Source organism: Pristiophorus japonicus, chromosome 9, assembly GCF_044704955.1.
Source record: "Pristiophorus japonicus isolate sPriJap1 chromosome 9, sPriJap1.hap1, whole genome shotgun sequence".
In the NCBI taxonomy this organism is placed as follows: Eukaryota; Metazoa; Chordata; class Chondrichthyes; family Pristiophoridae; genus Pristiophorus; species Pristiophorus japonicus.
In genome coordinates, this window is record NC_091985.1 from 145,095,803 (window position 1) to 145,167,891 (window position 72,089).

Genomic DNA, 72,089 nt, shown 5'->3' on the forward strand with positions numbered 1-72,089 from the left:
GAGGGCCCCTTCTACACGGCAGCGCTCCGTGTCCCAGTGTGTAGCGCTGCGCCCCTCTCTGTTTGCTACCGCCTGCTCGCGCCCCACAGAGCAAGTGGCGCTTGTTATTTTGTGCTTCACTTGCCCTCAGGGGCAGTAACCCCAATATCACGAGGGGACGGGACTTCCGCTCCTGGTGCAGGAACTCTCGCCTCACGGCTGTTACCGCCCCTGAACGGGGCAAATTGCAATTTCCCCCCACCCCCCCCCCCCAATATCAGTAAAAGTGGCATGAGGCTATTGGAATGTCATAAAAACTTAACCGGTTCACTAATGTCCTTTAGGGAAGGAAACCTGCCGTCCTTACCTGGGCAGACCGATACGTGACTTCAGTTATAAGCCAATGTGGTTACCTCTTAACTGGCTTGGAAGTGGCATAGCAAGTCACCAGGGATGGGGAATAAATGCCAGCCTTACCAGTGACACCCACATCGAAAGGTTGAATTTAAAAAAAAATGATAGCTGTGCCAATTAGCTTCTGTGCTATCAGCCTCCATTTAATACATCAGACAGCCATATTAACTCCTGTCCAAGAGAAACCAAAGGCTTTGCTCCAGAGGACTGCTAAAATAAAATGACAGTAACTGAAACCAATGTTTGATGCCAATGCTGGGTTACTAAGGATACTGGATGCCATTGATTGCACACAAGCTGAGGCAGCTACGCAGAGTGCCCTTAACAAATCAAAGCATCTAGGAATGTCGCCTGGTTCCATTCCTATCTATCCAGTAATAGCCAGAGAGTCACTTGCTCTTCCCATTCCTGCACTGTTACCTCTGGGATCCCCCAAAGATGTATCCTTGGCCCCCCTCCTATTTCACATCTACATGCAGCCCCTTGGCGACATCATCTGAAAACACATTAGGTTCCAGATGTACGCTGACGACACCCAGCTCTACCTCACCACCACCTCGCTCGACCATCCCACACACCCCCACCGCCACCCCTCCTCCCCCCACCCCACCACCACTCTCTCTGATTTGTCACGCTGCGTATCCGACATCCAGTATTGAATGAGTAGAAATTTCCTCCAATTAAATATTGTGATGTCCGAAGCCGTTGTCTTCGGTCCCGCCACGAACTCCGTTCCCTAGCCATTGACTCCATCCTTTTCCCTGGACACTTTCTGAGGCTGAACCAGACCACTCGCAACCTTGGTGCCGTATTTGGCCCTGATCTGAGCTCCCGACCACATATTCTCCCCATCACCAAGACTGCCTACTTCCACCTCCGTAACATCGCCCGTCTCCGCCCCTGCCTCAGCTCATCCACTGCTGAAACCCTCATCCATGACTTTGTTATCTCTAGACTCGACTATTCTAATGCTCTCCTGGCTGGCTGTCCACCTAGCACGCCCCCAACCCCATCCCGGCCTGGTAAATTTGAGCTCATCCAAAACTCTGCAGCCTGTGTCGTAACTCACACCAAGTCCTGTTCACCCTTAGCCATGCCTGTGTTACTTCCAGACTTGACTATTCCAGCGCACTAAACTAGAGGTGATCCAAACCTCAGCTGCCCGTGTCCTAACTTGCACCAAGTCCCACTCACCCATTACCCTCATGCTCGCTGACCTACATTGGCTCCCAGTTAAGCAATGCCTCAATTTCAAAACTTTCATCCTTGTTTTTAAAGCCCTTCATGGGCTCGCTCCTCCCTATCTCTGTAATCTCCTCCAGCCCTGCGATTAACGTTCCCGTTAAGCTGTCCGGCAGCGGTCTGGAGGTTCCCCCCCCCCACCCCCGCAGGCTGCTCAGCGGCTTTTCAATGGGGGAAACCGTGTATGTGTGAAATTTTGAATGGGCCATGCAGGCAGTAAAAGGGACAGCGTGCCGAAAAGAATTAGAGGGAACATTGCCTATGACCCTCCGAGATCTCTGCACTCCACCAATGCTGGCCTCTTGCACATCCCCGAATTTCATTGTTCCACCATTGGAGGGCATGCGATCAGGCCCCAAGTTCTGGAACTCCCTCCCTAAACCTCTCTACCTCTCTCTCCTCCTTTAAGACGCTCCTTAAAACCTACCTCTTTGACCAAGCTTTTAGTCACTTGTCCTGATATCTCCTTATGTGGTTTGGCGTCAACTTTCATTTGATAACGCTCCTGTGAAACTCCTTAGGATGTTTTACTACATTGAAAGAGCTATATAAATGCAAGTTGTTTTTGTTGTTGTGCAAGTAAGGTATGGTGGCATGGTCAGAACCATGCATACATGTATCAATTGGTCTGGCCTTGTGCAGCTCCTTCATTTTGCCTCCCTACCACTTCTCTTAATCCATCCACTGCCTTTGTGTTGTCAAACTGCTTGGCCATTGTAAAGTCTTGGATTTCCTCCAGTTAAACGTTGGGAAGGCTGAAGCCACTGTGTTCAGTCCCTGCCACAACCTCTGTGCTCTCACCATTGATTCAATCCAGCTCCCCAGCCATTGTCCCACACTGAATCAGATTGTTCACCATCTCGGCGTCCTATTAATATGAACTGAGCCTCCAACCCCAGATCCTCTCCATCAGAACAACTGCTTACTTCCACCTCTGTATTATCTCCCATCTCCGCCCCTGCACATTATCACGTAAGGCATTGAATCTCTCATCTATGCCTTTGTCAACTCCAGACTTGACTATTCCAGTGCTCCCTTGGCCAGTCTCCCATTCTCCATCCTACATAAACTTCAGCTTATCCATAATTCTGCTGCCTGTATCCTGCACCAAGTCCCACTCACCCATCGCCCCTGTCCTTGCAGGCTTTGGCTCCCAGTCCCCCAATGCCTCAAATTTAAAATTCTCATCCTCGTGTTTCAACCCTCTGAGAACTCTGCGTTCCTCTGACTCTGGCAACATCCAGCACAATGCATCTCCCCAACACCCTCACCCCACCATTGGTGGCTGTGCCTTCAGCCATCTAGGCCCCATGCTCTGGAATTCTCTGCCTCTCCAACACCCTCTCCTCCTTTAAGGTCCTGTTTAAAACCCATCTCTTTGTCCAAGCTTTTAGTCACCCTTTTATAATATCTCTTTCATTGCCTCAGCATCCATTTGTGTCCCTGTGAAGCACCCTGGGACTTTAGGGGCAGAAATTGATGGCTGCCCATTTTTCGGCGGTCACCGGGCAGGAGGACCGTTTTTGGTGCCTGCTGCCGCCGGGTCCCGTAGGGAGCCACTTTCGTCGCCGTTGTGTGGGCGGCAGCGGGAGCGGTAGTCGGCATCAGTCGGTGCGCGGGAGCAGGCAGGAGCGGGACTCGACGGGAAATTTCATGAGTGCGGCAGGTGGAGGCCTCTCCACTCGGGTATTTTCAGAGGGCCTCCACTGCGCATCCGTGGGATTTCGTCAGGTTTTTTTGTCGTTTTGGGGATGGGGCCTGTAGTCCTTTTGTGGCCCTTGCACACTAATTGAGGAAGTGCTCGTGGCCATAAAAGGAGAGCACTCAATTGCACCTGCGAGGGGAGAGAAGAGAGGAGAGAGAGAAGAGTGGAGACAGAGGAGAGAGGAGAGAGAGAGAGGAGAGAGAAAAGAGGAGCGAGGAGAGGAGCAAGGAGAGAGAGGAGAGAGTTGGAGGTTAGAGAGCAGAGGTGGCATTGGAGAGGGGCCAGTCTGAGTTGCAGAAAGGGCAGTGTGACAAATTTATAACCAGACTGTTCAGCAGCCATTCCTCTCATCATGGATGCTGGGTGGCCAGAAAGCGTCAATGAAGACTGGCAGAACCAGGCCCAGAGCTCCGTGGTTTAATGAGGAGGAGTTGGAGGAGCTAGTGACAGAGGTGGAGCGCAGGTACAGCAAACTCACCCGGGATGGACGTGGCAAGCCTTCACCAGCCCAATACCGACATAGGTCAGATGGTCAGTGCAACGGGCAACGTGGAGCGAGATGAGGACCAATGCCGCAAACAGTGGAACAGTGAGCACACATCTATTCGGCCCCTTCTGTCCAAGGCCAAAAAGGTTGTGCACGTGATGTGTGTGTGTGGGAGTGTGTGTGGGGGGCATGAGCAAAGGGGGGTAAAGGCTCCAACGTTTCTTTGTGCAGAGAAAACAAGCAGCCAAACAGGCAAGCCTGCGTGCGACCGGAGGGGCCCACAAGATGTGGTGGAATTGACCAGGCTGGAGGAGCGTGCGTTGGCATTGGTGGGACATCGCCACATTCCAACCACAAACGTTTCTGCAGATCCGGTGCTACCGTGGGGTAAGGCTACACTCATCTCTGGTGTCAGCGACAGTCATGGCATGAAAGTATTTGCAATGATAAGGCTCTCGCGGTTGAAAGCACAATTTGTCGCCCCTTATTGGTGTGGACATATAGGGATGGGATTTCTTGCTGGCATAATGTGAGATGGCATGGCTCACACCTCACTTTCACCACCACCACCCCCCCACAGTCTGAAATTTTGTCCTCTACTTGCAGATGCTGACTCGGACAGCACGGATCTAGAGAGGCCATCGACCTCTGGCATTCACAGATGCCTTCACACCCCAGCATCTCCCACCCCGACGTTCTCCACACCCAAGGACACCGGATCCTTCCTGCACCCCCAGCCCACATCACCCATATCCACCGCTCCCACCTCCGCCACCCAGGGCCAGGAAGAAGAGGAGAGAGAGGAGGGAGAAGGGCCTATATTTGTGCCCCTTCACCTGGGTGATCCAGAAGCGCTAACATGAGCCCCCTGCCAAGTCAGCCAAGTGTCTGCAGAACCTCAGCGTCGGGCTCAGATTTCCTGGGGTCTCCTACAGACTCCACTCAAGCAAGCGCAGAGTTCGTAGTGCAAAGAGAAGCAAGGCCCCAGCACCCAGCAGCATCGAGCAACCACCTGCGGACGCAGCACAGCTTGCTCTATCATACCAGATGGTCCAACTCTTAACCACAAGTGTGGAGGTAGGTGGCGAGATGCAGCAGACCATGGGGCTGGGATATCCGCCAGCATCACCACAATCACTCAGCAGCACGATGAAAGGATGGAGCGCTTCCTCACAGTGTTAGAGCGCAGAGCAGAAAGCGTTGAGGTCATAAGGCAGGAGATGACTTCTACACACGTGGTGCAAACCCCCGACCCCACACCCTCAAGGCAGACAGAAGGGGAGCAGCAGGAGATCCCGGCGCCTTCGGTCCCGCGCCCCACGTTCTCACCAATACGCACATGTCTACACACATCGCGCTGCCCTCCTGCACAACTTCCTGAACCAGAGGCAGTGAGGGGCAGGGGAGGGCCACTCTGTTGTGTAGGTGTGGGGAGGAAGAGGAACTTGGGTGTCGCTGCAAAGGGGGGGGGGGGGGCGGGAAGAGAGGTAGTGGTGCCGGGTAGAGGGGTGGGTGTTGCTGCCTCGTCTAAATGTATGTATATGTGATAACATTATGTAACGTTTGTCATTGTGCACTTGTAAATACACTCACATTGTTGACCCTCTGTTGATGCGTGTGTCATTTTAACGTCATGTGTGGTGCGTTGCGCCAACCACACATCTGTCCCTCAGGTCATCTGTTTCATCAGGAATATATTCCCATCCACGTCTGACTGCAGTGTATAATGGGTCCTGTCATCAGGCCATCACAAGATGACAATGAATGCAGGAAGGCTGCCATTCAATTACTCTAGTTTACCAAGTTGCAAGGCAGACTGTAAGGCTTACAAAGCAAACCTCTTTTAGCAAGGCCAAAGATGGAGGAGTGCCACCCATGAGATGACATGGTCTATCAGTTACATTGCAGTACATTGTGCGAGACAATTAATGAATCAGTTTGGATGTACAACATGTGAGATGCTGAACACTTTTCAGTCACTCATAATAATTTTCCCTTTGCCATTGGCCTTCTCAATGAAGGACTTTCAACAAGGTGCAACAAAAAAACCTCCATTAGCTTAGACACACTTCAGTTGGTTGTATGACATCCAATTTAACCATCACCATCAGCAATAAAATAATGCAAAATTGACTTAACTTCTTTCCAGCAGTCCCACGGATATGGTGCAGAATCCGACTGGCTGCCGTGATGTGATGGCCTCCAGCACTCCCACCCAGCCGATGTGCGATTGGTGCCCGATTCCACTCCACCGCTGCCTCCCGCCCAGCTCAGACCTGCTTTTCCAGAGCGGTCCTTCTGGCGGGCGGCAGGTCGATGGGAGGCCACGAAAAGTGACCAAAATGGACATTCACAGATATCTGCCCTGGGCGGGTGGGACACTGACATGGGCAGAACCCTTCCACACCAGGTTCCCGCCGGGCGGAACCTTGACAGCAGGTGGGCATTTCTGGAGGAATTGCCCAGAAAATGGCCACTTCTGGCGGAACCTTGGCAGCTGCGGGTGGGACATCGATGAAAATCGGCCCCTTAGTCTTTGTTAAAGACGCAGTATAAATATAAGCTGCTGTTCTACTGAATCATACAGATCCGGAAAGTGCAAGGTTCAGTGTCTGGTCTCTATTAAGTTAACCAATTTACAATTGATCTCAATACCTTCAGACTAGAGAGGTAAAAATCAACCAGGGTTTACACTGCTGCTCAGTTTCAGCAGAAAAGTACATGCATACGTATGTCTGTATGCATATGTGCACACGCGTGTGTGTGTGTGTGTGTGTGTATACGCAGGCGGCATGTGACAACTGGATCAAGATCAGTTGTGATGCCCCCCCAAGGTTATGTTGCTTGCCAACGCTCATTGTCCATCATATGATAGGTGGCCAGCTTGGTGAAGTAACACAAGTTCCCCAGCAGCCGTGGAAAACTCTCAGGAACAACTCAGTATCTCCAAAAAGGAGGCTGAAGTAAAGGTGAGAAAGTTGTTAAAAAGGGACTGAAGTCCCAGGATCATCAGGGAGTGAAGAGCAGAAGACTGCAAGAGGAACAGTCCAGGAAGCCAGTGTCATTGATTCTCATAAAATACCCCTGAACATCAGCAGTCCCCAAATCTCTTCCTTTCTCTTGGGCGGTCCCTCGTATCGAGGATGACTTGCTTCCACACCAAAAAGGGATGCGTTCACAGGTATTTCAATGAAGGACCTAATTAATATTCCAGGTCCTGAACGACATCTTGAAGGGTGGAAAATGCCTGTACGTGGATTTTTTTAACGTGGGGTGGCCGTTGCACACCAGCCACCACACGGGCTTGACAGAGCTAGGTCTTGGTCCAGTGGCAAGGATTAACCAAGACGGCTGGAGACCAGCTCTGCTGCACGGACCCAGTGTGCGCACATATTGCAGTGTGGGCTGGCCCGTGCTGCCCCTGGGTCCTCGCCTCTCCTGGGCCCCGATCACGTCGCTCTGCAATCTTTCGCTGCTCCTTCGCTCTGACCTCGCCGCTCCTGCTGTACCTGCCCACGCTCCAATCAGCGACCTGAATTATGGTAACGTCCAATCCAGTCGCCCTCTTCACTGCCGGCATCCTCCTGCACCCAAATCACCAGCATGAGTACCAACGTGATACCCACTAAACTCCGAATACCCCTTAAGACCATCGACACAATCTCGCACTCAACATCGCCACAACTCAACAGCATCAACACCACTGCCCACCACAACCAACCCCCGCCCCAAAACCACACCCTCAATGCCCGATAAACACCACCTCCTCAACCCAATGCCTCCAGCACTAACACCCTAAATCCTAACATTTGACCTTCAAACACCCATCACAAGAGCCTCAAAACACTACCGCCTCACCATCACCCGAATCACACTGACTCCAATACAACAACAACTTGCATTTATATAGCACCTTTAACATAGTAAAATGTCCCAAGGCGAGTCACAGGAATCAGGCAAGTAGTGACATCGAGCAATATTAGGACAGGTGAAGAGGTAGGTTTTAAGGAGCATCTTTAAGGAGGAGAGAGAGGTGGAGTAGTTGGGAATTCCAGAGCTTAGGGCTGAGATGGCTGAAGATACTACCCTACATTCCTGATGCAAAGCCTGGTCATTTACATAAGAACATAAGAATTAGGAGCAGGAGTAGGCCATCTAGCCCCTCGAGCCTGCTCCGCCATTCAACAAGATCATAGCTGATCTGGCCGAGGACTCAGCTCCACTTACCCGCCCTCTCCCCGTAACCCTTAATTCCCTTATTGGTTAAAAATCTATCTATCTGTGATTTGAATACATTCAATGAGCTAGCCTCAACTGCTTCCTTGGGCAGAGAATTCCACAGATTCACAACTCTCTGGGAGAAGAAATTCCTTCTCAACTCGGTTTTAAATTGGCTCCCCCGTATTTTGAGGCTGTGCCCCCTAGTTCTAGTCTCCCCGACCAGTGGAAGCAACCTCTCTGCCTCTATTTTGTCTATCCCTTTCATTATTTTAAATATTTCTATAAGATCACCCCTCATCTTTCTGAACTTCAACGAGTAAAGACCCAGTCTACTCAATCTATCATCATAAGGTAACCCCCTCATCTCCGGAATCAGCCGAGTGAATCGTCTCTGTACCCCCTCCAAAGCTAGTATATCCTTCCTTAAGTAAGGTGACCAAAACCGCACGCAGTATTCCTAGTGCGGCCTCACCAATACCCTGTACAGTTGCAGCAGGACCTCCCTGCTTTTGTACTCCATCCCTCTCGCAATGAAGGCCAACATTCCATTCGCCTTCCTGACTACCTGCTGCACCTGCAAACTAACTTTTTGGGATTCATGCACAAGGACCCCCAGGTCCCTCTGCACCACAGCATGTTGTAATTTCTCCCCATTCAAATAATATTCCCTTTTACTGTTTTTTTTTCCAAGGTGATGACCTCACATTTTTCGACATTGCATTCCATCTGCCAAACCTTAGCCCATTCGCTTAACCTTTCTAAATCTCTTTGCAGCCTCTCTGTGTCCTCTACACAACTCGCTTTCCCACTAATCTTTGTGTCATCTGCAAATTTTGTTACACTACACTCCGTCCCCTCTTCCAGGTCATCTATGTACATTGTAAACAGTTGTGGTCCCAGCACCAATCCCTGTGGCACACCACTAACCACCGATTTCCAACCTGAAAAGGACCCATTTATCCCGACTCTCTGCTTTCTGTTAGCCAGCCAATTCTCTATCCATGCTAATACATTACCTCTGACTCCGCGTACCTTTATCTTCTGCAGTAACCTTTTGTGAGGCACCTTATCAAATGCCTTTTGGAAATCTAAATACACCACATCCATCGGTACACCTCTATCCACCATGCTCGTCATAGCCTCAAAGAATTCCAGTAAATTAGTTAAACATGATTTCCCCTTCATAAATCCATGTTGCGTCTGCTTGATTGCACTATTCCTATCTAGATGTCCTGCTATTTCTTCCTTGATGATACCTTCAAGCATTTCCCCACTACAGATGTTAAACTAACCGACCTATAGTTACCTGCCTTTTGTCTGCCCCCTTTTTTAAACAGAGGCATTACATTAGCTGCTTTCCAATCCGCTGGTACCTCCCCACAGTCCAGAGAATTTTGGTAGATTATAACGAATGCATCTGCTATAACTTCCGCCATCTCTTTTAATACCCTGGGATGCATTTCTTCCGGACCAGGGGACTTGTCTACCTTGAGTCCCATTAGCCTGTCCAGCACTACCTCCCTAGTGATAGTGATTATCTCAAGGTCCTCCCTTCCCACATGCCTGTGACCAGCAATTCTTGGCATGGTTTTTGTGTCTTCCACTGTGAAGACCGAAGCAAAATAATTGTTTAAGGTCTCAGCCATTTCCACATTTCCCATTATTAAATCCCCCTTCTCATCTTCTAAAGGGACCAACATTTACTTTAGTCACTCTTTTCCATTTTATATATCGGTAAAAGCTTTTACTATCCGTTTTTATGTTTTGCGCAAGTTTACCTTCGTAATCTATCTTTCCTTTCTTTATTGCTTTCTTAGTCATTCTTTGCTGTTGTTTAAAATTTTCCCAATCTTCTAGTTTCCCACTAACCTTGGCCACCTTATACGCAGTGGTTTTTAATTTGATACTCTCCTTTATTTCCTTGGTTATCCAAGGCTGGTTATCCCTTCTCTTATCGCCCTTCTTTTTCACTGGAATATATTTTTGTTGAGCACTATGAAAGAGCTCCTTAAAAGTCCTCCACTGTTCCTCAATTGTGCCACCGTTTAGTCTGTGTTTCCAGTCTACTTTAGCCAATTCTGCCCTCATCCCACTGTGGTCCCCTTTGTTTAAGCCATAGTACGCTCGTTTGAGACACTACTTCCTCACCCTCAATCTGTATTACAAATTCAACCATACTGTGATCACTCATTCCGAGACGATCTTTTACTAGGAGATCGTTTATTATTCCTGTCTCATTACACAGGACCAGATCTAAGATAGCTTGCTCCCTTGTAGGTTCTGTAACATACTGTTCTAAGAAACAATCCCGTATGCATTCTATGAATTCCTCCTCAAGGCTACTCCGTGCGATTTGATTTGACCAATCGATATGGAGGTTAAAATCTCCATGATTGCTGCCGTTCCTTTTTCACATGCCTCCATTATTCCCTTGATTATTGCCCTTGAAAGGAGCTACCCACCTCCTTTCCCTTCTTGTCTATCTTTCCGAATTGTCAGATACCCCGGTATGTTTAATTCCCAGTCTTGGCCCTCCTGCAACCACGTTTCTGTAATGGCCACCAAATCATACCCGTTTGTAATGATTTGTGCTGTCAACTCATTTACTTTATTTCGAATGCTGCGTGCGTTTAGGTAGAGTGTTTTAATACTAGTTTTTAAACCATGATTTTTAGTTTTGTGTTTTCATACTCATACATATTGTCCCTTCCTATCATCTTGTGGTTTACACTTACCCCAGTGCTATTCTGCTCTGTTGCCTCCTGCCTTTTGCATTCTTTGTGTGCTATCTGCTTTAAAATCATTAACCCATTTATAAAGAACACATTTAAGATTCTGCTAGACATAGCACACAGAGAAAATCTTCTCCTTCCATATTTAGAAGGGCTGTCACTCCATCACCTTGCACACCAAGGCCCCGTACTGTTTTACCAAGCATTCAATCTTCATCATGATGCTATTGGTGTGTCGTGACATTCTCTCCTTTGCTCTATCTTTGTGCAGAATCTCGACCATAGTTCTATGCGGATGACACTAAGTTGGGTGGCAATGTGAGCTGCGAGGAGGATGCTATGAGGCTGCAGGGTGACTTGGATAGGTTAGGTGAGTGGGCAAATGCATGGCAGATGAAGATAAATGTGAGGTTATCCACTTTGGTCGTAAAAACAGAGAGACAGACTATCATCTGAATGGTGACAGATTAGGAAAAGGGGAGGTGCAATGAGACCTGGGTGTCATGGTACATCAGTCATTGAAGGTTGGCATGCAGGTACAGCAGGCGGTTAAGAAAGCAAATGGCATGTTGGCCTTCATAGCGAGGGGATTTGAGTACAGAGGCAGGGAGGTGTTACTACTGTTGTACAGGGCCTTGGTAAGGCCACACCTGGAGTATTGTGTACAGTTTTGGTCTCCTAACTTAAGGAAGGACATTCTTGCTATTGAGGGAGTGCAGCGAAGGTTCACCAGACTGATTCCCAGGATGGCGGGACTGACATATCAAGAAAGACTGGATCAACTGGGCTTGTATTCACTGGAGTTCAGAAGAATGAGAGGGGATCTCATAGAAATGTTTAAAATTCTGACGGGTTTAGACAGGTTAGATGCAGGAAGAATGTTCCCAATGTTGGGGAAGTCCAGCACCAGGGGTCACAGTCTAAGGATAAGGGGTAAGCCATTTCGGACCGAGATGAGGAGAAACTTCTTCACCCAGAGAGTGGTGAACCTGTGGAATTCTCTACCACAGGAAGTTGTTGAGGCCAATTCACTAAATATATTCAGAAAGGAGTTAGATGTAGTCCTTACTACTAGGGGGATCAAGGGGTATGATGAGAAAGCAGGAATGGGGTACTGAAGTTGCATGTTCAGCCATGAACTCATTGAATGGCGGTGCAGGCTCGAAGGGCCAAATGGCCTACTCCTGCACCTATTTTCTATGTTTCTATGTTTCTAATGCTGAACAGAACATTCCTGAGGAACCTCATGACCAGAGAAATATTATGTACCAGAGGGACAATTGTAACACATGCCTTTAATGTTTCAGAATATTGCGCAGCAAGTGGAATATCACCCAAAAATTTACCAATGCAGCTTGTAAATTTATCACGATTACTGTACAGGAGACTAAAGAAGGCACAGCCTCGATCAACATCTATTTAAATTAAACTGAAGAATAATTTCCTGCCTAATGACACCCAGGAGCACTCCCAGTATGAGGCTGTCAGAAGAGAAATAAGTAACATAAATTACACCCAGTGATTTAGTGCCATTGAACCAATCTATAAATTCGACAAACTTGAAGTAACTTGTGGGACAGAGGTTAAGAACCTTGCCCTAGAAATTGGGCCATATAGTGCATGTTTTTCAGGCGGTACACAGCCTACTAAGACCCCAAAGTGGCAGGCAGGAAGCGCCATGCTTTTCTGACCGGAAGTGCACCACCCGCCATGTTGGGTAAGGACAAACAGGAGGCCTCCTTTACCCATGTTTGAATCATATGCAAATAAGGGGCCTAACGTCTACCTGAGGCCCCCGACTAGCACTGGTTTACCCTGAGACACCCAGTGCTGCCTCCCCATCGGCGCTGCTCCCGTCCACGCTCCGACCCCCCCCCCAACCCGGTCGCATGCCGCTGACAGCGGATCTCCTGCACCATCCTCCCCCTCCCGGCCCCCGTGACTCCAGATCTCCCTCCCCTGCAACTCCAGGACGCCCCAACCCGCTTCCAACCCCCCGGCCCAACCCCCGGTTCAGCCAGCAGCCCCGCATTAACTCGCCCCTACATCCCCAATTGGACCCCTGGACCCCGAGGGCCCGGCAGCCCCCTGATCACCCAAAGGTGGGCGCCCCCAATCTGTCTTAGTACACAGTGTCAGCTGAAGGTACAGAGAGGGTGATCTTTACTTTGTGCAATGGTGCACAACCGGTGATAGCAAATTGAAATACAAAAGCAAAATACTGCGGATGCTGGAATCTGAAATAAAAACTGAAAATGCTGGCAATCTCAGTGGGCCAGGCAGCATCTGTGCAGAGAAACAGAATCAACCGTTTCGGGTCTGTTAAAAGTTTGAGATGTAACAGATTCTTAAGGAAGTGCAGGGGCACTGAAAGTGGGAGGGGAGGAAAGAGCAAAAGGGAAGGTCTGTGATAGGTTGAAAGGCAGGAGAGATTAGAAAGACGAAAGGGATGATGGGCCACTCACTCCCACAGCTACCTGGACTACATTTCCTCCCACCCCGCATCCTGTAAGGACTCCATTCCATTCTCCCAGTTTCTCCGTCTCCTTCGCATCTGTTCTGACGACGCCACCTTTCACACTAGTGCCTCTGACATGTCTTCCTTTTTCCTCATCCAAGGATTCTCCTCTGCCGTAGTTAACATGGCCCTCGACCCTGTCCGTTCTATTTCCCGCACCTCTGCTCTCACCCCTTCCCCTCCCTCTCAGAACCATGACAGGGTTCCCCTTGTCCTCACCTTTCACCCCACCAGCCTCCACGTTCAACGGATCATCCTCTACCATTTCTGTCACCTCCAGCGTGATCCCACCGCCAATCACATCTTTCCCTCCCCTCCCCTCTCAGCATTCCAAAGGGACCGCTCCCTCCGCGACACCCTGGTCCATTCCGCAGTCACCCCCAGCACCCCTCCCCTTCCCACAGCACCTGCCCTTTTACCTCCTCCCATGCCACTGTCCAGGGCCCCAAATACTCCTTCCAGGTGAAACAGTGATTTACTTGTACTTCTTTCAATTTAATATACTGTATTCGCTGCTCACAATGTAGTCTCCTCTACATTGGAGAGACCAAACACAGATTGGGTGACCGCTTTGCAGAACACCTTCGTTCAGTCCGTAAGAGTGACCCCGAGCTTCCGGTCACTTGTCACTTTAATTCCCCGCCCCACTCTCACTTTGACCTCTCCATCCTCGGCCTCCTACACTGTTCTAATGAAGCTTAACGCAAGCTCGAGGAACAGCACCTCATCTTTCGTTTAGGCACTTTACAGCCTTCTGGATTCAACATCGAGTTCAACAATTTCAGACCATAACCTCTGCCCATATATATATTTTTCCTTTTCCTTTTTTTTTTACAAACTCTCGCCCTTTTTTATTTTTTATTTTTTCTCTCTTTCCCATGGCAGCTGGTAATTATTGTGTCATTCACACCCTATCTAGATTCACCTTTTGTTTCCTAACTTGTGCCATTACCATCTCAATTTTTCCCATCATCCCTTTTGTCTCTCTAATCTCTCCTGCCTTCCACCCTATCAGACCTTCCCTTTTGTTCTTTTCTCCCCTCCCCCTTTCCCTGCCCCCTGCACTTCCTTAATAATCGGTTACATTTCGAACTTTTCCAGTTCTGACAAAGGGTCACAGACCTGAAACGTTAACTCTGTTTCTATTCACAGATGCTGCCTGACCCGCTGAGATTTCCAGCATTTTCTGTTTTCATTATAGCGAATCAGAAGCCCATTTTACATCTCTCTCCATTTTTATTTCTATTGAAGTGGCTCGTTTTACAATATCGGAGGCAAAACCTACCCCAGAACGTGCGGTTTCACCATTTTCCAACCAATTGCCAGTTTTTGCTGAATATTATTCCAATCGCCCTCAGGGAATATTGTGGGGTTTGTTTTTAAATGGTTAAATGGCCATTTAAAAAAAAAATCACCTCCTCCTCTTTAAATTTCGCCCGTCGAGCGGCCTACAGCCGGGTACGCGCCCCCTGAAACTGTCGCTGTCATCCCCCAGCGCAGCCTAAGGGGCATCACTGAATCTTCACTCCGCACCGAAAACGGGTTGCTGTGCACGGTGATGATGTTGTCACCGCCGGCGCAGCAGAGCGGGGCATTACCGGTTACCGTTGCCGCTAAACACACGTGGAATTTTGCGGGAGACGTTAGCGGCGCCGTGCCGAGCGAAAAGTTATTTATGCCCCTTTAGCGCCCCCTGAGGGCGCTAACAGGAGGTGCAAATGCCCCAAATTTCTCTCCCTTAGACTTTGCATCAGACCTTTTTAATATTGTTCCCACCTCCAACATGGATGGTGGGACGCAGGACCATTCAGTATAATGTTAGTTGAAAAAAATTGCAGTGTAAGTAGGTCAGGTTACAGCAGACATAAATAAAAGTAAAAATAAAATAATAGAAGCAGTAAATACTAAAACTGTATCTTAAGTGATGAGATTGACATTGTGGTAATGAAACTACTGGCATTTAAATCATAAGGTTATTGTTTATAATGGCCGAGAAATTGGATTGTGCCCAAATTGGTCCTGCAAGCTCCAGCCCCTCGCCCCCCCTATGATGACTCTGGGGCAGGGTCCTAAAACAGGCGATAGGACCCCAGTTTGCATATTAAAGGAACCTACCGCCAGTTTATGGTTACTTGAGAGTTGGCAGCTTCCAATTTAACAGCTGGTGCACCTGTGGGGGAATCAGCCGTCTCGGCCCAAAACTCTGGAATTCCCTCTCGAAACCTCTCCGTCTCTGACCACCTCTCCCTTTGAGCAGACTTTTAGACGCATGTCCTAATAACCCCTTCTTTGGCTCAGTATCAGTTTTTGTCAGATAACGTTCCTGTAAAGCGCTTGGGATGTTTTCCAACGTTAAAAACGGTATATAAATTCAAGTTGTTGTTGTTGTTATTGTTGAATGAGATCTCAGTTGGTTGCCTGGCGCCAGTGTGCCTGGCTTCCAGAAGGCAGACTTTGTCCTCAAACTCCAAACAGTATTAATTTTTAACGCAATTTATTTTTAGTGTAAGATGTGAAACCAAAACCCAACTGTGGATCATTCAGATGTTAAAAGAAATTACCAGAGGATTTATTTTGTGACCGAGTCTGTAGCAGCAATATACAATTATCTTCTGCCAATCAGGACTGCACCAGGCATTCCAAAGACTTCAAAAGGAGAAGGGACACTGACATGAGTGGCACACGTGTGTGAGAAAGAGAGAATGAATCATGTAAACATGGGAATCAGGGTGATCCTGGGTGAAGCAGGATTGGGAGCGATGCTGTTGAATGATGACTGCATTCACAGCTGTCAGGAGAAGGGTGTAGCGAGGCCTTTTGCTACTGACATATGCTTGTGCGGTTCTGTATGTGCTCCAGATTTAACTTCAGCAAATTAATCTAGTTAGGTCATTCTTAATCTGAGCACAGCTCTAGCGTGGTGTGACATTACCGCCTTCTGGAGTGGCTGGGGAGAGAAGCAAAGTGCCCAGTGAACTGGCGAAGGTGGATTGTCTGAGTCTGAAAGTGTACAAGGTCGCCTCAAGGCCAGGAAACCATAAGGCTGCAGCTCTTGGTTCACAGGAGACACGAGTCCTGCTTACGAGGAGTGCAAGAGAGAACAGCTCATTAAAACACCCCAAAATCACATCGCACTGGTGCAGACTAGTTAACGGAGATACCAACCCCCATCGCAGCAGCTTTTCTCAAATATTACATTCTATACTCAAATGAAAGAAAAGCTGCCAAATCCCTCAGAGGTGAAAGCTGTCTCACATAAAGTAATGTGGAGCATTAAAGCACCTGCTTATAACAGTCCCATTGCAATTAAAAACCTTACATTCATTCATAAAATGCATTTTGTTCCAGTGGCACACACTCCTGATTCCAGATTTAACCCACTGCTCATGTTAATTTACCAACCTCAGCCTTGGTGATGTGGCAAGACAGTGGAGGCCATTTCCAATTTTGGATGTAGAACACTTTGGTCCCGATATTACCACGCAGTCGGGAACAGAGCGGGGCGGAGGGGGGAAGAGTTAGAGGGCGACGAACGTACAACACCGCAGGATGGGTAGGCCTGGCCGATTTTAACAGCCAAGCCTCGTTTTCATCTTTCCTCTGGGTTTCGCGACTCAACCGCGTGTGGCACGAGCCCACGTGACGCAATTTCCCGTCGACTACAGAAAGACCCAGCGCAGAGATGAAACGGAGGAGGACGTTTGAAGGTGAAGTTTCTGCACTGGAAAGAGAACATAGGGACAGCTGCAAGGAGAGGGAGGGCTGCCCCCCAGGATCATATGCAATTCCTTGAATGTTCCGCAAGGGCCAGGAGGGTGGTTCTGTTTCCCATCAGTGGCAAAAGGAAATCTGCTGCCAATGCAAAGAAGGTGTGGCTGGAACTGGCAGAAGGGGTCAGCAGCAGAAGCATCACCATGAGATTCTGGATCCAGTGGCGCTAACACCTCAATGATCTGACCAGGTCAGGAAAGGTTGGCAAACATAAAGACGCATCTACATCCTGCACTGCATCTCCTCTCACTCCGTCTTGTCAAGCGTACTCTAGGCACAGCACTCCTTGCACCCACTTCACTTTCATCAGCACCCATTGTTGCATTTGCATGCATACCCTCTCACCCTCACCTCTCCCTGCCTCTCTCTACTGCCAATCACCCCAATTCTCCTGTAACCTGATATCGCCTCATTTCAGCTCCCTGCACTCCCAGCACCTGTGCTGAAATGGCGCTGTCAAACCATACCTCAAATGCATGATAGTTCCAGTTATGACGCCTCTGCCTGATTATCACCTCACCACATCCCTCAGATGCACACGTGCCTCAGAGCCACACATAGGTCTGCCGTGCCACCTTTGCAGGAGAAGAGAGTGCAGAATGTCAGGGAGAGGGCCGGATCCCCGAGATCATGGACCTTTGACCGGCAGAGGAGAATGCTCTTGAAATAAGCAGCATCTCTGCCTCGCTCAGCATCAGAGATGGCAAAATTGGCAGTCCATGGGGCAGCGTTGGCCTCTCAGACATAGCCATTTTCGGTTGGTTTCAGCATATTATCAAATATAAGCACTTTAATGATGCGCATTTCAACATTTGTAAATTCCATGACTAACTCTTATTCTTGTCTAATCTCCTCCAGGCCATCATGCGCAGAATGCGTGCCTCTGCCCAGAGAGGATGAAGACTCACAGAGGAGCTCATTCCAGCTGAGCCTTCACCGTCACAGGAGACATGCACTTCAGGCACCAACGCAGGTGCGACCACATCGGTTGGGTCCTGTAGACAGTTATATGGGACGTCATTTGGTGATTGGTGAGGCACAAGTGAGCACGTGCAGAGGGTAGCGGCAGGGACAGCTATGGAGAGTCTGTGTCAGAGGGTGTCGCCCTCTCCAAGTCTGCTCAGCTGGACAGAGAGGCTGAACATGGGGGCGTGGGGGTGGAGGGGAATCAATGAAAAGGAGAATGCCAGAGGCACCGCAGCAACTGTACAAGGTAGTGGCAGTCCTGCCGGGCACACTCTCCATAATGGCACAGAGGATGGAAGAGCCCAGCTCGACCATTTGTGGAGTAATGTCCCAGGGCTTTTCAACCACGCAATTCTCCATTCAGCATTTGGCCACCTCTTTGGAAGCTGTATCAGGGCACACAAATGGGTTCCTGCAGGCCATCAGGAGGGAGCTGGACCGGTTCCTGACAGGAGTGCTCCTCTCAGGCCCACAAGGAAACCTTGGGCCTCTCCTGCACAGATCTTCCTCTCCCCTCCCAGATCGCAAAGCCCACCCCCAAAGTCCATCCCCCCAACCCGACCCCCACGCCCACCCGACCCCCACGCCCACCCCTCCCCCACCCGACCCCCACACCCTCCCCTCCCCCCCCACCCCCACCTTCCAAGCTCTTGCACGATTGCCAGGGGCCATTCCTCCTGATCCCCAGCGGCAAGAGGAGGCTGCCCAAAATCCCACTCCCACCCAACGGCCAGCTACTGCTATCCACAGGTTTCAGGCGGGAGACTGGTGCAGATGAAGCCTGGGAGTTAAAATCCCTCAGGCCTCACGCGGAGTGAAGCAAGTATTTACATAAGAACATAAGAAATAGGAGCAGGAGTCAGCCATTTGGCCTCTCGAGCCTGCTTCGCCATTTAATAAGATCATGGCTGATCTGATCTTGGCCTCAACTCCACTTCCCTGCCCGCTCCCCGTAACCCTTGACTCCCTTATCATTCAAAAATCTGTCTATTTCCACCTTAAATATATTCAATGATCCAGCCTCCACAGCTCTCTGGGGTAGAGAATTCCACAGATTTACAACCCTCTAAAAGAAGAAATTGCTCCTCATCTCCATCTTAAATGGGCGACCCCTTATTCTGAAACTATGCCCCCCTAGTTCTAGAATCCCCATTCGGGGAAACATCCTCTCAGTATCGATCCTGTCAAGCCCCCTCAGAATCTTATGTTTCAATAAGATCACCTCTCATTTTTCTAAACTCCAATGAATATCGGTCCAACCTGCTCAACCTTTCTTCAGAAGCAAACCCCTTCATCCCTGGAATCAACCCCATGAACCTTCTCTGAACTGCCTTCAATGCAATATATCCCTCCTTAAATAAGGAGACTAAAACTGTACACAGTACTCTAAGTGTGCTCTCACCAATACCCTGTACAGTTATAGCAGGACTTCTCTGCTTTTATACTCTACCCCCTTTACAATAAAGGCCAACATTCCATTTGCCTTGCTAATTACTTGCTGTACCTGCATACTAACATTTTGTGTTTCATGCACAAGGACCCCCCAGGTCCCTCGCTACCTCAGCATTTTGTAATCTCTCCCATTTAAATAATAATTTGCTTTTTTATTTTCCTACCAAGGTGGATAACCTCACATTTTCCCACATTATACTCCATCTGCCAAATTTTTGCCCACTCACTTAGCCTATCTGTATCCCTTTGCAGATTTTTTGTGTCCTTCTCACAACTTGCTGTCCCACCCATCTTTGTATCATCAGCAAATTTGGCTACATTACACTCGGTCCCTTCATCCAAGTCATTAATATAGATTGTAAATAGTTGAGGCCCCAACATTGATCCATGTGGCACCCCACTAATTACAGTTTGCCAATTGGAAAATGACCCATTTATCCCACTCTCTGCTTTCTGTTAGTTAGCCAATCTTCTATCCATGCTAATATATTACCCCCAACCCCGTGAGCTATTATCTTGTGCAGTAACCTTTTATGTGGCACCTTATGGAATGCCTTCATAATATCCAAAGACATGACATCTACTGGCTCCCCCATATCCACCCTCCTCGTTACATCCTCAAAGAACTCCAGCAAATTTGTCAAACATGATTTCCCTTTCATAAAACCATGTTGACTCTGCTTGACTGCATTATGATTTTCCAAATGTCCTGCTACTGCTTTCTTAGTAATGAACTCCAGCATTGTTCCAATGACAGATGTTAGGTTAACTGGGTTACAGTTTCCTGCTTTCTGACTCCCTCCTTTCTTAAATAGGGGCGTTACATTTGTGGTTTTCCAATCCGCTGGGACCTCTCCATAATCCAGGGAATTTTGGTAGATTACAACCAATGCATCCACTATCTCTGCAGCCACTTCTTTTAAGACTCTAGAATGCAGGCCATCAGGTCCAGGGGACTTGTCCACCTTTAGTCACATTAGTTTTCCTAGTACTTTTTCTCGAGTGAAAGTGATTGTTTTAAGTTCCACCTTCCCTATAATCCCTTGATTATCAATTATTGGAATTCTTTTAGTGCCTTCTACCATGAAGACTATAAGTAATTTGATTGGTCCATTTCCTGGTACTTGCTGCCGAGTGAATAATGAATGTTGCAATAAACAATTGACCAATTTTATGGCTCAGAGTGCTCTTGATTTACTCACTCCTCATTGGTAGTTACTGACAGAATCAAATTGCTTTTGATTTTGTTCAGGTTTAGTTATTCAGAAATTTGATTGGTAATTTAACAGTTCAGTGATCATTTCAGCTGGTCACTAATTTTTGACGTGTGATGACTTGAAGGTGTGACATGCAGATTCATCAAGAGGCAAGCCTTTTAATTACACAACTGCTTTAAAGTGTGTGTGGATCTTCAACAGTTTCACAATTCAAATCACTTTGAATTTGTAATTTAGGGCATATTTCTACCACAACTGCCAATCTGAGATCTGCAGCTTGAAATATCTGTTTGCATCAGGCAGGACTTTGTTCATACGGCCGAGCTCTAATGGAATTTTTCCCATGCAGTAGAGAACTCGACAGGGCACTGTCGATGGATTTTGGTCGGAAGAATGAGGAGAGGCAATATGAACTAAATAGTACAATTAAACTTGTATTGAACCTTGGTTAGACCACACTTGGAGTGCTGCGTACAGTTCTGGTCGCCATATTATAAAAAGGATGTAGAGGCACTGGAGAGGGTGCAGAGAAGATTTACAAGGATGATACCAGAACTGCAAAGTTATACCTATCAGGAAAGGATGAACAGGCTGGGTCTCTTTTCTCTTGAAAAGAGAAGGCTGCGGTGTGATCTAGTAGAGGTCTTTAAAATTATGAAAGATTTTGAGAGAGTGGATACAGAATGTTTCCACTTGTGGGGAAGAGCAAAACTAGAGGCAGTGGTGTAACTACACCAATGCAGCGGCATTGGGGCCCTCGCCTGAAGGGGGGCCCACCATCTGCTTCCTTGCCAACTCGTTGGCGGTGTGGCTTAGCTGGAAAACGCTCTGGTCCATCCTCTTGGTGAAAGTTTTGAACCCGTCAACCCTGCTCTCCACCTCCTGCAGGTCGAGGGGGCTCTGTGGGGTGCTGAGCATCAGGAAGAAGTTGCCCCCCACCATGTCGTCCTTCTCGGCTTTCCTCTTGCCCTGCTTCCAAGCCTTCTCGTCGTTGAAAGTGAGGAAGTGCTGAAAGGCGTCACCGCGGACCAGCACCGGGTGGCTCGTCATGTGGTTCATCTACAGGGTCAGCCCTTTCTTCCGCTTGGAGATGAAGTCCTCCTCGAAGCGGCCGGTGGCTTGCTTCTCGGGGATGTGGGGCACCGGGAACTTCTCCACCAGCCGGCCGTACAGCCAATCGAAGTGCTTGATGTTGTGTTCGCATAATGTATGTACCGTAACATTAGACCACTGAATGTATCTTCACACTGTATACACCATACCTATACCACCAGAGGGTGCTACTGGTGGAGACTTAAGGGTCACCTGCACACTGCAGATAACCAAGTACAAAAGGGAGCTCACCTCACTGTATCGTCACTCAGGAGCTACAATAAATGGACTAAGGTCACAACAGTTCAAGTACAATACCTTACCTCATGGAGTCATTACTAGAGTGCTTACATACATAACAACTGGCGACGAGATTACGAATTTCCATGCGCAAAATGGCTAATCTAAGCAACTTTCAATTCGCTGATGGGGAACATTGGGATGCCTTTGCAGAAAGGCTCGAACACTTTTTCATCGCAAATGACCTGGCGGGAGACACACCAACCTCGCTGGCTGATAAGCGCAGAGCTGTCCTGCTCAGCAGTTGTGAGCCCACTGTCCATGGCCTCGTCAGGGACCTACTAGCCCCAGCAAAACGATAACCAAAACGTACTTGGTTTGGCCATCCATTTGCAATATACTCATACACCTTTGACATCACTGGGTCACGTTTGGTTGCTCTACCAATCTCTTCAGCTGTGACTGTCAGTTCATCAATGTATGAAAAATAAAACACTTCTTCCCTATCGGGTGTAACTTGTGATGGAGAAGGCAATCTAGACATTGCATTAACATTACTGTGATTAGCTGATCGTCTGTATTCAATCTCATATGTATATGCTGACAAAATCAAAGCCCATCTCTGCATTCGGGCTGCAGCTAATGTTGGAACTGGGGACTTTGAATGGAGGATTGCTGTTAGGGGCTTATGGTCCGTCACGATGGTAAACTTACGACCATACAAGTATTTGTGAAACTTCTTGACCCCAAAAATTAATGCCAAAGCTTCCCTTACAATTTGCGCATAATTACTCTCACTGGCACTGAGAGTGCGTGAAGCAAAAGCAATTGGTCTCTCTTCCCCACTACTTAATACATGAGAGATTACTGCCCCAACCCACACAATCCTCCCTACAACCTCCAACCGTCCACTGCTGACCATTTCCCAGTGTCGTGGCAATAAGAACTTGGGGGGTCTACAGGCAGAGAGCCATTCCCTGGCAAAGACAAAATGCAAAGGCTTTGGGCACTCAAGTCGAGGGCCAGAGCACACAGTGTAAAAGCCAGTGGCACAAGACTTAGTGATGTTGTGTATGTAAATACCCTGTACACTCAATGTACAGTTGCATAAGACCACTGAATGTACCTTCACACTGTATACACCATACCCGTACCACCAGAGGGTGCTACTGGTGGAGACCTAAGGGTCACCTGCACACTGCAGGTAACCAAGTATAAAAGAGAGCTCACCTCACTGTATCGTCACTCAGGAGCCACAATAAATGGACTAAGGTCACAACAGTTCAAGTACAATACCTTACCTCATGGAGTCATTACTAGAGTGCTTACATACATAATACTTGTAGCACTGGTTGACCAGGCACTGGGTGTGGCTGGGCACCAGGCGGTACAAGGTATAGCTCTTGGTGCCCTTGAACTTGGTCTGCTTGGTGGGCTCGTCGTAGAGCAGGTGAATGGGTAAGAGTCCTCCTGCAACTCGGGCCGTGCGGGCTGGTCACCGCACAGATCTTGTCGCCGTCCTTGACGAAGCCGGCCGCCTCACCCAGGATGAACGCCTCGCCGCCCAACTTGACGAAGGTGGAGAAGCGGTTGAGGTTCCTGCTAACTGTGGCCGTACACTTGGAGGAGGAGGCGGCGGCCGAGGAGGAGGAGGACACTAACCCCCCCGATATTCCAGCCGCTGGCCCCCTGTTCACTTGATAACGGCCCGTCCCGTCGAAATCCGAGAAGCCGCCACCGCCTCCCCCGCTCCTGGACAGCGGCTCGTCCGCCACCGTCGAGTAATCGTCCCAGATGTCGTCCCACTTGTCGTCATTGCCGCTGCCCGACGCCTTGTGCTGAGGCCCCGCCAGGACCAGCCACCCGAGGCCGCTGTCGCCGTTTGGGCGAGAGGCGGGGGGGCAGAAGGTGCTGGCGATGGAACAGGCCGGCAGGGGGAAGCTGCTGGGGGTGCTGAGCCTGAGGCATCGCCGAGCTGTCGTAGCCGCCGGTCGGCACGTTGGCATAGTGGGAGGCGGGGGGCAGAAGGTGCTGGCGATGGAGCAGGCCGGCAGGGGGAAACTGCTGGGGGTGCTGAGCCTGAGGCATCACCGAGCGCAGCATCGCCCCCGCTCCCGGACCACAGGATCTGCACGTACAAGGCCGGGAAGAGGCCCCTCTGGCCGCGGTTGTTGGCCCCCTCCAGCCAGCCCTTGATGTCGTGCTCGCTGTACATGGTCAGCACCTTGTCCTCCCGCACCGAGATCTCACCCACATTCTCGTTCTGGAAATCATCCCACCATCCGCACCCAGCTCAGCTCCGCTCCCGGACCCCGCGGTAACCCCCCACCCCGTAAACCCTCCCTCACACCGGTCCCAGCTCCCCCGAACACCGGCTCCCCCAGACCTCGTACTCCCTCTTCGGCCCCCTGGACCCCCTCACTCGAGGGGCGGCTGCACGAGGTCTTCCCTGGCCAGCTGCACTTTTCCCTGTCGTTCTGTGATTTTTTTTTTTAATCTATGTTTGCATTGGGGCCCACATCCTCTAGTTTTGCCACTAACTAGAGGCCATCAATATAAGATAATCATCAAGAAATCCAATGGGGAATTCAGAAGAAACTTCTTTGCCCAAAGAGTGGTGAGCGTGTGGAACTCGCTACCACAGGGAGCAGTTGAGGTGAATAAGCATACCAGGGAGAAGGGCATGGAGGGCTATGCTGATATATTTAGATGAGGAGGATGAGAGGAGGCTCGAGTGGAGCATAAGCGGTGGCACAGACTGGTTGGGCCAAATGGCCCATTTCTGTGCTGTATATATGTATGTATGTATATGTGTACATTTTAATGGGGGTGCAGGAACAGTGAGACCTAGTGGTGTATGTGCACAAATGTTTGAAGGTGGCAGGACACGTTGCAAAGGCTATTAAAAAAGCATATGGGATCCTCGGCTTTATTAATAGAGCCATATGTACAACATTAAGGCCGTAATACTAAACCTTCATAAAACACTGGTTAGGCCTTAGCTGGAGTATTGTATTAAATTCTGGGCACCACTCTATAGGTAGGATGTCGAGGCCTTAGAGAGGGTGCAGAAGAGATTTACCAGAATGATCCCGGGGATAAAAGCCTTCAGTTATCTGGAGAGACTGGACAAGCTGGGGTTGTTCTCCTCAGAGCAGAAAAGGTTAAAAGGAAATTTGATAGAGGCATTCAAAATCATGAATGGTTTTGATAAGGAAAATAAGGAGACAGTGTTTCCAGTGGCAGAAGGGTCGGTAAGCAGAGTACACAGATTTAAGGTGATTGGCAAAAGAATCAGAAACGAACATTCTTTTACACAGCAAGTTGTTATGATCTAGAATGCACTGCCTGAAAGGGTCGAGGAAGCAGATTCAATAGTAACATTCAAAAGAGAATTGGATAATTACTTAAAGGTAAAAAAATTTGCAGGGCTATGGGGAAAGAGCAGGGGAGTGGTATTAACTGGATAGCTCCACCAAAGAGCCAGCACAGGCACGACGGGCCGAATAGCCCCTTTCTGTGCTGTACCTGTAATATAGAGCTCCACTACTCAACCTAGTGGACTACTGTGGTAATGCAACTACTGCTGTGAATACAATAGAAGTCACATGATAACTGTTGGAGCCATCTTGTAGTCTGTGTGTTGGTGATGTCGTAAGGAATATATCAGATTGGCGATGAAGATAGGATAATCGGATTCCCTAGCTTAAATTTGTGTTGGCGGATGATTCCTGCCAATCAACAGAGAGACTTTGAGAGGTTGTTTGTTTTGCAGCACAGCTAAAAATCCAAGGTAAATTACAAGCACACTGTTGCCATTGCCAGAGTCCAGATGGTCACTCCTATGGAAATAAAAGGGTGCTTGGGTGAGTCCCATCGTGACTGAGAGGCTTTTGGAGCACATGCGGAGGACATGTTTTGCACCACAAATAGTATTGTCAAAATGCCCGATGATGAAAACTATAACCGAGTGGTGTTAGGAAGAAAACGGGCAATTTTCTTGACTGAAGTAGGCCCCAATGTGTATGAAACCTTGAAAAATGTGCTTGTTCTCATCAAGTTGAAGGGCACGCCACTGATGGTGATCAGCACTGCAGTCTTGACCCCCGGAAATTGCTGAAAGTTATCGTTTTGGAACACAAAATCAATTAATTGATGAGAGTATTAGTGAGTACATTGCAACTTTAAAAAAGCTATCCAATCACTGTCATTTCGGAAACTTTCAGGACCGAGCATTGCGTCACCGCTTTGTTTGTGGGATGAAAAATGAGGCAATAAGGAAGTTATTGATAACCACTAACTTGACTTTTGATTTAGCTTGTCAGACAACTATGTCGATGGATATGGCCAAACAATACTCCCAAGAATTTTGTGCCATATCCAGTCGTCAGACAACCGAGGTGAACCACCTACAGGTTAAAAGTAAAAAGCATTTGGGCCCCAAGGCCTCAGCCACTGGCCAAGGTAACAGCGCTTTGAAGTCGTGCTATCGGTGCCTGGGACCACATATTGCTCAAAGCTGTCCATATTTGAAAGCAGAGTGTTTCTTCTGCAAGAAAACTGGGCATCTTGCAAAGGCATGCTGACTGAGGAGTATACCAATGTTCAATGCTAGAAGTGGAAATCACCAGACATTACATAGCATTGAAGTGAAGCAACAGGATGAGGATGTTCTGGAGGTATACATCATCAGGCGCATGAGAGTATCTAACAATGATTCGCGATGTATCGTCATCCAAGTAGATGTTGCAGGAACCAGGATACCCATGGAAATCAACACTGGTGCATCCATGAGCATAGTACCGGAATTGCTATATCCCTGTGGTAGGACGTATCACCATTCCAGTGAAATACAAGGATCAGTTTCGGATTTTGTCTCTCTTAGTAGTGTCAGGAGACAAGCCTGCCTTAATAGGTAGAAATTGGTTGGAATCACTAAAGATGGATTGGAATGAGATTTTTTGTGTTGAAATGAGATTTGCATTGAAGGATGATGTCATCAAACAGTATCCAAAGGTGTTCTGTGAAATAGGCAGTCCTATCCAAGGCTTCAAGGCGAGTGTCAGAGTACAGAAGGACACTAGACCAGTTTACTGCAAGCCACGTCCCGCACTCAAGGAGAAAGTTGAGCAAGAACTCAAAAGACTAGAGACTGAGAACAGATCTAAGTAATTGGGCTATACCCATTGTTGTTGTACCTAAGTCAGATAGTAAAACTGATGCTATGTCTAGGTTGCCATCCCCATCACAAGTTACACCCAATAGGGAAGAAGTGTTCTATTTTTCATACATTGATGAGCTGCTGGTCATAGCTGAAGAGATTGGTAGAGCAACGAAATGTGACCCAGTTATATCAAAGGTGTATGATTACATTGCAAATGGCTGGCCAAACCAGGTATCAGAGGAAGATATTCATCCATACTTCGTTCGTAGGAATGAATTATCAGTGGATAAAGATTGTATCATATGGGGTGCAAGACTTATTCCAAATAAGTTCAGGTCCAAATTGTTAGAAGATCTTCATGACGAGCACCTGGGAATGTGCTTGACCAAGAGTTTTGCATGCAGTTATTTATGGTGGCCTGGCTTAGATAGATATAGGGCCAGAATTTTGGCTTAATTGTCGGCGATTTTCTCGGCATTACAGCTGGTTTTCCAGCAACGCCGAGAACAACCGCCAGGGCGTAAGTTTGGCCTCAACCGCCAACGTCCAAATCGCCGAGTGACCCGCCCTGTAAAAGTTGCTTATACAGGGCGGTAAGGAGGGGAACCCTGCAAAGAAAGGTAAGTTAAAGATTCTTTAATTTTTTTTAAATTTTAACACAGTGATTAGGGTAAAAACTGTCTTGGGAATGCTTTGTATGTGTTGTTTTTAATGAAATTTTTGTTTTTAAGTTGTACCCCCCTCCCTAGGCCCAACCGCAGCCTCGGACTAAATTTTACTACTTACAGTCCATTCCGGTAACAACCAACCATTTGTCTAACTTTGCACTTAAACGCCAAGAAAACCGTGCGCAATGCCCATTTTCTCGTCGGGCGATTAGTTTTACTTACCTTTAAAAAGGAAATTCTCAACAGCTTTTTTCGTCGAACGTTGGCGGTGCTTCTCAGCGGGCAATCAGCCGTTGAAGGCCTTTAGGGAAAGTCTGGCCTATTGAGTACGTTGTTAGTCAGTGTACAACATGTCAATCAGTAAGCAAGAAACCACCATCAGTACCAGTACAGTGATGGAAATGGCCTCCCAGGGTGTGGCAAAGGTTACATGTAGATTTGACTGAGCTAGAAGGACAACAATTATTCATTGTGGTTGATCGTCATTCGAAATGGGTACAGGTGTTTCCAATGCAGAAAATAACAAGTAAAACAATAGATAATTTTCGAAGATTGTTTTCCTCATATGGCCTCCCAGAAGAAATTATGTCCGATAATGGTCCGCAATTTTGTTCAGAAGAATTTGCACAGTTCATGAGCAGAAACGGTGTGAAACATACCAAAGTTCCACCATATCACCCTGCTTCAAATGGTGCAGTAGAGCGCACAGTACAAATTGTAAAAGATGCTCTCATCAAGCAAATGTTGAAATCAAATCCAAAGAAACGGCAGTTGTCGTTGGATCACAAATTATCAAATATTCTGATTACTTATCATAATACTCCTCATACAACTACTGGTAGAACACCAGCAGAGTTGTCTCTCAAATGACAGCCAAACTTGTCACAATCAGTAGAAGAGAAACAATTAAGACAGAAAGAGAATCATGATGGAGGTAGAGTAAGAGAGAGAAGTGTGAAATTCAATCAGAATCAGGTGAATTTCTAATGGGGAACAAAGAAATGGCGGACCAGTTAAACAAATACTTTGGTTCTGTTTTCACGAAGGAAGACACAAATAACCTTCCGGAAATACTAGGGGACCAAGGGTCTAGTGAGAAGGAGGAACTGAAGCATATCCTTATAAAGCTGGAAATTCTGTTAGGGAAATTGATGGGATTGAAGGCCGATAAATCCCCGGGGCCTGATAGTCTGCATCCCAGAGTACTTAAGGAAGTGGCCTGAGAAATAGTGGATGTATTGGTGATCATTTTCCAACAGTCTATCGACTTGGATCAGTTCCTATGGACTAGAGGGTAACTAATGTAACACCATTGTTTAAAAAAGGAGGGAGAGAGAAAACGGGTAATTATAGACCAGTTAGCCTGACATCAGTAGTGGGGAAAATGTTGGAATCAATTATTAAAGATGAAATAGCAGCGCATTTGGAAAGCAATGACAGGATTGGTCCAAGTCAGCATGGATTTATGAAAGGGAAATCATGCTTGACAAATCTTCTGGAATTTTTTGAGGATGTAACTAGTAGAGTGGACAAGGGAGAACCAGTGGATGTGGTGTATTTGGATTTTCAAAGGGCTTTTGACAAGGTCCCACACAAGAGATTGGTGTGCAAAATCAAAGTGCATGGTATTGGGGGTAATGTACTGACGTGGATAGAGAACTGGTTGGCAGACAGAAAGCAAAGAATCGGGATAAACGGGCCCTTTTCAAAATGGCAGGCAGTGACTAGTGGGGTGCCTCAGGGCTCAGTGCTGAGACCCCAGCTCTTTACAATACACAGTAATGATTTAGATGAAGGAATTGAGTGTAATATCTCCAAGTTTGCAGATGACACTAAACTGGGTGGCAGTGTGAGCTGTGAGGAGGACGCTAAAAGGCTGCAGGGTGACTTGGACAGGTTAGGTGAGTGGGCAAATGCATGGCAGATGCAGTACAATGTGGATAAATGTGAGGTTATCCACTTTGGGGGCAAAAACACGAAGGCAGAATATTATCTGAATGGTGGCAGATTAGGAAAGGGGGAGGTGCAACGAGACCTGGGGGTCATGGTTCATCAGTCATTGAAAGTTGGCATGCAGGTACAGCAGGCGGTGAAGAAGACAAATGGTATGTTGGCCTTCATAGCTAGAGGATTTGAGTAGAGGAGCAGGGAGGTCTTACTGCAGTTGTACAGGGCCTTGGTGAGGCCTCACCTGGAATATTGTGTTCAGTTTTGGTCTCCTGAGGAAGGACATTCTGAGGAAGGACATTCTTGCTATTGAGGGAGTGCAGCGAAGGTTCACCAGACTGATTCCTGGGATGGCGGGACTGACATATGAGGAGAGACTGGATCAACTGGGCCTTTATACACTGGAGTTTAGAAGGATGAGAGGGGATCTCATAGAAACTTACAAGATTCTGACGGGACTGGACAGGTTAGATGCGGGAAGAATGTTCCCGATGATGGGCAAGTCCAGAACCAGGGGACACAGTCTTAGGATAAGGGGCAGGCCATTTAGGACTGAGATGAGGAGAAACTTTTTCACTCAGAGAGTTGTTAATCTGTGAAATTCCCTACCGCAGAGAGTTGTTGATGCCAGTTCATTGGATATATTCAAGAGGGAGTTACATATGGCCCTTACGGCTAAAGGGATCAAGGGGTATGGAGAGAAAGCAGGAAAGGGGTACTGAGGGAATGATCAGCCATGATCTTATTGAATGGTGGTGCAGGCTCGAAGGGCCGAATGGCCTACTCCTGCACCTATTTTCTATGTTTCTATGTTTCTATGCAGCATGTGATGCGTCATTATACGGTGTCGGGTGTGTATTGCAACAAGCTAATGAATCTGTGAAATTGCAACCGGTTGCTTATGCATCCACAAATCTGTCTAAGGCTGAGAGAGCCTACAGCATGATTGAAAAAGAAGCGTTAGCATGTGTTTATGGGGTAAAGAAAATATATCAGTATCTGTTTGGGCTCAAATTTGATTTGGAAACTGACCATAAGCCACTGACATCTCTCTTTTTGGAAAGCAAGGGGATAAATATGAATGCAACAGCCCGCATCCAGAGATAGGCGCTCACGTTGTCCATATACAACTACGCCATCCACCACAGACCAGACACAGAAAATTGTGCCGATGCTCTCACTAGGCTGCTATTGCCCAACACGGGGGGTATAAATGGCACAGCCTGCAAATTTAGTCATGGTAATGGAAGCATTCGAGAGTGAGCAATCACCTGTTACCGCCCGACAGATTAGAACCTGGACGAGCCAGGACCCAGGTAACGTGCTGCACGGGCTTAATAGGCCCCATTAAGGTAAGTTTATTTTCAACGGTCAGATGGAGCCAGCAGCGGGGTCATGACCTGCTACGGACATCGCCCACACCGGACCCATCCAGGTAGGCAAAATTCTGCCATAGAGAATCGTAGAATGGGACTATGATATATTCTTTATGACATCACAAACACACAGACTACAAAGTGGCTCCAACAGTTATCATGTGACTTTTATTGTATTTACAGCAGTAGTTGCATTGCCACAGTAGTCCACTAGGTGGAGCAGTAGTCCACTTGGTGGAGCCACATTACACTTCTTCCTCCTTAATGAAGAAGTAATCATAACAAAATAATCATCATTAGATCAGGAAACATTAGTACAAAGCCACATTCAATTGCATCCTGCTGTACCACTCGTCATATCCCCATCACTCTGCCTTCCCAACCCTACTCCTGCACATCCTTACTCACACCAACATACTTGCACTTTCACCCATCCCTCCCTCTCTATCTACATTATTACTTCTCCATCTCACTAGCCACCCCTCACACTCATCCTCATCCTATTCCAATCATACCAATTAATAACACGCAAGGGCAGGCACTTGGGTGTTTTATGCAATGTTTGTGTAAAGTTTCTGTTAATGTGATGTCAAACATAAAAATCTTTATTTTCAACCCTTTCCTATCTTGGACAGATTTGTGTGCAACTTTGGGAGTGGCTTAGTGAGTTGCAGTGAATGGCGAGACATAACGGCACCTCCCGCAATGGTGATGAGTGTGAAAGGAATGGCTTGGGCATTGTAGGGATGCTTTATGGTGCTGGTGTGGGGTAGTGCCAACCTGCCACATGATGTGGCAACTAGGGTGTACAATGTCAAGTGAAGTATATCTGGCCATGATGAGGCCATCCCTGGCCTCCCGGGCAGCAATGTACTCGGGTGCTGATGCTCTCCGTCTTGTGCAGCATCAGGTGATTGCGGAGAAGGTTGGTGTTGTTGTTGGTGCTGATGGTGTGCCTGGTGCTGTTGGTGTTGGGACTCATCATGGTCCAATTCTGAGGTCCAAGATGAGATAGTATAAACGGCACTCATGTTGATGGAATAGATGGCAGGTGAAGTATAGATGACAGAAGCAATCTGTCACTGGTGAGAGAGTTCTTCCAATGAGGTGACACTGGATGGAGACTTTGCAGAATCTGTGCTGCAAATGGACTGAGCAACAGCTTCTGCATGAGGAAAGAGATCATCTGTCAGGTGGGAGCTTTCACTGAACATTTGATGCTGTCAAGTAATCAGCTGGAGCAATGGCCACGGAACTCCCGCCTCAGGTTGACAGATATGGTTCCCGAGCTGCGTTAATCCCGTGGCCATGCAAGGAAATTTAAAAGGTCAGTGGAAAAAGGATATTAGGTGCCTGTAAACTACCTGATAATCATCTCAATGGGATCCCCGTCGCTGTCAGTCAGGTCGGCTTCACGACGACAGATGCACTTGGGGAAAGGTATGTGAGAGTGAGATGACAGCGTGTTCCCGACCCACTGCCAAAAATAACAACTTTCCCACCTGACCCGCCACCAATCATGCCTGTTACCACTCCGGAAAATTCCAGCCTATGATTCTGTGCTTGCTGATCAGTTTACGTTAGCACCTCTCTTAGCCAGTAAAATGTCTCTGCTTTGGGAGCAGAAGGAGGAGCTTGTAGAGTCTGAAGATCAAAACGATGATGGGAATCCCTGAGGGATTTTTAAATCAGGTTTGACACCACATTAACCCCCAGCTAACAACTCCTCCAAAGTGAGACTAGAGTTATACTATAATCTTAGAGTCTCTGTGATGCAGGAATCTCTTTGCACTGATGCTAAAGTCATAATATAAAAATGCACCCTTATAGTGTCAACCAAATGTCTTCAATCTACCACAGCCTTGGAGCATCTTTTCCATCATGATTTATTACAATAACATTTCAAAATAAAATAACTGCAAATTCTCTTTAGACATCATGTTGATTTACTGTCTTCTTGTCTCCCTAGGATTATGTTAGTATTGGCTTTACTATATTGTTGTACCCTCCTTTGTGGAAAAAAAAATCAGTCAATATATTGCCAACACTTGTTTAGTTAATCGACCGTTATCTATCTGCCCCGATATTTATTTTGTCACCGTTCAGATTAAAGTCAATAAATTACACGGGGAAAATAGAATTATTGCAGAGGTTGTGTCAGAAGTCTTTTCAAATTACATCATTTATAAGCTTCGAATGGTTGTAGTTATGCAGTCAAAAAATGAAAAATGATTAATTTGTAGTAAATGCCATCAGCATTTGATTCTGGTTGAAGATTATTAATTCACCCAAAGCTATAAATCCTTTAGTCTCTACTAAGTAGTTTCAAAAGCTTTTCTGTGCATTCTGCGTGAATCAAACATAAATGGTTTCCAATTCTAAAGGAATTTTTTGCTTGTTCACACTTTAATCTGGCAAATCAGGCAGATTATAGGATTATGGAAACATGGGGGGATTTTAACTGGCTGCGGATTTCAGATGGGGAGTGGTGGTGGAGAGTGCGTCAAACCAGACCAACATCATCAATTTGAGGCCTGTGCTATTTTAACTCGCAGGCCCCATTTACATCCGGCCAGACAGCTGCCTGCTTAAAACAGGCAATAAAGAGGCAGCAGGCTAAAACAGTGGAGCCTGGAGGCCGCTCACTTGCAGCAAGGTAATGATGGTGGGTGGAATCAGGGCCACTTTGCAAGTTCAAAGTGGGTAGCCTGGGGCTGCAGAGGCCCCGACTTTGCTAGTTGGGCCCAAAGTGTTAACCTCTTGACTCAGCTAAGAAAAGACTTACCTTGGAGCCCTCCTCTTTTTCCCCATCAGGCTTTACTGAGAAGGGAGGCCGCGACAGGACCCCATTCTGTAGACCATTAAAATGCCATTGGGGTTGTAATGGCTTCATAGGGCCTCAATTTGGATGTATCAATTAAGCAGGCAGGCACCTCAGACACCTAAATAAAAGGGCCCAGTTAGGGTGGCGTCGGACAGGAATTGAGGTTGACAAGTTTTCGGGGGTGATTTTAACGGTGCAGTCACACCGTTATCTCCAGGTGGGATGAGGTAAAGTTGTTCCCCATACTCCATTTTAACTCCCGGGCCAGGGAGGGTTAAAATTCCCACCATTGCATCTAACCATGCACCTCAGTACCAGCATCTTCAAGCTCTGGCCATTCCTGAAGCTGCCGAAGGTGAATGATGTGTGCATCACTGTCGCTATTTACTGTCGTATATGTAAATATAAGTTCATGGGCTAATAGAGGGGATAAGGATACTGATCACATTTTGAGGCCGTTACCACCCTGTTAACGCCAGGCTAAACAAGTGAAAATCACCCTCAATTGTTACAGCAGAGTAGCAGAAGCTGTACCCTTCACCGGCCCCATGATACCCAACCTGGAAGCGCTTAATGTTGACATCAGGTGCCCTAAGTGGGGAGAGTGTTTCATTTTGAAGAACCTCACTTCAATGACCATAACTTCTACTCTCTCCATTTCAAAACAGGCACAAAATAAAAATAGGAATAAAATAACACAAAGGAGAAGGAAAGAAGAAAAAACAGACATATTTTTTGAATATTAATTTTCTAAAATATACAATTGTGTATTGCTGGATATTACCAAATATGATAAAATAGAAAGAGAGGACATCATGTGTCTTTATTGACACTGTGATCTTTTGGAAATGATGAGGCCTACTCACGATGAATCTTTGGCTCTTTTGTACGAATCTGACACCAATCCTAAAGTGGTTGAAATACTGCCACACTCACAATTACAGCAGTTGCAATTTAATTCTGTAAAGATGTATAACATTGGGCATTGGGTGAACAAAATACATGAAATAGGTTTGCAATGAATGTTCCTAGGCAGTACTTCGGAGTCAAGGATGACTGTTTCCACACTAATATGAGTTCTCAGGTGACTGATGAGTCCGATGCGGGACCTACAGTCTCTGTCACAGGTGGGGCAGACGGAGGTTGAAGGGACGGGTGGGTTGCCGTGCGCTCCTTCCGCTGTTTATACTTGGTTTCCGCGTGCTGCCGGCGAAGATACTCGAGGTGCTCGGCCCCTTCCCGGATGCTTCTCCTCCACTTTGGGCGGTCGTGGGCCAGGGATTCCCAGGTGTCGGTGGGGATGTTGCACTTTTTCAAGGAGGCTTTGAGGGTATCCTTGAAACGTTTCCTCTGCCCACCTGGGGCTCGCTTGCCGTGTCGGAGCTCCGAGTAGAGCGCTTGTTTTGGGAGTCTGGTATCAGGCATGGGATGATGTGGCCCGGCCAATGGAGCTGATTGAGTGTGGTCAATGCTTCGATGCTGGGGATGTTGGCCTGAGCGAGAACACCAACGTTGGGGTGCGCCTATCCTGCCAATGGATTTATAGAAACATAGAAACATAGAAAATAGGTGCAGGAGTAGGTTATCCGACCCTTCGAGCCTGCACCACCATTCAATAAGATCATGGTTGATCATTCCCTCAGTACCCCTTTCCTGCTTTCTCTCCATACACCTTGATCCCTTTAGCCGCAAGGGCCATATCTAACTCCCTCTTGAATATATCCAATGAACTGGCATCAAAACTCTATGCAGCAGGGAATTCCACAGGTTAACAACTCTCTGAGTGAAGAAGTTTCTCCTCATCTCAGTCCTAAATGTGCTGCCCCTTATCCTAAGACTGTGTCCCCTGGTTCTGGACTTCCCCAACATCGGGAACATTCTTCCCGCATCTAACCTGTCCAGTCCAGTCAGAATCTTATATGTTTCTATGAGATCCCCTCTCATCCTTCTAAACTCCAGTGTATAAAGGCCCAGTTGATCCAGTCTCTCCTCATATTTCAGTCCAGCCATCCCTGGAATCAGTCTGGTGAACTTTCGCTGCACTCCCTCAATAGCAAGAACGTCCTTCCTCAGATTAGGAGACCAAAACTGAACACAATATTCCAGGTGGGGCCTCACCAAGGCCCTTGTAGGATCTTGCAGAGGCAGCATTGGTGGTACTTCTCTAGTGCTTTGAGGTGACTGCTGGACTTAGTTCATGTTTCTGAAGCATATAGGAGGGCAGGTATCACTACTGCTCTATAGACCATGAGCTTGGTGCTGGGTTTGAGGTCATGATCTCCAAGCACTCTCTTCCTCAGGCGACCGAAGGCAGCACTGGCACACTGGAGGCGGTGTTGGACTTCGTCGTCACCCTCTGCCCTTGTTGACAGAAGGCTCCAAAGGTATGGAAAATGGTCCACGTTGTCCAAGGCCTCATCGTGGATATTGATAATCGGAGGTCAGTACCATGTGGAGTGGGCAGGTTGGTAGAGGACCTTTGTCTTAAGGATGTTTAGTGTAACTCTCTCGTACGCTTCAGTGAAGGTGTTGACGGTGGTTTGGAGTTCGGCCTCGGAGTGTGCGCAGCCGTAACATCGTCCACATACTGTAGTTTGATAACGGAGGATGGGACGACCTTGGATCAGGACTAGAGGCGGCGGAGGTTGAACAGTTTCCTGTCGATTAGCTCCACTCCAGCGTGGAGCTTACTGAGGGGGAGATGGAGCTTTGCAGTCAGGAAGATCGAGAAGCGTATTGGTGCGAAGACACAGCCTTGCTTGACTCTGGTCCGTACGTGAATTGGTTCTGTGGTGGATCCATTGGCCATGATCATCATCATCATCATCATAGGCAGTCCCTCGGAATCGAGGAAGACTTGCTTCCACTCTTAAAATGAGTCCTTAGTTGGCTGAACAGTCCAATACGAGAGCCACAGTCCCTGTCCTAGGTGGGACAGATAGTTGTTGAGGGAAGGGGTGGGTGGGACTGGTTTGCCGGACGCTCTTTCCTCTGCCTGCGCTTGATTTCTGCACGCTCTCAGTGATGAGACTCGGTCCGTACGTGAATTGGGTCTGTGGTGGAACTGTTGGTCAGGATCACTGCTTGCATGTCACCATGAAGCAGGCAGAGGATGGTGACAAACCTTTGAGGGCAGCCGATTTGAGGAGGACCATAATCCCTCACGGTTGACAGTTTCAAAGGCCTTTTTGAGGTCAAAGAGGGCCATGAATAGAGGTTGGTGCTGCTCCCTGCATTTCTCTTGGATTTGACGCGCGGTGAAGATCATGTCCATTGTGCCCCTTAGTGGGCAGAATCCGCATTGCGACTCTGGGAGGAGCTCTTCAGCCACTGGGAAAAGGCGATTGAGGAGGATTCTTGCAATGACTTTCCCTGTGGCAGACAGCAGGGAAACTCCTTTGTATTGCAACAATTGGACTTGTCCCCTTTCTTGAAGATAGTCACGATTACGGTGTCTGTGAGATCCCCTGGCATGCTCTCCACCTTCCAAATAAGAGAAATGAGTTCATGTATTTGCGCCAATAGTGCTTCTCCGCCATGCTTTAGTGCTTCGGCGGGGATTCCATCTGCTCCTGAGGCCTTGTTGTTCTTCTGTTGTCGGATGGCCTTTTCAACCTCATGCCGTGCAGGGCTTGTGCTGAGGTGGTGGTGGGTAGCATGCTGCGGGATGGAGTCGAGGACACTCATGTCGATTAAGGAGATCTTTGAAGTGCTCCTCCCAGCGGGCACTGACTGCCTCTCTGTCCTTGATGAGCACCTCACCGTTCTTGGCCTGCAGTGGGGTAGGGCCCTTGGGTGCTTGGGCCGTAGGTGGTCTTGACTGCGCTAAAAAATCCACACACGTCGTGGTTATCGGCTAGTTGCTGGATCTCCTGCGTTTTCTCCACCCACCATCTGTTCTTTAGGTCGCGAGTTTTTTGTTGTACCTCGGCCTTCAGACGTCTGTAGAGTTTCTTTCGTCCTCTTGAGCTGTGTTGCTGTTTCCAGTTCAAGAATGCCTTGTACTTGTGGTTAATTACCTCCTGGATCTCCTGGTCATTCTCATCGAGCCAGTCTTGATGTTTCCTGATCGAGTGACCAAGCGTCTCTTCACAGGTGCTAATTATGGAGGCCTGGAGGGCAGACCAGGCGCTGCGTACACTCTGTGTCTCTGGATCACTGGGAGTCGTCAGGTTGGTAGTGAGGCGCTGGCTGAATAGGGCTTTCTTAGCAAGGTCTTTGAGTGCTCCAGCGTTGATTTTCCTGCGGCATTGTTTCTGTTGCTGCCGCTGCTGTTTTGGGCTACATTGATGGAGATGACAGAGCGGATTAGGTGGTGGTCCATCCAGCAGTCATCAGCTCCTGTCATGGTGCGGGTGATGTGCACGTTCTTGCGGTCCCTCGGTCGGACGATGACGCAGACCAGCAGATGCTTGGATCGAGGAAGTTCCCATAAGGCTTTGTACCTGTCTCTCTGATGGGACCAAGGCGTTGGTTATGACAAAGCCATGGTTTAAACATTTCGTTTGGAGGAGGGTACCGTTGGAGTTGGTTTTCCCTACCCACTCTCTGCCAATCTCACCTCCCCAGAGATCTGTGTCCTTTCCAACTCTGGCTTTAAAGTCGCCAAGGAGGATCAGCTTGTCACCTGTTGGGACTCGAGACAGGGATTGTTCAAGGCTGGAGTAGAATTCCTCTTTGGTAGCTTCCAGTGTTGGGGCATACGCACCAATGACCGTAGTGCACTGGTTGAGGGCTAGGGTGAGCCGAAGGGTCATGAGGCGTTCGTTTATCCCGCAAGGGGAGTCTCTGAGATGGCCAACTAGCTCATTTTTTATGGCGAAACCTACCCCATGGATGCGGCGTTCCTCTTCTGGTTTCCCTTTCCAGAAGAAGGTGTAACAACCACCTTGTTCCTTGAGCTGATCTTCCCCTGCCCACCAAGTCTCGCTTAGGGCAGTGATGTCCATGTCGATTCATCTGAGTTCCCGGGCAACAATAGCAGTACCGGTCTGTCGCTGTTGCGGTTCTCCTTGAGGGCCCTGATGTTCCAGGTCCCGAACTTCATCTTAAAGGGTGGAAGATGCCTGTGCGTGAATTCTTTTATCGTGGAGTGGCTGTTGCACACCAGCTACCACACGGGCCTGACAGAGCAAGGTCTTGCTCCAATGGCAGGGAGATCCAAGACAATTGGAGACCAGACTCTGCTGCATGGGTCTAGTACATACACACAAACATACTCCTTCTGTCCTCCTTCCTCTTTCCCACAGGTCCTCTCTCCCTGGGATTCATAGGACGCAGTGTAGGCCTCTCGACCTCGCTGTTGGCACATGCTGCACCTTCCCTGGGCCCCGAAAACATTGCTGGTCCACGCTACGCCATTCCTGGGCCCGACCTCACCGTTCCTCCGGGTCTTGCCGCTCCTGATCTCCGCTCCCAACCTCCGGGTCTCGCTGCTCCCGACCTCCGCTCTTTGCTGCTCCCGACCTCCGGGTTCTCGCCGCTCCCGACTTCCACTCCTACGTCCCGGCCCCTCTGCTGGGCTCGACCTTAATCCAAGATACGGCGCCTATCAGCTACCTGGATTCCGGTGATGGCTCGTGCTGCTCCCTGTGGTGTGACCCCGTGGTGTCTCCAACCAGGTCAGGTCGGGTCGGCGCCACAATGAATGTAATAAAATGAGCACTGGGAGAATTAGAAAGGGAAACTACTGTGGCAGGAGACGCATCACTGTCAACGTCTTGACATTGTGGCAAACCAATTTAAAAACCAATAGAGTGCTGGGATGTATAGCCAGAAGAGTAGAAAATAAGAACGCAAATCGGGCGCACTGACCTCGGCAACCGAATTTCCGATATGTGCTGATGTCATCCGAGGCACGGCATTGGGGTGCTGCATTATATGATCGGCTCCTATAAGTCTACAGAGGTTATGTAAAGGCTTTACAATGCACTGGTCAGAGACTGGTTTGAAGAAATCTGCATTAGAGAGGGTGCAGAGAGGAACAAGAGAAAGATTTCAAATGTAAAGGGGATGAGGAAAGACGGGTGAAATTCAAGAGCTAGCGTCTAGAGAGAAGATGAGGATCGCATCACAGTATATCAAGTCAATAAGATTAACTCAGCATATTACTTAAAGTAAGTCAGGTTCTATGGATTAGATGATATAAATTTAAATTAACAAAAGGTAAACTTAGGACGGCACATTATAGGATTAATTTCTTTACTCAAAAGGGCAATAAAGGTTTCGAATAATCTTCCAGGAAAGCTATTGAAACATTCGAAGGTTGTGGAAAGTCCATTCACAACACAGTTGGATACTAGGCTGGGTTAGTCAGGACACGAGGGGGATGAGGTGCCACAGGCTACATAGTCTACTCTTGTCCTTAACTGATCTTAGGTTAATGAACTGGATTGATGCCATGCCAGAACTGATAATATGTCATAAATGCCATTCCCTGCCAGTGCATACTGTCATGCAGGCCCTTAACTACACTTAATGGTGAATGGGCAAAATGCCATCATCAGCAAATAATTACAGCACCATAATGGATTGAGCTACTGTTGCAGCAGAGTAACTTCATCCGCTTTGATAGATCTCATCTAAATTCAATAGTCCTTAGCTTTCCACAAAATTTATTCTAAGTGCTAATCGGAAGGGATTACCTCACTGACAAAATAAACACTGTAGAGGAATGTAAGTTTAATTACATTCATTCGAATACAAGTGTTCCATGTGGAATGCATCGTCCATTTTTCCACGGCAACTTAAAGATCTGGCTTCTTGCCATTATGATCACAAGGGGAGAGTAGGAGCCTCGAGCTGGAGAATAGTATTTGATTTGAGGGAGTAAATAGAAGATGCAAGTGAGTGTCAGTGAGTGCTGGAGGAGTTAAGTTTGCGGGGGGAGGGGGCGATGGCTAGAGGGAGTGCATTTACTCCACAAAGTCTACAGATTAAAGTATTAGACCAATCAGAAAGTTCGTCACCAAATGACGAAGCCAATTCTAAAAGCCACTAAAGTTTTGTCTCCTTTGAGTTACTGGAGATATTCAAAAATGTAACGAGCATGGCAGGGATGTTAGAAGAAGAAATGGGGTGGACACTATGCTGAAAGGTCATATTCCAATTACTGCGTTTGGAATCTTCAAAGAAGCAGATTTGGGAAACCAGGAGCGAGGATTGTTGGAAGTTGAGGGAGCTTATCCTTAAGTTGCAAGCTAGACACATCTGGGGAAATTAGAGCGATACTCGAGTCTTTGCCTCTAATCTTGTCCTGTTTAGTTTCCTAATAATGTACTGTCTGAGAATGTGTATTGTGTACTCAACGCATTACGGGGCCGAAATTCAGCTCCGCCCGAAACGGGGCGCAACTACCGCATTTTGGCTGCCACTACCGCCGCAATGTTGGAGTCGGGAATCCGCCCGAAATTCAGCGATTTTTCAAAAATCCGTCGTCGTCGTCGTCGTCGTCGTCGTCGTCATCGTAATGGGGGGGATTGGGGGTCAGTGGGGCAGCAGTGGGGCGGGAGTGGGGGGAGTAGGCCAGCAGTGGGGAGAGCGGGGGGAGCGGGGCAGCAGTGTGGGGAGTGGGGCAGCAGTGGGAGGAGCGGGGGGAGCAGGGCAGCAGTGGGGGAGTGGGGCAGCAGTGGGGGGAGCGGGGTGGAAGTGAGCACTGCTGTAAAAATCCCCGAGCTGAATTTCAATCGTGGCAGCCATTGGACCGGATATTGACGGCCGCTCGACTCCGCCACCTCGCTGCTGCTTTCCGGCGGTAACGGACCTTTTTGGGGATCTGAATTTCGGCCCCTACATTCCTAATGATGTTATATTTATTCGACGTTTGAGTAAAATGCCATGCTATATATTTTCTATAATTTTGCATTGTATAATCAGGTGAATTCTAATGTTGGGATCGGCTACTGAAGTTAAGATGGTCTATTGTATAAGCGACTGTCAGATTAGATGCATGTTGCATCTGGTGGTAGTAGTAGATAGACTCACATGATGACTCACATAATAGTTATATATCCAATCACATAACAGAGGCATCATTTTACAGTTCATAGAATCATAGAATGGTTACAGCACAGAAGGAGGCCATTCAGCCCGTTGAATCCATGACTGCTGTCTGCAAGAGCACCTCATGGCATCAGTAAGAGAGTCATTGAATGTGAAATCCTGCTGGCACAAACTGAACACATGGAACGATCCTGGCACCAGAACAGATAGACTGAGCTCACTTCAGCCCTTATTTATATCAAACCAGCAAGCGTCTGCTGTGCGTCCCCAGACCGCTCGCCGGTGAAACAGATTTAAATTTCGGGTCACTGTCAGTTATGTTCTGGGAGTGTTGGAAAGGCGATCAGGAGATGAGATGATCAAGAGAAGGTTGGAGGTGATCATTGTACCGAATGGCCTCTTTCTGTGTTGTGTCAAGCAATGGCAAACATTTAAAGATCACATGGATGAACTTCAGCAATTGTACATCCCTGTCTGGAGTAAAAAATAAAACTGGGAAGGTGGCTCAACCATGGCTAACAAGGGAAGTTAGGGATAGTGTTAAAACCAAGGAAGAGGCATATAAATTGGCCAGAAAAAGCAACAAACCTGAGGACTGGGAGAAATTTAGAATTCAACAGAGGAGGACAAAGGGTTTAATTAAGAGGGGGAAAATAGAGTACGAGAGGAAGCTTGCAGGGAACATAAAAACTGACTGCAAAAACTTCTATAAATATGTGAAGAGAAAAAGATTAGTAAAGACAAACGTAGGTCCCTTGCAGTCGGATTCAGGTGAATTTATAATGGGGAACAAAGAAATGGCAGACCAACTGAACCAATACTTTGGTTCTGTCTTCACGAAGGAAGACACAAATAACCTTCCGAATGTACTAGGGGACCGAGGGTCTAGTTAGAAGGAGGAACTGTAGGATATCCTTATTAGGCGGGAAATTGTGTTAGGGAAATTGATGGGATTACAGGCCAATAAATCCCCGGGGCCTGATAGTCTGCATCCCAGATTACTTAGGGAAGTGGCCCTAGAAATAGTGGATGCATTGGTGGTCATTTTCCAACATTCTATAGACTCTGGATCAGTTCCTATGGACTGGAGGGTAGCTAATGTAACACCACTTTTTAAAAAAGGAGGGAGAGAGAAAACGGGTAATTATAGACCGGTTAGCCTGACATCAGTAGTGGGGAAAATGTTGGAATCAATCATTAAGGATGAAATCAATCATTAAGGATGAAATAGCAGCCCATTTGGAAAGCAGTGACAGGATCGGATCGAGTCAGCATGGATTTATGAAAGAGAAATCATGCTTGACGAATCTTCTGGAATTTTTTGAGGATGTAACTAGTAGAGTGGACAAGGGAGAACCAGTGGATGTGGTGTATTTGGACTTTCAAAAGGCTTTTGACAAGGTCCCGCACAAGAGATTGGTGTACAAAATCAAAGCGCATGGTATTGGGGGTAATGTACTGACGTGGATAGAGAACTGGTTGGCAGACAGGAAGCAGAGAGTCAGGATAAATGGATCCTTTTCAGAATGGCAGGCAGTTACTAGTGGGGTGCCGCAGGGCTCAGTGCTGGGACCCCAGCTCTTTACAATATACATTAACAATTTGGATGAAGGAATAGAGTGTAATATCTCCAAGTATGCAGATGACACTAAGCTGGGTGGCGGTGTGAGCTGTGAGGAGGACGCTAAGAGGCTGCAGGGTGACTTGGACAGATTAGGTGAGTGGGCAAATACATGGCAGATGCAGTATAGTGTGGATAAATGTGAGGTTATCCATTTTGGGGGCAAAAACACGAAGGCAGAATATTATCTGAATGGCAGCAGACTAGAAAAAGGGGAGGTGCAACGAGACCTGGGTGTCATGGTTTATCAGTCACTGAAAGTGGGCACGCAGGTACAGCAGGTGATGAAGAAGCCAAATGGTATGTTGGCCTTCATAGCTAGGGGATTTGAATATAGAAGCAGGGAGGTCTTACTGCAGTTGTACAGGGCCTTAGTGAGGCCTCACCTGGAATATTGTGTTCAGTTTTGGTCTCCTAGTCTGAGGAAGGACGTTCTTGCTATAGAGGGAGTGCAGCGAAGGTTCACCAGACTGATTCCAGGGATGGCTGGGCTGTCATATGAGGAGAGACTGGATCAACTGGGCCTTTATTCACTGGAGTTTAGAAGGACGAGAGGGGAATCTCATAGAAACATATAAGATTCTGACGGGACTGGAAAAGTTAGATGCGGGAAGAATGTTCTCGATGATGGGGAAGTCCAGAACCAGGGGACATAGTCTTAGGATAAGGGGTAGGCCATTCAGGACTGAGATGAGGAGAAACTTCTTCACTCAGAGAGTTGTTAACCTGTGGAATTCCCTGCCGCAGAGAGTTGTTGATGCCAGTTCATTGGATATATTTAAGAGGGAGTTAGATATGGCCCTTACAGTTAAGGTGATCAAGGGGTATGGAGAGAAAGCAGGAAATGGGTACTGAGGGAATGATCAGCCATGATCTTATTGAATGGTGGTGCAGGCTCGAAGGGCCGAATGGCCTACTCCTGCACCTATTTCTATGTTTCTATGTTTCTATGTCACTCTGTGATTAGGGGTTACATTTAACCCACAAAAATGGGTGGGTTGGGATCAGGTGAGATGTAAAAAGTTTTGAAATCTCAAACTCACCTCCGACCGGTCCATTTGCAGGTTTAACGGAGGCAGGACAGGGGGCGGGCAGCCATGCCGCTCCCAGGAAGCAGGTTGGCCATTTATTTATGCTAATGAGGCTGGGAGCCTCACATTTAACCGATCTTATGGGCTTACACCTAGCTGGCCGTGTTTCCCAGGCCTCGGGAAACGCGGAAGCACAAGGGAGGTGAGGACAACTTTGGGTAAATGTTAAGCAGGAATGCTTCCTCCCAGCCCACCAAGCTACCTTCTCCCCTGCTATCAGACTTCCCCCCACCAGCTAAAGACCCCCAATCCTGGGATTGGGAATCTAGGATCGGATCCCCCCCCCCACAGGTTCGGGCATCGGACACTTCCCCCGAGATCTGGGATCGGACTCCCCACCCCCCCCCCATCCCAGATTCGAGTATCGGAACCCCCCACCCCTCACCCCGGGATCGGGGATCGGACCTCCCCCTCGGGATCTGGGATCAGGTATCAGACCTCCTCCCGGGATCGGAGATCGGACCCCTGGGATTGGGTATCAGAACACTCATCCCTTCCTCCCAGGATCAGGAATCGGACCCCCACCCCCCGCCCCTGCAAGATCCAGACCCGCCCTCCCCCTTCCACGTTCCCACTAACTCAGCAGCTTCCTTCTCTACTCCTGTAGCTGCAGCCTCCTGCGGAGTGTTCCACGCTGTCGCATTCTCAATTGAACTGACTGATATTCATCGGTTCAATTCAAAAGTGACAAGAATCGTAACTGTAACCAAATGAAAACAAAATTTCAATTTCATGGAGATTTCCATTTTCAGATTTAGCCCTTTTATTCTACAGCTCGCGACTGAGGCTGAAATGGTCCAGGCCTCAGACTGTTCCATATCAACCACGTGACCTCCATGTCAGCTACCAGGAAATACCTCTCCCGACAGCTCTTCCTCTTGTCTTCTTCGCTGCTCTCCCTTGTCCTCCAGCTCCAAAGCCAGCCCAACCAGATCACCTGTCACTGCATTAAAACCTCCAGCACCACCACAACGTGATCCCAGAAGTTGGAATGAACATATATAACCCAGAAAATAGCCAAGAAAGGCCCAGACGTTAACTCGCAGCCTAAGTGGAGAGACCAGCAGCTAACCTGTAGGGAGTGGATGAGCCCTTTTAATAGCGCTCCTGCAGGGTCCTTGCTGCCTGTTAGCACCATGACTTGCTGGGCGAGTTTATCAGGCGCCGAGTCAGGTGCTGTGGTGGACCAATCTCACAAAAGAGTCCTAATGACAAGGGCAGGACCCTTATTGAAATATTGTAATGAGGCTTTTAAATGCTTCCGGCATACACCGTGGACATCTAGGGCTCAAGTTTTTGGAGCAACTAGTTTAGAATGGAGTATCTTAGAAATTGCAATTCTCGGCATTTAACTTGCTGCAGTTCTCATGAGTTAGAATAGTTCCATTTTCAAAAGGGGGCGTGTCCAGTCACTTACGCCTGTTTTGCAAGTTTAGGCAGCGAAAACTTACTCCAAACTAACTTAGAATGGAGTAAGTGTAGATTTTTGTACACGCAGAAAAACCTTGCCTACACTTATAAATCAGGCGTAGGGAACGAGAGATGGGGGGAGGGGTGAAGGGGGGTTTACAAGCATTAAACACTTCACTTTTACAAATAAAGAGCCATCATCAATAATAAATGTTAAATAAATCAATAAATCAATCAAAAAAATAAAAAGTTTAAAAAAATCAATAAATAAACAATTAAGTTTCTACTCACCGACTGCAGCATCGGGAGCCCTCCAACAGCATGCTGGGATGCCGACACCCCCCCCCACCCGCCCCCCCCCCAATATGTCTCTCTCTGTCTCTGTCTCTCTCTGTCAGTGTCTCTTGCTCTCTGTCTCTGCCTCTGTCTCTCTGTGTTTCTGACAGCGAGGAAGGGGGGGAGGAAGGGGGGAGGGAGAGGAGGAAGGGAGAGGAGGGGAAGAGGGAGGGAGAGGAGGGGGAAGAGGGGGGAAGAGGAGGGGAGGGAGGGAGGGGTGGGGGAAGAGGAGAGGGTGGGGGAAGAGGAGAGGGGGGAAGAGGAGAGGGTGGGGGAAGAGGAGAGGGTGAGGGGAGAGGAGAGGAGGGAAGAGGAGAGGGTGGGGGAAGAGGAGAGGGTGGGGGGAGAGGAGAGGAGGGAAGAGGAGAGGGTGGGGGAAGAGGAGAGGGTGGGGGAAGAGGAGAGGGTGGGGGAAGAGGAGAGGGTGGGGGAAGAGGAGAGGGTGGGGGAAGAGGAGAGGGTGGGGGGAGAGGAGAGGGTGGGGGGAGAGGAGGGGGGGGCAGAAAGGAGAGGGGAGGGGAGGGAAGGGGAAGAGGTGAGGGGGAGGGGGTGAGCCGGAGTGGGACCTGAACGGGAGCGATGGCGGTGGGGGGGGGAGGTGGCGGAACAGGGTCCTGAACAGGGGCGGGTGGTGGAGTGGGGAGCTGAACGGCGGAGGGGAGCTGGGGAGTGGGACCTGAATCGGGGGGGGGGTGGGGAGGAGCCAGAGCGGGACCTGAATGGGAGGGAGGGAGGGGAGGGTGCGGGAGCTGAAGCTGAAGCTGAAGAGGAGGGAGGCTCGAGTCCGATCTTCGCTGCCCCGGTGAGCCCATTCGGCCAGGGCTAGGGGCGGCGTGCTTCGGGCCCCTCCCACGCAGCCTCGGGGGCCTGGAGCTACTGCACATGTGCACACACTCTAGCGCGCATGTGCAGAGGTCCCAGCACTGTTTTCAGCGCCGGGACCTGGCTCCACTCCCGACCCCTTGTGCTGCGCCACGCCGAGCATGAAGACGTCCTGAGGAGACCGGAGAATCACAAAGTAAGTTTTCGCCGGCCTTTTTCTTCCAGAAAGTTGCCGCACCTTATTGAGATGCGCCGTTTTTCCAGAGGGCAGAAACTTGGGCCCCTAGTGAGGGGCCTGACCCAATATGGTGGGTGCCACACTTACAGCATGGAATGAGCGTGTGCACGCTGCACACCATATTAGTCCTTTAGGCGCCCATTTTACACAGCACGATCGAATTTCCAGACCATTAAATGATACCAAGTATTGGAAATGATCGTGGATGAAGACAAGATTATTATTTATAAGACACTGTGCAGACATAGCCAACTCTCCATTAATAGCTAGGTCCTAGAATTATTTTTTTAAATTATTATTATTTGAGCGCCACAATAAAAATGACTTTCAAAGTGAAGGCCACAGTCATTATCAGGTTTGGAGAGAACATCAGCATCTTTCATTTCCACGGTTTGCTGCTGGATAAAACACAAGCACGTCTAAGAGGGCTCCATGTCTTATGTTCATATTTTCCCTAAGTAGAGCAGAGTACCATACAAGAAACAGCTCTTCGGTTTAATTACCACCAAACATAATTAAAAATGAATTAAGATGTGATATTTCTTGCTGCTCCATTGATTGTAGCCAGAAGTAACTAGCAATCCGAGTTATGCATGCATAATTTATAGATATAAAGCAAAGGGCCCTTTTTAAATGGACAAAATCTACCCAGCAACTTGCAGATATTGTTCAAAAGTGGTAAGACTCCTTAACGTGTGTCTTACTGACTCAGAAGTGGGGGGGAAGAGCGCAACAAGGCTTCAATGAGGAATAGCTGGCTTGAGGCCTGGTCTAATATTGATTCCAGAATCAATGTAGTCCATAGAGAGAGATAGATCTGGATGGATATCGAAAGGGTTTCAATAATGTAAAAAGGTCTGACAGAACAAAAGCTAGTTGAAAGTCACTGGCTAAACAGAAGACAGGGAACTTTTCCTTGTGGGGGAGTGGGGTGGTCTTGGAAGGTCTTTAGCGGGTAGAGGGAGCTGAAATAGATATTTCAAATGATCAAAATCAGGACATAGGGAGAGGACGAGGCCATTTAGCCCCTCAAGCCAGTTCCACATTTTAATTAGATCTTGGCTGATCTGTACCTCAATTCCATTTACACGCCTTTGATTCATATCCCTTGATAACCTTGCCTGATACAAATCTGTCAATCTCAGTCTTTGAAAGCTCCAATTGACCCCCAGCATCCACAGCCTTTTGGGGGGGAGGGAATTCCACATTGCCACGACTCTTTGTGCTTTCTGATTTCACTCCTGAGTGTCCTAGCTCTAAGCTTGACTGTGCCCTCTTGTTCTGGAATCCCCCCAACAAAGGAAAAAGCTTTTCTCTATCTACGCTATCGAGTCCTTTTTCATTTTAAATACCACAATTAGATCACTCCTCAACCTTCTAAACTCAACCGGTCAACCAGTTCTCATCATTTAAACCTTTAAACCCCTGTATCATTTTGTTAAATCTGCACCGTGCCCTCTCCAAGGCCAATATATCATTCCTGCAGAGCGGTGCCCAGAACTGAACAGAATACTCCAGGTGGGGTCTGACCAAGGCTGTACAATGGAAGCATCACTTCCTCCCCTGTGTATGCCAGCCTTCTGAGATAAAGGCCAACATTCCATGAACCTTTCAGGTTATATTTTGTACCCGTGCACCAGGACTCTTGTAAGTGACATACAGTTATCCACATCTGTTTAAGGTGTTCTGACCGTGTATCTGCATAGTATTAGTTCTGAATAGATAAATGCTTATTTATTAACTCTTTCAAAAAAACAATCCCAGAGGATAAAGACTGGTGTCCTTATGTCCTTAAATATAAAACGGTACTAGTTACAACAGACAATCTACGATTAGACCTACACGTAGAGAGCAAAGCACACTACAAGAACATAAGAACATAAGAAATAGGAGCAGGAGTAGGCCATACGGCCCTCAAGCCTGCTCCGCCATTTAATAAGATCATGGCTAATCCGATCATGGACTCAGCTCCACTTCCCCGCCCGCTCCCCATAACCCCTTATCCTCTTATCATTTAAGAAACTGTCTATTTCTGTCTTAAATTTATTCAGTGTCCCAGCTTCCACAGCTCTCTAAGGCAGCGAATTCCACAGATTTACAACCCTCTGAGAAGAAATTTCTCCTCATCTCAGTTTTAAATGGGCGACCCCTTATTCTAAGATCATGCCCTCTAGTTCTAGTCTCTCCCATCAATGGAAACATCCTCTCTGCATCCACCTTGTCAAGCCCCCGCATAATCTTATACGTTTCGATAAGATCACCTCTCATTCTTCTGAATTCCAATGAGTAGAGGCACAACCTTCTCAACCTTTCCTCATAAGTCAACGCCCTCATCTCCGGAATCAACCTAGTGGAGCTTCTCTGAACTGCCTCCAAAGCAAGTATATCCTTTCATAAATATGGAAACCAAAACTGCACACAGTATTCCAGGTGTGGCCTCACCAATACCCTGTATAGCTGTAGCAAGACTTCCCTGCTTTTATACTCCATCCCCTTTGCAATAAAGGCCAAGATTCCATTGGCCTTCCTGATCACTTGCTGTACCTGCATACTATCCTTTTATGTTTCATGCACAAGTACCCCCAGGTCCCGCTGTACTGCAGCACTTTGCAATCTTTCTCCATTTAAATAATAACTTGCTCTTTGATTTGTTTCTGCCAACGTGCATGACCTCACACCTTCCAACATTATACTCCATCTGCCAAATTTTTGCCTACTCACTTAGCCTGTCTATGTCCTTTTGCAGATTTTTGTGTCCTCCTATGAACTTGTTGTATTAATATCTTGTAGGTACTCCAAACACATGGAAAAAAATGCGGCATAATTAGTGATATCGTAGGGCAGAAAATGCCCTTCCTGATATATTGGCCTGCATGAGTTGTAACATGGATATTAAAGGAATCCAGGATCATGGGGATAGTGCAGTAAAGTGGATTTGTGGTAGAAGATCAGCCATGACCTTATTGAATGGTGGAGCAGGCTTGAGGGGCTGAATGGCTTACTCCTGCTCCTATGTCTTATGTTCATATGTTCTTAAAATCTCACTAACATTCCTCATTCAATCAAAAAAGTTCCCAAATACTCAGTGTCCAGTTTGCGTGCTGTGTCTGATCTCTAAGAGAACCTACAGCTGGGCCAGTTTGGTTTCCATTGCCCTGTAAAAATAGTGGAAAGATTTCCTATGCTGGATTTATAGGCCTATTCCAAAAGAATCTGTTTATGATTTCACTTGTCATAGTAACCGGAGGAATTCATCCATCTAGATTATGAAGTCATTGCTAGCGAGAGCAAATCTTCTCCAGTGTGGCAAGGAACATAAAAGGATGATTTACCTCCTCAGTATCTGGATCAATATTCCAAATAAGTGAACTTGAACTATTCGTTACGAAAAGCATTGCCTGCATTGTTATCTTGAGTAATGATGTTACTGAAATAAATCAAAATCACAGTTTATTTTATGTGAAAGATACGATAATGGAAAGGGGAACAAGTGCGTTCCATACTAGGACTGCGATCCTGCAAATGCTGATTTGTATATTGAAAGTCATTGAAGGTTGGCATGCAGGTACAGCAGGCGGTTAAGAAAGCAAATGGCATGTTGGCCTTCATAGCAAGGGGATTTGAGTACGGGGGCAGGGAGGTGTTACTACAGTTGTGCAGGGCCTTGGTGAGGCCACACCTGGAGTATTGCATACAGTTTTGGTCTCCTAACTTGTGGAAGGATGTTCTTGCTATTGAGGGAGTGCAGCGAAGGTTCACCAGACTGATTCCCAGGATGGCGGGACTGACATATCAAGAAAGACTGGATCAACTGGGCTTGTATTTACTGGAGTTCAGACGAATGGGAGGGGATCTCATAGAAACGTTTAAAATTCTGACGGGTTTAGATAGGGTAGATGCAGGAAGAATGTTCCCAATGTTGGGAAAGTCCAGAACCAGGGGTCACAGTCTAAGGATAAGGGGTAAGCCATTTAGGACCGAGATGAGGAGAAACTTCTTCACCCAGAGAGTGGTGAACCTGTGGAATTCTCTACCACAGAAAGTTGTTGAGGCCAATTCACTAAATATATTCAAAAAGGAGTTAGATGTAGTCCTTACTGCTAGGGGGATCAAGGGGTATGGCGAGAAAGCAGGAATGGGGCACTGAAGTTGCATGTTCAACCATGAACTCATTGAATGGTGGTGCAGGCTCGAAGGGCCGAATGGTCTACTCCTGCACCTATTTTCTATGTTTCTATGATACATAAAGAAAGACTTGGATTTATATACCAAGTGTTTTCACAACCACTGGATGTCCCAAAGCACTTTACAGCCAATGAAGTATAATGGAGTGTAGTCACTGTTGTAATGTAGGAAACACGGCAACCAATTTGCGCACAGCAAGCTCCCACAAACAGCACTGTGATAATGATCAGATAATCTGTTTTTTTGTTATATTGATTGAGGGATAAACATAGAAACATAGAAATTTACAATGCAGAAGGGGGCCATTTCGGCCCATCGTGTCCGCTCCGGCCGACAAAGAGCCGCACAGCCCTTGATCAGCAGCCCTAAAATTTACAAATAAACCTATGAACAATGACGGAAAGGCAAAGAGCACCCAGCCCAACCAGCCCGCCTCACACAACTGCGACACCCCTTATACTGAAACATTCTACACTCCACCCCAACCGGAGCCATGTGATCTCTTGGGAGAGGCAAAAACCAGATAAAAACCCAGGCCAATTTAGGGAGAGAAAATCTGGGAAATTTCCTCTCCGACCCATTCAGGCGATCGAAACTAGTCCAGGAGATCACCCTGGCCGTATTCTATTCCCTGCAGTACTTACCATTATATTTGCTCCGTCGAACAAAAGGTCATCCAGTCTAATCCCAACTACCAGCTCTAGGTCCGTAACCCTGCAGGTTACTGCACTTTAAGTGCCCATCCAACCATCTCTTAAAAGTGGTGAGGGTTTCTGCATCCACCAGGCAACGAGTTCCAGATCCCCACTGGTTTTTGTCGTAAAGATCACATTTGCCGAAACTAACGCCCAGTATGTCGCCCATCCTTACTTTGGGCACCTCGCACATATCTCGCCCACAATATCACTCGCCCCAAAAAACGCCGGGAAAAAGTGCAACTAACCGGAACTACTCACAGCGGTATGGACGCCATGTTCTAAATCACATATCTTATAATTTAAAAGGCTGCTCTGCTTCAACCTCGGGGGAGTTCGGATGTACTCTGGAGGTCTTTGGAGGTAATGTGAACACCTGATCAAACATTTATCATACTGTGGACGATTGGAATTTACTAGGTATCTTAGTGGGGCCATTCATTCTTTGTGACCAATGGAAAACAGATAGCTATTGGCCTGTCCTTTCTCACCCTCTCTTGATGACCACTTACATGCGGCAGACTCGAGATGGCAGAAGGTACGTTCGACAGCATCATGTGCCCAATATAAGACGTGACAGACTGATGACGAGGACCAGACATTACACCCCCCCGCAAGTACAGGGAGAAGCAGTCTTACCTCAACTTGTCCGACACCACCTGTCTTTGGAGACTGCACTGCCACAAAGAGGTTATCAGTGAGATATGCCAGTTCATCGGGGAGATCTGCAGCCTGCCAGCACCATCAAGACCGCACTGTCCGTCGAGGTCAAAGTCACCGCGGCACTGTCATTCTACGCGCCGGATTCTTTTCAGACCTCAGCTGGCGCCATTTGCATTCTGTCTCAGTATGCGACACATGGCTGCATTAGACAGGTCACTGAAGCCCTGTACAGCTTCCCTATGACCAGGGAGGCTCAGACTGAGAGGGCTTTAGGATTCTACCGAATTGCTAACTTTCCCAAGGTGCAGGGAGCAATAGTCAGTACGCACATCGCGATGCAGGCACCTTTTCAGGATGCAGAGGTTTTCAGGAACCGCAAGGGATTCCACTCCCTGAATGTGCAACTCGTTGTCGACGACCAGCAAATTATTATGGCGGTGAATGCTAAATTTGCGGGCAGCATCCATGATGCTCACATTCTGCGTGAGAGCACTGTATCTAACTTGTTTAACAATCAGCCACAAGGTCAATGCTGGATGCTTGATGACAAAGGATATGGCCTCGCCACCTGGCCTGACACCTACACCAAAGCCGATAAGCGATACAACGAGAGGCACAGAGCCACTCGCAATATCGTGGAGAAAACCATTGGAGTGCTTAAACAGCGCTTTAGTTGCCTGGACCACTCAGGAGGCGAGCTCCAATACCACCCTGAGCAGGTAGCTCAATTTGTGATGGTGTGCTCCATGCTGTACAATTTGGCTATCAGGAGGGGACAAGAATTGCCAGAAGGGTGTGACGGTTCACCTCAGGAGAGGGAGGAAGAGGAGGATGAGGAGGTGGACGCTGACCTCGGGCCACACAATCAGGCTGACGCTGAAGCCATGCCCCCACCCCCCTGTAGACCACATGAAAGGGCCCATGGTGGGACGATAGCTGCAAGACTCTTACATCAGGAGCTTATAAATGAGCGCTTTGCCTGAAAGAACGTTGGTGTTATTTACAAGGCTGACGCACTGCTGGGTGTGCAGGTCATACACCAATGGTGGGCATCACCTTGGTGACAGTTAAAGTTTATGTTGATTGAAGTTAAGTGTAATTATACCCTTTGATGTTAAGGAATCACCAGTGTGTAATGGTGCAGCTATCTGAGCCAATGCGCAACAAGGTTATGTTAAATAAAAACATTTAAACCGACCATTTGTCTGAAATCATTAGTATCTCTGTAAAAACCAACCCTTTCCCCCGCCCCCCCCCCCCCCCCCCGCCCACCGCCCACGCCGCTTCCCATCCCCACCTCTACCCCCTCCCCTTCCCCTCCTGACTCCAAGCTGCCGAATCGCGGGAAACGAGCGTTGCCATGCCGATGCTGAAGATGGCAACACTTTACAGCAGAAGGTCAGAGAGATTTAACGCGAACGCCCATTTCAGATCGCTCTTGGTAACACCCAATTTTTAAAATGGAGACTAGGGGCTTTGAAAATGGGCGACAAGCCGGCGATCTGAAAACCCATTTTTACCGCCTACACCGGAAATAACGCCCATTTTTGGGCAATCTGCACAAAAGTGTAAAATCTAGCCCTATGTTTTGATGTGGGCCGGTAACCAATGTAAGTCAGTGAGCACAGGGGTGATGGATGAACCAAGACAACTGGAGACCTACTCTGCTGCACGGACCTTGTGCGCACACATATCGCAGTGTGGGCAGGTCCGTGCTGTCCCTGGGCCCTCGCCTCTTCTGGGCCCCGTTCCCTCATTCGCTGCACCTCCGCCACGATGTCGGTACCAGATGAGCTGAGGCAGGGGAGGAGAGCGGTGATGTTATGGAGGTAGAATTTGGCGGTCTTAGTGATGGGGAGGATATGTGGCTGGAAGCTCAGCTCAGAGTTAAATAGAACACTAAAGTTGATAATCCTTGCCACTGGATAAAGGCCGAGCTCTGTCAAGCCCGTGTGGTGGCTGATGTGCAACGGTCACCACGCGTTAAAAAAATTCACGCACAGGCATCTTCCACCCCGCAATTGGAGTTCAGGACTGGAACATCGGGTCCTTCATTGAAACATCTGTGAACTCTTGTGGAAGCAAGTCATCCTCGTTCGAGGGACCGCCTATGATGATGATGATGGGTGAACGGGACGGTGCAAATTAGGATACGGTCAGGGCAGCATTAGAATAGTCAAATCTAGAGGTAACAAAGGCATGGATGAGGCTTTCAGCACCAGATGAGCTGAGACAGGGAGAGTGGCGATGTTATGGAGGTGGAAGTAGGCGGCCTTCGTGATGGAGAGGATATGTGGCCGGAAGCTCAGCTTCGAGTTAAATAGAACACCAAAGTTGATAATGGTCTGGTTCAGCCTCAGACTGTGGCCAGGGATAAAGATGGAGTTGGTGGCTAGTGAATGGAGTTTGAGCTGGGGACCGAAGGCAATGCTTTCAGTCTTCGCAATATTTAATTGGAGGAACTTTCTGCTCATCCAGTACTGGATGTCGGACAAGCAGTGTGTCAAATGAGAAACAGTGCAGGGGTTGAGCGAGGTGGTGGTGAGGTAGTGCTGGGTGTCATCGGCGTACATGTGGAAACTGATTTTACGTTTACAGATGATGTCATCGGGGAGAAGCATGTACATGAGAAATAGGAGGGAGCCAAGAATAGATCCTTGGGGGGACTCCAGAAGTAACAACGCGGGGCGGGAGGAGAATCCATTCTAGACCCATCTTTTGTTTCTTCACTTGACCCATCCCCTTTTGCCTTGCCCCAACATCACTGTCATCATTTAATCACTCCTGCCTTGCATCCTATCAGCACCCTTCCCTTTTATTCTTTCCTCCCTCCCATCTTTCCCTGCCTCAGTATTTGCTTAAAACCTGTTACATCTCTAACCTTTGCCAGCTCTAATGAATGGTCAGTGGTCTAAAACATTAACTCTGTTTCTCTCTGCACAGGTGCCGCCTGACCTGCATTTTGTGATTTTATTTTAGATAAGAATGGAACCAGGCAAGTGCAGTCCCACCCAGCTAGACAACGGAGGAGAGGCATTGGAGGAGGATGGAGTGGTCAACTGTGTCAAAGGCTGCAGGATGAGGAGGGTTAGTTTACCATGATTGTAGTCACATAGGACGCTTTTGGAGCTGTGGCAGAGTCAGAAGCCTGATTGGAGGTGTTCATGGAGTTACGGGAAAGATGGGCACTGATTTGTGAGGCGACAACATGTGCAAGGACTTTAGAGAGGAAAGGGAGGTTGACAAAGGGGCGGAAGTTTGCAAGGATGGAGGGGGTCAACAACAATGTTCCCTCTTATGTTTTTTTGGACCGTCTCAGTTCAACTCCAGCCTTGGGTGAGTGTTCGGAGTCTGTTGTGACTGGTGGCTGGTTAGCTGACCTGGTGGGAGTGGCAATGGCCATGTCAGGGATTGAAAGTCCATTTTTATTGAACATGTCAGTGATTGAAAATCCCGATTCACTGATGACCAGTGAGTCCTCTGATGACTGGGGATAGGTTGGTTGGTCGTCGATTGTCTCTTCCTCCGACAGTTCCGGTTCGTCTGTGTGCCGCAGCTTTGGCTGATCCATATGATTCCTGCATGTTTGCCCATTTTTGAGCTTGACAATAAATACTCTGTTGCCCTCCTTGGCCATGACAGTACCAATGATCCACTTGGGACCCTGACCATAATTCAGAACATATACAGGATCATTTACAGCAATATCGCCAGACACAGCCGCGCGATTGTAATACCCCTGCTGACTTTGTCTTCTATATTCAACATGGTTATTCTCTTCAGCAGGCGAGACCCTGGTACGCATGTGTGGTGTTGTCTTGTAACTCAGCAGTATGCATGACAGGCGGGTCTGCAGTGATCCTTGGGTTACTCGCTTCATACTCTGCTTTATGGTTTGTACAGCACATTCTGCTTGCACATTGGATGCAGTTTTGAACGGTGCTGACCTTGTATGTTTGATACCATTGAGTTCCATGAACTCTTGAAACTCCTGACTGGTGAAGTACGATACGTTGTCGCTAACAACGATGTCGGGCAGACCATGTGTCGTGAACATGACATTGAGATTCTCAATGGTAGCTGTGGGTGTGCTGGATGACATGATTATACACTCTATCCACTTTGAATATGCATCCACCACAACTAAAAACATCTTCCCCAGGAAGGGACATGCAAAGCCTATTTGGATCCTGGACCTTGGTTTGCATGGTCATGTCCACAGAATCAGCAGTGATTCCGCTGGTGCTTTCCTGAGCTGCATGAAAGTGTTGCACTGATGCACACATGATTCCAGCTCAGAGTCAATTCCCAGCCACCATACATAAGACCTGGCGATGGCTTTCATCATTACAATGCCGGGCTGTGTGCTTTGTAGCTCACGTGCAAATTTCTCTCTCCCTTTCTTGGGCATAACAACACGATTGCCCCACAGGATACAATCCGACTGAATAGACAGTTCGTCTTTGTGACAAATGTAAGATTTGGTCTCCTCGCACATTTGCTTGGTTATGGCACCTTTGAGGATGCAACCCCTCACTACTGCTAAAATAGGGTCCTGGCTGGTCCAGGTCTTAACTTGTTGAGCCGTGACAAAAAGCACTCTCAAAAGCATCCATAACTAACATAATTAACAAAAGCGTTTCCACCTCCGGTGTGGGCAATGACAGACGGCTCAAAGCATCAGCACAATTCTCGGTGCCAAGTCTATGGCGAATGACATAATCATAAGCAGATAATGTCAGCGCCCACCTCTGGATGCGGGATGAAGCATTAGTATTGATACCTTTGTTTTCAGAGAACAGTGAAATGAGCGGCTTGTGATCTGTCTCCAGTTCAAACTGAAGACCAAACAGGTACTGATGCATCTTTTTAACCCCATACACACAGGCAAGTGCTTCTTTCTCTACCATGCTGTAGGCTCTTTCTGCTTTAGACAAACTTTTCGAACCATACTCGACTGGTTGAAGTTTACCCAACACATTAGCTTGTTGGAGTACGCAACCAATTCCATACGACGAAGCATCACAGGCCAATATTAAACGTTTGCATGGGTCATAATGTACCAGCAGCTTGTTAGAGCAAAGCAGATTAGTAGCTTTCTCAAAAGTTCTGTGTTGAGATGCACCCTACACCCAATTGTCGCCTTTTCTTAGCAGCATGTGCAGTGGTTCTAATAAGGTGCTCAATTTAGGCAGGAAGTTACCGAAGTAGTTGAGTAGAACAAGAACGAACGCAGCTCCGTCACATTCCGCGGCTTGGGTGCATTCTTGATGGCCTTGGTTTTTGCGTCTGTGGGTCTGATGCCATCAGCAGCAATTTTCCTCCCAGGAATTCGACCTCTGGTGCCATGAAGATGCACTTTTTGAGCGTTTCAGTCTGAGTCCCACTTTGTCCAGATGATGTAGAACCTCTTCCAGGTTGTTCAGATGTGCCTCGGAGTCACGACCTGTAATCAGGGTGTCATCTTGGAACTCGACTGTTCTGGGAACGGACTTAAGTAGACTCTCCATGTTCCGCTGAAATATTGCTGCAGCCGAGCGAATTCCAAAAGGGCACCTGTGATAAATAAACAATCCTTTACGCGTGTGAATGCACATAAATCTCTTTGACATCTTGACCAGCTCCTGTGTCATGTAGGCCGACGACAAGTCCATTTGGTGAACGACTTCCCCCCGGCTAGCGTTGCAAACAAATCATCAGTCTTTGGTACCGGGTACTGATCCTGTTTCGAAACCCTATTGATCGTAGCCTTGTTATCTCCACAGATTCTGACTATGCCATCACTTTTCAGCACAGGAACAATGGGGCTGGCCCATTCATTAAATTCAACCGATGATATGATCCCTTCACGCTGGAGTCTGTCCAGTTCGATTTCGACCTTCTCCCTCATCATATACGGAACTACCGGAGCTTTATGATGGACGGGTCTTGCATCTGAGTCCACGTAGATCTGCACTTTGGCTCCAGTGAAGTTGCCGATGCCTGGTTCGAACAGGGAGGTGAACTTGCTCAGTACTTGGGCATATGTATCTTTCTCTGATGACAACGCCTTGATGTTGTTCCAACCGCATCTGATTTTTTCAAGCCAGTTCTTGATGAACAGTGTTGGGCCATTGCCTGGGTCAATCAATAGCGGTAACTCATACGACACTTTAATTGTGGTACTGCCAATCACCGTTATGAGTTCTTTGCTGTATGTGCACAACTTGGCATTGACTGGACTCAGCCTGGGCCTCAGAGCCTTAGTATCCCACAGCTTGTTGAATGCCCTCTGGCTCATTATCGATTGACTTGCCCCAGTGTCCAGTTCCATCGATACTGGCACCCCATTAAATTTCACGTTTGTGGTGTATGTAGCACACAAATCACTGACTCCACACGGTCTGGTGTTAATCTAACTGCTGTGACCTTCGTCCTTTATTGTTCAGCTCCAGAGTGCCTCTCAGTTGTGGTGGTCAGCCTTTTATATTGCCTGTTGCAGGTACTTCCAGGTTTCGCACCACAGCGCCCTCTGTGGTGTACCATTGTGCTTATATTACATTTAAGGTACCAGGACGATACACACATCAATACATAACATCACACTTGTCCAACGGAAGGCAGGTAGGCATAGACAGTGCATTAGTATGATACATGTTATCTGGTACATTAACTAGTTATTGACTGGTAACGGATCCCTGATTTTCTTGTTAGCTCTTATCATTAATTGTACTTCATATCCATTATTTTACACAAATACAGTGGCCATTCAGCATTAAAATAATAATTCTTATTATAAATTCGCCATCTCACATTAACATAGCTCATTTTAGATGCGCTCTGCCTTACAGAAGTCCTTTATAGGGACCACCACGTGGTAAGGCCCTTTTAAGACTCCCGGGTGCATTTCCTTTTTAAGGCACCATCTTTAATGCAGGAGAATCCCACGAGGCTTCTCCTTGGGCGCCGCCATCTTTGATGCTCTGCTGCTGTGGACCGAGGCCGCCGCCATCTTGCTCTCTGCCGCTCCGGATGCCCTCCGCCGCCGCAGCCTCCGCTCCCCTCCGCTCCCCTCCGCTGCCACCTGACTTGCCGCCTCTCCTGCGGCCGTCGTCGTCGCTTCTCCGGCGGCCTCCATAGCCGCCTCCCCTGCGGCCGTCGTGGCCTCTCCAGTGGCTGCATTTGCCGCCTCACCCGCAGCCTCCATAGCGGCCTCCTCTGCGGCCGTGTGGCCGCCGACCTCCAGCTGTTGCCGCCGCCCGACTCTCACTCTGCGTGGGCCCCTCTGATCCGCCGGCCATCTTGATCTCTCACACCCCGCCCGCAGCACCTCGCTGGCTCACCCCCCCCTGCCCGCCCCCACTAGGCCCCTCTCTGCAGGGCTGCTTGCCTGTGGGGGCTGAGGCTGCAGGGTCTGTGTGTGAGGTCCGGGGCTGGGGCTTGCCTGTGGGTGGATTGAGGCTGCAGGGTCTGTGTGTGAGGTCCGGGCCTGGGGCTTGCCTGTGGGTGGATTGAGGCTGCAGGGTCTGTGTGTGAGGTCCGGGCCTGGGGCTTGCCTGTGGGTGGATTGAGGCTGCAGCTCCAGCTCGGTCGGTGCTGCTCTCTGAGGACCCGGGGCATGGCAGCACCCCGGGGAGCAGCAGCCTGTGGGGTGATGAAGTCTTCCCAGCTCCCACGGACTGTCCCCATCCACCGCCGGCCGAGGAGTGTCGGCCCATCGCCTGCAACGACCCACAAAGGTAAACCGTGCGTCTCGTCCCCGTGGGATACCTGCACCATCGCTCTGCCAAGAACAGATATTAGTTCCCTGGTGTAGGTACACAGCTTAGCCGTGACCGGGACCAGCTTGGGTCGTGCAGCTGGGTTGACCCACAGTTTATCAAAAGTTCTCTGACTCATCAACGACGGACCCGAGCCCGTGTCCACTTCCATACTCACAGGGACTCCGTTGATTTTGACTTCCCTTATCATTGGGGGTGAATCGTCGGTGCACGTGTGCAGTCCCAACACCTCATCTTCTGCTGCCTGCTCCTCGCTGGATGGTGGATCATCCCCCATCTCCTCAGCCACATGGTGAGTCTGATTTCTTTTACAGATACGCTGAAGGTGGCCTTTAACGTGGCAGGTATTGCATGTGTACTCCGCAAACCTGCTCCGGTGAGCCCCATGGCTTGCTCCACAACGCCAGCATGGTGCTGCTTGATTGGCCCCCCTCAGCGGACCCCGAGGTCCGTGCAGTCTGCCCCGGGTAGAGCCACATTCTGCAGTTTTGTCCGTGGTGGGCGCTATCCTGTGGACAGTGCCTGCCTGGTTCGAGACTGTGTGGATCATTTGTTTGGTGCTGCAAGTCGAGGTCATATGTGCCCGGCTGATGGTGATGGCCTTTGTCAGAGTGACTGTGGGTTCCGTGGCTAACAGCTTGTGAAGGATCCCATAACGAAAACGTCCCGCAAAGCCTCGTCAAGGTATGGGCCAAAATCACACGGCGCTGCGAGTCTCCTGAGGTCCGCAGCATATTTGGTGATATCCTGGCCCTCAGGTCTGCAGTAATGGTAAAATTTGTATCTGGCCGTGAGGATGCTCTCCTTCGGTTTCAACTGATCACGAATGAGTTCAGTCAGCTCCTCGTATGACTTGTCCCTGGCGCTCCCAGGTGCCAGCAAATCCCTGACGAGACAGTAAACCTCATCTCCACAACTGGAGAGCAATATCGCCTTACGCTTCTCTCTCAGTGCGTCTGTGTCCTCCATCAGGTCGTTTGCTGTGAAGTAGTACTCGAGCCTTTCTGTAAAGGCCTCCCAATCATTGCCCACGGTAAAATCCTTTAGCGAGCCCAGAGTAGCCATGGTTGCGTGGAGTTCGTCCACTTCCTTGTCGCCAACGTTGTGTATGTAGCACACAAATCACTGACTCCACACGGTCTGGTGTTAATCTAATTGCTGTGACCTTCGTCCTTTATTATTCAGCTCCAGAGTTCCTCTCAGGTGTGGTGGTCAGCCTTTTATATTGCCTGTTGCAGGTACTTCCAGGTTTCGCACCACAGCGCCCTCTGTGGTGTACCATTGTGCTTATATTACATTTAAGGTACCAGGACGATACACACATCAATACATAACAACATTGATCATTATCGGTTTGCTCTTAGTTAGGAATGAGTACAGTCCATACACTTCCTCCTCTGGTATCTCGGATTGCGTATCTGGATCCGCGCTAGTCTGACCATCATCCTCCACGTGGTGTGTCGCAGCACGCTTGCTCACCTGCGGACACTTGCGCTGGAGATGCCCCACTCTCAGACAGCCTTTGCAACTATATTGCTTAAATCGGCACTGCTGGTGCCGGTGATTTCCCCCACAATGCCAACACGGAGAAATCGGATGCATTCCCGCCGGCAGACTTTGGGCAGCCACAGGTTTCGCGTGTGCAGTCGGGTAGACCCTGCCATGTGCCGCTCTGCCGAACGCCGAATCAATCATATTTACAGTACTTGCCAAGTTTCGATTTTTTACTGATATCTGCTTTAGACTTCTACCCGTCGCCATGCATGACTGAGCGATCGTGATGGCCCTGTTCAAGTCCAACATCTACACCTCCAGTAGTTTACACAGGATCACCTCGTGGTTGATGCTGATTACAAAGAAGTCCCGCAGCATGTTTGCCAACACAGCCCCAAACTTACACGGTCCCGCTAGACATCTCAAATCGGCAACGAATTCCGCCGCATTCTGGCCCCCTGAGCAAACGTGCGTGTAAAATCTGTATCTTGAGAGGATAATGCCTTCGTCTGGCTTAAGGTGGTCCTGTACCAGTGTACACAATTCTTCATACATCTTCTCTGTTGGACTCACAGGCAGGAGTCGATTCTTTATCAGACCATAAATCTTTGGGCCGCAAACCGTGAGGAACACCGCCCGGCGCCGACCTCCTCCATTTTGTTGGCCACGAAGAACTGGCTCAAACGGCTCACATAGTCTGCCCAATCTTCTCCTTCCATGCATCACTCCAACAATCCAATTGTGCTCATTTTTGCATGCAAAGGTTCTTGTTGCTTCGTCGCCAAATGTAGTGTATGCAATAACTGTTAGACTGAGTACTGTTTAACTCCAAGAGGTATGACCTCGGCTCTGCTTTATTAAGGCCCAAAGTGACTAATATACAAAATGTCTGACCTTTTATACTTGGGCCGCACACACATGCATGCAACCAAATGGTCTCCAACAGTGACGCCATCTAGTGGCTAGTGATCCCAAAAGTACATACATGACACAAACATTAAGACATACATTGCACATCACAGTCAACAGGATCAATAGCTAACTGAATAAATAGGATGAGGGGTGGGAGATGTCCTGGCCCCATGTTAGCTGATATAGTTACCAGTTCCCTCTCCTCGGGTACTGTCCCCTTCCTGCCGTCATCACCCACCCCCCTAAAAAAAATGCACTTTTGACCAACATTCCCTCTCTGCCAGTCCCGTGCAGCCCCTTAAAGGGGCCGTGCATCCAAAAAAACATCAACCACGAGGTGATCCTGTGTAAACTACTGGAGGTGGAGACGTTGGACTTGAACAGGGCCATCACGATCGATCAGTCATGCATGGCGATGGGTAGAAGTCTAAAGCAGATATCAGTGAAAAATCGAAACTTGGCAAGTACTGTAAATATGATTGATTCGGCGTTCGGCAGAGCGGCACATGGCAGGGTCTACCCGACTGCACACGCGAAACCTGTGGCTGCCCAAAGTCTGCCGGCGGGAATGCATCCGATTTCTCCGTGTTGGCATTGTGGGGGAAATCACCGGCACCAGCAGTGCCGATTTAAGCAATATAGTTGCAAAGGCTGTCTGAGAGTGGGGCATCTCCAGCGCAAGTGTCCGCAGGTGAGCAAGCGTGCTGCGACACACCACGTGGAGGATGATGGTCAGACTAGCGCGGATCCAGATACGCAATCCGAGATACCAGAGGAGGAAGTGTATGGACTGTACTCATTCCTAACTAAGAGCAAACCGATAATGATCAATGTTGTTATGTATTGATGTGTGTATCGTCCTGGTACCTTAAATGTAATATAAGCACAATGGTACACCACAGAGGGCGCTGTGGTGCGAAACCTGGAAGTACCTGCAACAGGCAATATAAAAGGCTGACCACCACACCTGAGAGGCACTCTGGAGCTGAACAATAAAGGACGAAGGTCACAGCAATTAGATTAACACCAGACCATGTGGAGTCAGTGATCTGTGTGCTACATACACCACGTTGGCGACAAGGAAGCGGACGAACTCCACGCAACCATGGCTACTCTGGGCTCGCTAAAGGATTTTACCGTGGGCAATGATTGGGAGGCCTTTACAGAAAAGCTCGAGTACTACTTCACAGCAAACGACCTGATGGAGGACACAGACGCAATGAGAGATAAGCGTAAGGCGATATTGCTCTACAGTTGTGGAGATGAGGTTTACTGTCTCGTCAGGGATTTGCTGGCACCCGGGAGTGCCAGGGACAAGTCATACGAGGAGCTTACTGAACTCATTCGTGACCAGTTGAAACTGAAGGAGAGCATCCTCACGGCCAGATACAAATTTTACCATCACTGCAGACCTGAGGGCCAGGATGTCACCAAATATGCTGCGGACCTCAGGAGACTCGCGGCGCCGTGTGATTTTGGCCCATACCTTGCCGAGGCTTTGCGGGACGTTTTCGTTATGGGATCCTTCACAAGCTGTTAGCCACGGAACCCACAGTCACTCTGACAAAGGCCATCACCATCAGCCGGGCACATATGACCTCGACTTGCAGCACCAAACAAATGATCCACACAGTCTCGAACCCGGCAGGCACTGTCCACAGGATAGCGCCCACCACGGACAAAACTGCAGAATGTGGCCCTGCCCGGGGCAGACTGCACGGACCTCGGGGTCCTGGAACTCAGGGTCCGCTGAGGGGGGCCAATCAAGCAGCACCATGCTGGCGTTGTGGAGCAAGCCATGGGGCTCACCGGAGCAGGTTTGCGGAGTACACATGCAATACCTGCCACATTAAAGGCCACCTTCAGCGTATCTGTAAAAGAAATCAGACTCACCATGTGGCTGAGGAGATGGGGGATGATCCACCATCCAGCGAGGAACAGGCAGAAGATGAGGTGTTTGGACTGCACACGTGCACTGACGATTCATCCCCAATGATAAGGGAAGTCAAAATCAACGGAGTCCCTGTGAGTATGGAAGTGGACACGGGCTCGGGTCCGTCGTTGATGAGTCAGAGAACTTTTGATAAACTGTGGGTCACCCCAGCTGCACGACCCAAGCTGGTCCCGGTCACGGCGAAGCTGCGTACCTACACCAGGGAACTAATATCTGTTCTTGGCAGAGCGATGGTGCAGGTATCCCACGGGGACGAGACGCACGGTTTACCTTTGTGGGTCGTTGCAGGCGATGGGCCGACACTCCTCGGCCGGCGGTGGATGGGGACAGTCCGTGGGAGCTGGGAAGACTTCATCACCCCACAGGCTGCTGCTCCCCGGGGTGCTGCCATGCCCCGGGTCCTCAGAGAGCAGCGCCGACCGAGCTGGAGCTGCAGCCTCAATCCACCCACAGGCAAGCCCCAGGCCCGGACCTCACACACAGACCCTGCAACCTTAATCCCCACAGGCAAGCCCCAGCCCCGGACCTCACACAGAGACCCTGCAGCCTCAGCCCCCACAGGCAAGCAGCCCTGCAGAGAGGGGCCTAGTGGGGGGGGGTGAGCCAGCGAGGTGCTGCGGGCGGGGTGTGAGAGATCCAGGATGGCCGGCGGATCAGAGGGGCCCACGCAGAGGGAGAGTCGGGCGGCGGCAACAGCTGGAGGTCGGCGGCCACACGGCCGCAGAGGAGGCCGCTATGGAGGCTGCGGGTGAGGCGGCAAATGCAGCCATTGGAGAGGCCACGACGGCCGCAGGAGAGGCGGCAAGTCAGGTGGCAGCGGAGGGGAGCGGAGGGGAACGGAGGCTGCGGCGGCGGAGGGCATCCGGAGCGGCAGAGAGCAAGATGGCGGCGGCCTCGGTCCACAGCAGCAGAGCATCAAAGATGGCGGCGCCCAAGGAGAAGCCACGTGGGATACTCCTGCATTAAAGATGGTGCCTTAAAAAGGAAATGCACCCGGGAGTCTTAAAAGGGCCTTACCATGTGGTGGTCCCTATAAAGGACTTCTGTAAGGCAGAGCGCATCGAAAATTAGCTATGTTAATGTGAGATGGCGAATTTATAACAAGAATTATTATTTTAATGCTGAATGGCATTTGTGTAAAATAATGGATATGAAGTACAATTAATGATAAGAGCTAACAAGAAAATCAGGGATCCGTTACCAGTCAATAACTAGTTAATGTACCAGATAACATGTATCATACTAATGCACTGTCTATGCCTACCTGCCTTCCGTTGGACAAGTGTGATGTTATGTATTGATGTGTGTATCGTCCTGGTACCTTAAATGTAATATAAGCACAATGGTACACCACAGAGGGCGCTGTGGTGCGAAACCTGGAAGTACCTGCAACAGGCAATATAAAAGGCTGACCACCACACCCGAGAGGCACTCTGGAGCTGAACAATAAAGGACAAAGGTCACAGCAGTTAGATTAACACCAGACCGTGTGGAGTCAGTGATTTGTGTGCTACATACACCACAAACGTGAAATTTAATGGGGTGCCGGTATCGATGGAACTGGACACTGGGGCAAGTCAATCGATAATGAGCCAGAGGGCATTCAACAAGCTGTGGGATACTAAGGCTCTGAGGCCCAGGCTGAGTCCAGTCAATGCCAAGTTGTGCACATACAGCAAAGAACTCATAACGGTGATTGGCAGTACCACAATTAAAGTGTCGTATGAGTTACCGCTATTGATTGACCCAGGCAATGGCCCAACACTGCTCAGCAAGAACTGGCTTGAAAAAATCAGATGCGGTTGGAACAATATCAAGGCGTTGTCATCAGAGAAAGATACATGTGCCCAAGTACTGAGCAAGTTCACCTCCCTGTTCGAACCAGGCATCGGCAACTTCACTGGAGCCAAGGTGCAGATCTACGTGGACTCAGATGCAAGACCCGTCCATCATAAAGCTCGGGCTGTTCCGTACATGATGAGGGAGAAGGTCGAAATCGAACTGGACAGACTCCAGCGTGAAGGGATCATATCATCGGTTGAATTTAATGAATGGGCCAGCCCCATTGTTCCTGTGCTGAAAAGTGATGGCATAGTCAGAATCTGTGGAGATAACAAGGCTACGATCAATAGGGTTTCGAAACAGGATCAGTACCCGGTACCAAAGACTGATGATTTGTTTGCAACGCTAGCCGGGGGGAAGTCGTTCACCAAATTGGACTTGACGTCGGCCTACATGACACAGGAGCTGGTCAAGATGTCAAAGAGATTTATGTGCATTCACACGCATAAAGGATTGTTTATTTATCACAGGTGCCCTTTTGGAATTCGCTCGGCTGCAGCAATATTTCAGCGGAACATGGAGAGTCTACTTAAGTCCGTTCCCAGAACAGTCGAGTTCCAAGATGACATCCTGATCACAGGTCGTGACTCCGAGGAACATCTGAACAACCTGGAAGAGGTTCTACATCATCTGGACAAAGTGGGACTCAGACTGAAACGCTCAAAAAGTGCATCTTCATGGCACCAGAGGTCGAATTCCTGGGTGGAAAATTACTGCTGATGGCATCAGACCCACTGACTCAGAAACCAAGGCCATCAAGAATGCACCCAAGCCGCGGAATGTGACGGAGCTGCGTTCGTTCTTAGGTCTACTCAACTACTTCGGTAACTTCCTACCTAAATTGAGCACCTTATTAGAACCACTGCACATGCTGCTAAGAAAAGGCGACAATTGGGTGTAGGGTGCATCTCAACACAGAACTTTTGAGAAAGCTACTAATCTGCTTTGCTCTAACAAGCTGCTGGTACATTATGACCCATGCAAACGTTTAGTATTGGCCTGTGATGCTTCGTCGTATGGAATTGGTTGCGTACTCCAACAAGCTAATGTGTTGGGTAAACTTCAACCAGTCGCGTATGGTTCGAAAAGTTTGTCTAAAGCGGAAAGAGCCTACAGCATGGTAGAGAAAGAAGCACTCGCCTGTGTGTATGGGGTTAAAAAGATGCATCAGTACCTGTTTGGTCTTCAGTTTGAACTGGAGACAGATCACAAGCCGCTCATTTCACTGTTCTCTGAAAACAAAGGTATCAATACTAATGCTTCATCCCGCATCCAGAGGTGGGCGCTGACATTATCTGCTTATGATTATGTCATTCGCCATAGACTTGGCACCGAGAATTGTGCTGATGCTTTGAGCCGTCTGTCATTGCCCACACCGGAGGTGGAAACGCTTTTGTTAGTTATGTTAGTTATGGATGCTTTTGAGAGTGCTTTTTGTCACGGCTCAACAAGTTAAGACCTGGACCAGCCAGGACCCTATTTTAGCAGTAGTGAGGGGTTGCATCCTCAAAGGTGCCATAACCAAGCAAATGTGCGAGGAGACCAAATCTTACATTTGTCACAAAGACGAACTGTCTATTCAGTCGGATTGTATCCTGTGGGGCAATCGTGTTGTTATGCCCAAGAAAGGGAGAGAGAAATTTGCACGTGAGCTACAAAGCACACAGCCCGGCATTGTAATGATGAAAGCCATCGCCAGGTCTTATGTATGGTGGCTGGGAAATGACTCTGAGCTGGAATCATGTGTGCATCAGTGCAACACTTTCATGCAGCTCAGCAAAGCACCAGCGGAATCACTGCTGATTCTGTGGACATGACCATGCAAACCAAGGTCCAGGATCCAAATAGGCTTTGCATGTCCCTTCCTGGGGAAGATGTTTTTAGTTGTGGTGGATGCATATTCAAAGTGGATAGAGTGTATAATCATGTCATCCAGCACACCACAGCTACCATTGAGAATCTCAATGTCATGTTCACGACACATGGTCTGCCCGACATCGTGCTTCACCAGACAGGAGTTTCAAGAGTTCATGGAACTCAATGGTATCAAACATACAAGGTCAGCACCGTTCAAAACTGCATCCAATGTGCAAGCAGAATGTGCTGTACAAACCATAAAGCAGAGTATGAAGCGAGTAACCCAAGGGTCACTGCAGACCCGCCTGTCATGCATACTGCTGAGTTACAAGACAACACCACACATGCGTACCAGGGTCTCGCCTGCTGAAGAGAATAACCATGTTGAATATAGAAGACAAAGTCAGCAGGGGTATTACAATCGCGCGGCTGTGTCAGGCGATATTTCTGTAAATGATCCTGTATATGTTCTGAATTATGGTCAGGGTCCCAAGTGGATCGTTGGTACTGTCATGGCCAAGGAGGGCAACAGAGTATTTATTGTCAAGCTCAAAAATGGGCAAACATGCAGGAAACATATGGATCAGACAAAGCTGCGGCACACAGATGAACCGGAACTGTCGGAGGAAGAGACAATCGACGACCAACCAACCTACCCCCAGTCATCAGAGGACTCAGTGGTCATCAGTGAATCGGGATTTTCAATCACTGACATGTTCAATAAAAATGGACTTTCAATCCCTGACGTGGCCATTGCCAATCCCACCAGGTCAGCTAACCAGCCACCAGTCACAACAGACTCCGAACACTCACCCAAGGCTGGAGTTGAACTGAGACGGTCAACCCAGGAGCGTAAAACACTGGACCGTCTCAATTTGTAAAAGACTGTATTAATATCTCAGAGGGAGGTATTGTCATGTATGTACTTTTGGATTTCACTAGCCACTAGATGGCGTCACGTGAGTGCAGCCCAAGTATAAAAGGCCAGCCATTTTGTATATTAGTCACTTTGGGCCTTAATAAAGCAGAGCCAAGATTATACTTCTTGGAGTTAAACAGTACTCAGTCTAACAGTTATTGCATACACAACAGTTTGTAATACCACTTACAAAGATTATTGTCATCGGGAGACTTGAGATTGACAAACTTGGAGGACCCACACCTTCAGTTGAACAAAAATGCTTGCATTCTCCATAGCAAAGTGATAAGTAAGGAAAGACTGCACAAGTGGAAGGTAAAAGCTCTGGGTTCTGTGGATTGGAAGCTCAAACTTTCCTTGCATGAATTTCTATTTAAGTCCAAGCTAAATGTCTCCTGGATGGCCTTCAAGTCAATATCGGTTTTCACTGGCATTGTGGTATGTTTGTGGAATCAATGAAATTTCACCTCCATTTGGGGATTGACATATGAACCGCATATCAAGGAGATGTGATTCAATAACTGTCAAAAAGAATTATCATAGTAGTTTCAGATAAACCAAAAATAAATAAGAATGCAACCCCTTGGATTATAACCTTTCTTTCCCCTTTTACAATCCATCTGTGGAGACGGATTTTCTATTCATTTATATGTTGGATCCCATTAAGAATAAGGGCAGAAAAGTACATCTTTCTCTTCTGCATTATTCTTCGAACATTCTCGGATCAAATCACACTGTCACGAGATAGTACATGACGCAATTTCAGCCCACATGAGAGTATGTCTGAGATCCACAGACGGATCTGTTCCCAACTGTCACAGCAAAATGTTGAAGCAAAGCAATGCTCACCTCAATAATAGAAACGTTAATTTTGGCAATGCGTACCATTGATGAGCAGTCGAGTCCGCTCAATGCAGGTAGAATGGGAAAATGAATCGGAAATGGGAAATTAAGTCTGCCAAATATTCATATCAGAAACATTGGAGGTCAGAAATGAAGACCGAATAGATGTCTTTAAAATTATGAAAGGTTTTGATAGAGTGGATACAGAGAGAACGTTTCCACTTGTGGGGAAGAGCATAAGTAGAGGCCAACAATATAAGATAATCACCAAGAAATCCAATAGGGAATTCAGAAGAAACTTCTTTACCCAGAGAGTGGTGAGAATGTGGAACTCGCTACCACGGAATGGTTGAAGCAAATAGTATAGATGCATTTAAGGAGAGGCTAGACAAGTATAGGAGGGAGAAGGGAATAGAGGGTTATTCTAGTAGATTTAGATGAGGAAGAGGAGGCTCGAGTGGAGCATAAACTGGTTGGGCCCAATGGCCTGTTTCTGTGCCGTATATCCTATGCAATCCTATATCGACCCAGAATTTGCTGGAGTGGGGTACTTTGCAACCTGCCCTGTTTGTTAGATTTGTTTCCTCGCCCTTCAGCTTGAAAACATTTTTGCACTGCAAATTGCTGGAAGTCAAGCTGATAGAGGCGTGGCCAGGATAATGAGGCACCTGGTGAGGGAAAGAAAGGTTGGATTAAGAGAGAGAAAAATAAAGAGACAGAAAGTAAATGTAAGAACATTTTTTTTTCAAATGATTACAAACCTCTAACAACAATTTACTACCTGCAGGATTGAGACCACTGTTTCAATTGTTGCCTTTCTGGTCCAGAGAGGTTGAGTGGCATTTCAGGAACATAAATCTCCTCATTAAAAAGGTACTTACGCTGTTAAGTCTTAGCCCTAACTTTCTGCGGCGAGTTTAATTGGCAATTAATGAGCAAATGCAGCAGGTTCTTAAAACTCACGGGGAGGTTGAGGGCGAGCTTCCATTTTCGTCAGGCTAACGGGAACTGGCCCAGCAACTTGTGGCAATTCGCAATTCACAGGGTGTCACTTCCTTACCACAAGTTGCTGGAAGTTTTTACACACTAATGCATGCGCATTAAATTTACTGTTGCTTTCCCAGGGAGTTCTGTGCCAAAGTGTCAGAGGTGTACATCCACCAGTCACTAAATCATCATTTGTTTACCACTGAAACAAGGATACACAACAGCTAACAGTAGGATACCTATAGTACATTGCAACTCAGGGCTCACTTTCCTCCCAAAATCAAAAAAAAGAGAGAAAAGCTGGTCTCCCCCCAATACTGAAGAACCACTAATGAAATCGCCGAGTGCACAAATTTCAAATGTACAATTTGTGATTGTTTTCAGCAGCGTTAAAAATATGCCAGCCAATTGCAACACACCTGAAATAACAATCCTTCAATGTTT

At 48.1% G+C, this 72,089-nt stretch overlaps 1 pseudogene; it reads right to left on the reverse strand.

The window, feature by feature from the left end:
* Nucleotides 1–15,426: 15,426 nt before the first annotated feature.
* Nucleotides 15,427–27,993, reverse strand: LOC139273928 (sorting nexin-18-like; annotated as a pseudogene).
* Nucleotides 27,994–72,089: the final 44,096 nt, after the last annotated feature.